Genomic DNA, 72089 nt, shown 5'->3' on the forward strand with positions numbered 1-72089 from the left:
TTTTTATAAATTTAATAAAATCCAAAAAGTGTAATTTCAAGATGGCTTGTTTTGTTTAATTTACTTTGGTTTTAAAACTTCACGAAGTGATTCTAAAATTCATTCATAAAAATAAATGAAGGAGAATATTTAGGGAATCTCTGAGAAAAATTAGAAATTTAGGGCGATGTGGTTTAATATATGTAAATATTTATTATAAATGAGAAGGACTGACTCAATGCAGTATTAAGTAAATAATTAGAAATACAAAATGTAATAAAATCTGGATATAGACCTAAATACATATTTCATATATATATGTATATACATAGATATGTGCTCTTTAATTAAATGATTTCATTCATAGGAATTATTCCTACAAATACACTTGAAGTAATGTACATACAAAGATATATAATACACTGTGATGATTAATATTGAATATCAACTTGATTAGATTAGAGAATGCAAAGTATTGTTCCTGGGTGTGTCTGTGGTGTTGTTGCCAAAGGAGATTAACATTTGAGTCAGTGGACTGGGAAAGTGGGAAAGGCAGACCTACCCTCAATCTGGGTGGGCACCACCTAATGAACTGCCAACGTGGCCAGAAAAAAAAGCAGGCAGAAAAACGTGAAAAGACTAGACCGGCTTAGTCTCCCAGTGTACATCTCTCTCCCGTGCTGGACGCTTCCTGCCCTTGAACGTTGGACTCCACGTTCTTCAGCTTTGGGACTCAGACTGGCTTCCTTGCTCCTACGCTTGCAGACAGTCTACTGTGGGACCTCACCTTGTGATCGTGTGAGTTAATAGTCCTTAATAAACTCCTCTTTATATATACATCTATGCTATTGGTTCTGTCCCTCTAAAGAACCCTGACTAATACATACACTATGACTTCTAATGGCAAAATATTACAAATGCTTAACAATGTCTTCAGTAGAGAACTAAGTAAATAACTTTAGATCCCTAAGATACTATAAAGCTTTAAAATTGAACAAAAAGATTTTTACATGGCAAAATAAAAATTCTGCAAGGTATATAGAGTTTAAGAAATCTGTATTGAAACTAGTATATGATAAGTACTTGTATTATTTATTATGGGTTATTTAATATATCTGGAAAAATTCACCAGAAATTAATGACTGTGCTGAGTGAGTGGTGAGTGATTAAGAATAGGGCGGACAGCAGTCAGGAGTGGAGGGAATATGTTTTATGTTATATGTTTGTTATACTTTTTAAAAATGTTTAAACCATGTGCTTGCATTACTTATTTTTATTTTTATTTTTGAGACAGGGTCTCCCGCTGTCACCCAGGGGGCTGGAGTGCAGTGATGCAATTTGAGCACACTGCAGCCTTGACCTCCTGGGCTCAAGCGATCCTCCCACCTCAGCCACCTCAGCAGCTGGGATTACAGGCACATGCCACCACAGCTGGCTAATTTTTTTTTTTTTTTTTGTAGAGACAGAGTTTCACTACATTGCCCAAGCTGGTCTCAAACACCTGGACTTAAGCAATCTGCCCACTTTGGCCTTCCAAAATTCTGTGATTACAGATGTAGCCACCATGCGTAGCCATGTTACTTATTTAAAAGAATAACATTTAAGTACTGTTTTTAAAGGGCATCCTTTAAATCATAAAAAAATAGAAAAGATAGAAAAGGCAGTATTTTTAAGTATGCTACAAAGCATGTTTGCTTCTCAAATTAAAATCCTATTCAAAAATATGTCTTGCCAAATATGGTAGATAGAAAAATACCTCTGCCCCCTCCAAAAATGACCACATCTTAATTCTTGGTGTCTGCAAATATGTTGTCTTAGATGGCAAAATCTCTTTAGTTGATGTAATTAAGATAAGGAACTCAATGTTCTTGATTATCTCATTGGGCCAAATGTAATCACAAGGGTCCTAATAAGAGAGAGATAAGAGAGTCTGTAAAACAGTAGTAGATCTGCTGATGGAAGCAGAGGTGAAAGAAATCGGAAGATGCTACATTGCTGACCTTGGAAATGAAGGAAGGGGCCACTTGCCAAGAAATGTAAGTTGTCCCTTAGTAGGGAAGAAAGAAAGGAAGAAACAAAGTGAAAAAAGAAAGAAGGGAAGAAAACAAAAGGGGCCACTTGCCAAGAAATGCAAGTGGTCCATCAAAGTTGGAAAGGACAGGAAAACAAATTATCCCTTAGAACCTCTAGAAGGAATACAACCAACACCTTGATTTTAGGTCTTCTGACCTTCTTAACTAGAAGGTACTACAGTTTTATTTTAAGCCACTACATTTATGGTAATTTGTTATAACAACCACAGAAAATTAATACACTGAAAAACCAAACTTTGCAATTACTTATATAAAGCAAGGGTTAAATTGATTCAATGGTTTTGTTTATAATTCTAGCTTTCATTTAATAAGCACTTGTGAACCACCTTTTTGCTAATCACTTATCTCAATTAATATCCCAAAGACTAAAGAGATTTTTTAAATATATCCAGATTTTTTGGTAGCAATTTGCTCTTATAGCAATTAAAAGAATTGAAATGTATATGTATATATGTGTGTATATATTTGTGTGTGTATATATATGTACATATGTGTGTGTATATGTATGCATATGTGATGGGTGTATATATACATATATTTTGTTGTTGTTGTTGTTGAGACAGTCTCCCTCCTTCGCACAGATTGGAGTGCAGTGGCGTGATAGATTCTTGTGCCTCAGCCTCCCAAGTAGCTGGGACCACAGGTATGAGCAAACATACCCAGCTAATTTTTGTATTTTTAATAGAGGCAGGGTTTCACCATGTTGGCCATGCTCATGCCGAACTCCTGACTTGAAGTGATTGCCCACATTGGCCTCCCAAAGTGCCAGGATTACAGGCATGAGCCACTGTGCCCAGCCCACTTAGTTATATTTAGATGTATGTTTAGTTGTTACTACCTAGATACAATAAAAAGGGGTCTTCATTACAAGGATGTTTACTTGTTTTAATTACTCTTACACCCTATTTAGAGAACTTAACCCTTACTGTAACCCTAAATGTTCTTGGTGGTATGGTGAGCTTTAAACATAAAATGATGTATTATTATTACATTTTTCAGGCTCAAACATCTGGAAATTGGTTTGTTTGTTTTTTATTTTGGTACAAACAAATAACATAAGATCTACTGTTTTAATAAATTTTTAAGTGTGTATGACAATATTGTCAACTATAAGCACAGTGTACAGAGATTTTTTTGAATTTATCTTGCATAACAGAAACTTCACACCTGTTGGACAGCATCTCTCCATTTATTTCCCCTCTCAGCTCTTGGCAACCTCTTTTTATTTGCTGCTTCTATGAATTTGACTATTTAATATAACTTGATATCAATCCTTATAAGAAATGTTTATGTGTACACTACAGTATTGTTAACTATAAGCACAATGTACAGCAAATTCCTAGAACTTGTTTCCCATAACTAAAACTTTATACCTGTATATGTGTTGATAGCAGCTCTCCATTTCCTCTCCCCCCTCAGTTCCTAGCAACCACTTTTTATTTTTTTAATGAACTTGACTATTTCAAATAACTTATATAAGTGAAAATATGGTGAATTTACCATTTTGTGGTTTATTTCCCTTAACATGTTCTCCAAGTTTGTCTACACTGCCACATACGGAATTTTCTTCCTTCCTTTCTTTTTTCCTTTCTTTCTTTCTTTCTCTTTCTTTCTTTTTTTCTCTCTTTCTCTCTTTCCTTTTTCTTTCTTTCTTTCTTTTTCTTTCTCTTTCTCTCTCTTTCTCTTTCCTTTTTTCTCTTTCTTGCTCTCTCTCCTTTCTCTTTTCTTGCTCTTTCTTTTTTTCTTTCTTTCTCTCTTTTTCTCTTTCCTTTTTATCTGCTTTCTTTCTTTCTCTTTTTCTTTCTTTTTCCTTCTTTCTCTCTTTCTTTCTTTTCTTTCCTTCTTTTTTCTTTTTCTTTTTCTTTTTTAGAAACAGGATCTCCTCTGTTACCCAGGCTTCAGTGCAATGGCATGATGATAGCTCACTGCAGACTCTAATTCTTGGGCTCCAGTGATCCTCCTGCCTTAGTCTCCTGAGTAACTAGAACTACAGGCACATGCCACCACACCCAGGTATACACATATTTTTTAATAGAGACAGGGTCTTGCTATGTTGCCTAGGCCTGTCTCAAACACCTGGTTTCAAGCTATCCTCCTGCCCTTGTGTCCCAAATTACTAAGATTACAGGCATGAGTCACCACCTCTGGCCAACGTTTTTTTGTTGTTGTTGTTTTGTTTTGTTTTTTACCAAAGCCTGTGCTTTTGGTCCCACATCCAAGGAATCATTTTCAAGACCGATGTCAAAAAGCTTTTCTCATTTTCTTCTAGGAGTTTACAGTTTTAGGACATATGTTTATGTCTTTAAGCCATTCTTGGTTTACTTTTCTGCATGGTATAAGATAACAGTCCTGGGCTGGGCACGGTGGCTTACGCCTGTAATCCCAGCACTTTGGGAGGCCGAGACGGGCAGATCACGAGGTCAGGAGATCGAGACCATCTTGGCTAACACGGTGAAACCTCGTCTTTAATAAAAATACTAAAAAATTAGCCGGGGGTGGTGGCAGGCGCCTGTAGTCCCAGCTACTCGGGAGGCTGAGGCAGGAGAATAGCGTGAACCTGGGAGGCGGAGCTTGCAGTGAGCTGAGATCGTACTACTGCACTCCAGTCTGGGCGACTGAGCGAGACTGTCTCAAAAAAAAAAAAGTACATATTATTAATATAATGTTTAAAGGAGAGGCAAAAAAAAAAAAATTGCCTGAATACCTGTAGTCCCAGCTACTCGGGAGGCTGAGGCAGGAGAATAACGTGAACCCGGGAGGCGGAGCTTGCAGTGAGCAGAGATCGGGCCACTGCACTCCAGCCTGGGTGACTGAGCGAGACTCTGTCTCAAAAAAAAAAAAAAAAAAAAAAGAGATTACAGTCCTATTTCCTTCTTTTGCATGTAGATATCCAGTGTTCTCAACATCATTTGTTGAACAGGCAATCCTTTCCCTGTTGGATACTGTTGGTGCACTTGTCAAATATCAGTTGATAATATGTGTGTGGGTTTATTTCTAGACTCTTTATTCTTTTCTATTGGTCTGTATGTCTGTCTTTGTGTCAGTACCACACTTCTTTAATTACTGTAGGTTTGTGATATATTTTGAAATCAGAAAGGATGCCACCTCCAGTTTTGTTTTTCTTCCTCAAATTGTTTTGGTGATTTTGTGTCTTTCAAGGTTCCATAAGAATTTTAACATTCATTTTTCTCAATTTTGGTAAAAGATGCTATTGGAATTTGATGGAAATAGCATTGACCCTGTAGATAACTTTGGGTGATATGGATATTTTAACAATAATAAGTCTTCCAATTTATGAATGTGGGATGTCTTTTCATATATTTGTGTCTTCCTTAATTTCTTTCATCAATGTTTTGTAATTTTTACTGCGTAGGTCTTAAACTTCCTTGATTAATTTTATTCCTATTTCATTCATTTGGGAATTTTTTAAAATTTCGTTTTGGAATGATTCATTACTATTATATAGCATTATAACTGATATTTGTATGTTTATGTATTCTGTAATTTTACTGAATTCATTTATTAGTTCTTACAGTTTTTGTAGACTCTTTAGGATTTTCCACACGTGAGTCATGTCATCAGCAAAAAAAATATATAATTTTACTTCTTTCATTCTGATTCGGATGCTTCTTATTTATTCTTCTTGCCTAACTGCTGTGGCTAGTACTGTCAATATTATAATATGTTGAATAGAAGTGGTAAGAGTAGGTACCCTTGCCTTGTTCCTCATCTCTCAAATTGTCTTATAAAAAGAAAGACAGAAAGTTTATCTCCAGCCTGAATTATTAAAGATTGGACCTCAGAAATTATCAAGGTGATCTTAACCTTATTTTCCCCACTTTACACAAAATTTTACTTTCCCAACACTCTTGAAAATAAGCATGGCCTTGTGACTTCCACTGTCTGAGAACAAAAACTAGTTTTCAGTGTCCTGTGGAAACTTTCAGTGTCAGACATTTCCCTGACCAGCCTTATGTGGATTATTGTATTGTTACAGGGCCTCCGTCAAGTTTGATTCCATTGTGACTATTCCCTCTTAGTCATGTGGAATAAATACGAAATAAGCTTTGTTGTTTAGCCATAATATGTAGGGCTCTATTTTCTAAAAAAACACATTATAATCTATCCTTACTGATACATTAACAGCCAAACTAAATTAATTTCAACAACAAAAATCTATAACATATTTAGTCTTCTATTTCCACTCTCATTGTTTTGGTTCATTCTCATTATAAAATCTATCTTTAATTTCGAGGATGGGGTGATTCTTATCTATATCCTGCTTATATATAAATACAGATTTTTTAGAGAGGAATATATTTTAATTAATCAATAAACTGAATTTCTGTACATAAAATAAATTTCTTACCTAAAGATTATATCCGCAGGACATAACAACTTAATAAATTTGGTTTCACCAGCGTACCAACAGGTTTGTTATCAGATTTAATATAAAACGCTTGCAGGAGAGGACAGGTGCTTGAAATTCAAATATAAAAGAATAGATTTTAAAAGTTACTTAAAAAGAGTTAAATTTGAATTAAAAATTTTACTGGAAAGTGAACTTGATCTTTCTCCTTATTTACAACCTTACTGTATTCTTACATTTTTGTCTAGCTACAGAATTCTCAAAATATTTGTCTTTCTCTGTCATATTCAGTGATTTAATATTTTACTCTGAATGTTTCATTTCTATAGATGAGTAATACGTGAGCCCAAGGCAAAGCCCCAGCTTCCTTCCTCCTAACCTACCCTTCAATTTCTCACTCTCCAAAATATGCTAAAACATACATACACTCTCTGTCTTACACACACACACACACACACACACACACACACCTGAAAATTCATGACTCTTTCATTGAGAATCTCAAATATCACAAAAAAAATCTGCAGTTGAATACCATATTGACAATAATTCTTAATTGAACTGGTTTATTTTACTGTATTCTCTTATATTTTAACCTACATAGAATTTGCAGTATTGTCCTAAGATTACCTGAGACAACAACATGCATTTTTAAACCATTCTTTGGGCCTTATGTTACATCATACACTCATCCTACCTCCATGGAAAAAAATATCATGACTAATTGGTTTCAGATTACAACATAACTTTCTTCCTGATTTATTCTTACCAAATTGCACAGTTCCGAAATTTCACTTCCCTACAGTACACATTTCCTGCTATATTTAGGTTATATTTTTCATGTCCATTTATCATTTGTCACCTACTCTTCCTCACCAACTGATAGAGATGTTCCAATGCCTATTCATTTTATTAGTTTTATTGTGACATCATTATGTACCACAATATAAACCTTTTTCTAACTCATGCAGCCTGATGATTTTGGTATAGACACAGAATTTGTGATCATGATCGCATCATCGCTGATTTCATAACATTTCATCCCTCCCCAAAAATCCTCATGCACATTAATATTCGCTTCCCACTCCTCTCTCACAAGTTGATATCTGACAACCATTAACCTACTTTTTGTCTCTAAGGATTTGTCTACTTTGGACATTTCACATAAAGGGAATCATAGACAACTGTGGAATCAGAAACAACCAGGCAAATACACAAAATATCTTTTAAAAAGTTCATACCACACTAACAAAAAAATACTATGTTCAGTGTTCCTCTACTAATGGTAGAACTTATCTACAGAAAGAGTTTATTCCATTTGTGTTCTGTATTATTCAATCTGTAATCTTCATACAACGAGTAATTCTAGGCACTAGAATCACTGACAAAAGACTACATAGTGTACAGAGAAGGAAACAGATTTTACTAAAACCTTAAATCTATCACAGCAATTAGCTTATCAGTCATTGTGATAAGACTGTAAGGAACCAATTTTAAAGTTAAGTGCTTTGAAGAGACAAATAGTCAATGAAAAAGATTTCTTTTGGCATTTTTATAACAATTTTAATACCATATTCAAATTTTATCATGCAGTTGTTTCTATGGATAACTATTGCTATTTAAGCTTAACAAAATCTCTTCTTGTCTATTTTAATTCATTTATAGATATGCAATAAATAGGATATAACTTTCTACAAATGTTTAAAAGGCAGAATATTGATATTTTAACTTAAATATCAATTTATATTAAAAAGTGATTACAAGGAGATTTTTGGAAATTTAACCAAATAAAATCATTCTTCATATTATATTCTATAATACTACAATACACATTAAAAATAAGATAAAGTAAAATACTGGATTATTTGGTTCACAATTCCAAGCTATCTGTCATTAAACTTGAATATTTTATGAGAAGCAAAAAAGGAAAAAAGAACTTACATAAAATATTTTAGTTTCACAAAAAATTAAGAGAAAAATGTATGATTTTTCTGATTGACTTGAGTAATATGAATAAGTAATTTGCTCTTAAAGTAGCAAAATGAATTAATTTTGAGCACAATGAAATTAAAAGGTTTTAGCTTCCCTGATCTGAGCAAAGTAAGATGAATTTTTAATACAGTGAATTAATTAGGCACATAATGAGGAATAGAATACATAATATTCCAAATTCAGATAAATAGCAAAATAGCCCAGATTCTAAAAGAAATAAATATCATCCATCATAGACACACCTTAAATCAAGTTTATTGGAAAAAATTAATGGCAACAGATCTAACAGAACAACATGAAATGAATTATATTGCTGATTCTGTTTCACAAAATTACATTTTATTTTTACCCTCATCTGTAACTTTCTCTGGAGTTAATCTTAGGACATTACTCATTTTTTGAAGGTGTTAATGTACCATAAAGGATTTGCATTATCGTTAGACATACCATCTATGCCAGGTGTTACATGTTCTCTGCATCTGCCCTGAAATTCATTTAAAAGCTTATAAATCTTTATGACCATATGATGTATTTCTATGATCGGTGGGATCATTAAAAAGCTTCTGAAATATATATTATAAAATTAAGTTGTTTTTTATTTAACTTTTTTATACAACGCAGTACCTATGGGATTAATTTTAATTCTTTTACTTTTCATTATGTTCAATTTTATTTTGAAGTACTACTGCTATATATATATATATATATATACACTAATACATATATGGAGATTATAATATTTTAATATGCAATATGATATAGAGATTTGCAATCCAATCCCTGGAAAGGAAATCACTTCATATTTTCTAGACCTGTTTCCTAATCTACAAACCATTGTGTTGGAACTTGATATATAAGCAGTAGTACATTTTTATTCCTTAGACAATCACAGGCAGGTTATATAAAATATATTTAATTTTATTAATTCTACTTTTCATATTTTAACAAATAAATATACATCTTTGTCAAACAAATAGAATTGGTATTAAATAGCTAAAGAGATAGTTTCAGAATAAATTTTATATCATTTGATAACTCAAATGGGGAAATATTTTATTAAACTATTTTCTTTCTAACAAAAAATTTTTAAGATGTGCTAAAGTCTACATCTTAAAAGGTAAAGGATTTGACAAATTCTATTTTAAAACAAAAGACAGGTAATGAATTTTAGTCCTTATAATTTATTAACTTGTAATGATCCTTTAAAATATGTCTTATAAATTACTATAAGAGTTAAAGCAAGTTTCCTTACCATATAGTAACTTCTGTAGATGTCTGACATGCTTACAGAAAACACACATTTTTGGGTACCACTGAATATCTATTGTATCTGAACTACCAAAAAGACTTAATCTTCTTCCCTCCCTCCTCCTTTGCTTCCCTCTCCACAACGATTTTTAAGAAAAATCCCCATGATTCTTATTAACAGCAACATTTAGAAAAATTTCATATTCATCATTAAAATGTTTAGCATTTAGAGAATATTATTGGCTTTATCAATATATCTAATTTAGAAAAAAAACTGCATGCTTCATGAATCTATAAACTCATGTACTTTAAATTTATTTTATTTATTTATTTATTTATTTTTAGAGACAGGATGTCACTTTGTTACCCAAGGTGAGTGGAGTGGTAAAAACATAGTTCACTGCAGCCTCTAACTCCAGGATTTAGGGGATCCTCCTGCCTCAGCCTCCCAAGTAGCTAGGACTACGGGAATTGTGCCACCATGCTTGACTCACTTTTTTAACTACTATTTTTTTGTGGAGATGAGGTCTCACTACACTGCCCAGGCTAGTCTTGAACTCCTGGCATCAAACAATCTTCCTGCCTTTGCCTCTCAAACCCTGTGATTACAGGAATGAGCAAGGCCCAAGCTCATATTTAAAAAATAATAAATAAATCAGAATTTATACATTGGGCCGTTTGTTAGGTCATTCAAGAGCGTTTTGTCTTCATCTTAAAGTGATCGTTAAATGAACTTGTTTTAAGAATAAAATATAGATCTGTTTTTCTACAAGTATAGCAGATGTTCAGATATACTTTAAAAGTTGCATTATTCAGTGACTATTTTGCATTGAATTTTTTATTATATAAGAATCAGAGACAATATGGTAATATACTGTTTTAGTAGAAATCTAGGTAAAGTTGATATGTAGTTTCTGTGCTTATTTCAATGGACATTTATTTTTTACAGAATTGTAAAAAGAAAATCAGGCATAATATCTCATGAAACATTTAAGAAAAGCTATTTTTCTGTATAGGTTTAAACCAGTATGAGTGAGTAGTGAGAATTCCTAGTGCTATATATATCTCTTTTTACTCATGTAGTTCCTGCAGTAACACTATGAAATAGACAGAAACTTATCCCTACTTTATACATGCTTGGACATAAGATTTCTTCATATTATGTACTCAGTACTCTTGATATGACAGAATATATATTTACTCATGTCATTGGCAGGTGGATTTATTATTATATTTATTAGCTAGTACAAAAACTATATGTCTATTTACAGAGAGTCAGATATACAAAATCTCTTAAAAACAGAACTTATGGATTCCTAAACATATAAACATTTATTACTGGACTCTGGATATTGTCCTCAATGAAAGGTCATCAAATTTCTATATAATGAAAGAATCTACAATTTAATTAAAAAAATTAAATGTTATCCAATATCATAATAGAATATAATAGAATAATTAAACTTAAGCCAAAAAGAGTAATAGTTTTGTTCATCATATTATTGCTTATTCTATAATAATTGAGTATAGAGTATGAATTATATTCAATCTAATAATCATCTTTCTTCCTTCATTCAAAATGTATTGGAGTTTTGTTTGTTTGTTTGTTTGTTTTGTTTTGTTTCCCAAAGTAAAGCATTAAAGACATAGTACTAAACAACACAGTCAAGAACTTGGCCCCAAGTAGATCATTATTCAAGCTTTAAAAACTAACAATGAATAAATAAATTAGCTGATTCAAGTTTTAATTAATGCTGAAGGAAATTAATAGAACAATGAAATTCCAAAGGTATAATGTTGCTATCTTATATGAAGCAATCTGGGAAGCCTCTTTGAGGAGGTGTCATATGACCTGAAACTTGATGAATGAGATTGGATTGCTATAAAATATGAATACTAAGGCGAGGAATATGAATGGTATGTTATGATGAAGGAAAGTAGGGAGAGTAACTGGTTTAGCTGGACTAAAGGAAATAAAAGTAAGGGATTGAATAAATTGGAAATTTAAACACTGAGGCTATACACTGAGATTAGGGTTATAAAAGGTCAAGAAAGTGAAGGTAGCAAGTTTATTTCAAGTTCTATGGGTGGAGTAACATGAGTTTATTTGTGGAAAAATGATATGACCTCTCTATACTGTGGGAATAAGAAGAATCTATGATTATAGTCTCGGAAGAGGTTTTATTTTTCCTTTTTTTTTTTTCCATTTTGTTTTGAGAATATGGGTTGGTTGTGGCACTGTTTCCTGAGATGGGAAACCCAGGGTACAGGTCCTTAGGGACCTACAGGACATCTCTGAAGTAGTAAAATGTGGAGTGAGAAAAAACAAGAGCTCTGTTTTAGACATCTCAAATTTGAGAGCATTATATAACAAAGTGGATAGGTCACATAGACATTTGAATATTTGTTGTGGAGCTTATGAGTTTGTACATTTTAATATTGTTAAAAAATCGTCAAAATCTATTTGTAGTTAAAAATATAAGATTATATAATCTTGTTTACAAAGGAAATGTAGAGAGTATTTTGGGTGCGAAATCAAGCTGGAAGGCAGGCAGAAGCCAGTAGGAAAATGAGAAGAGTTGCCCAAGGGGAAGAGGAACACCAGGAGCCAACAGCAGCAATCCAGTTTCAGGGGTCAAAAGTGATTTTAAAATACACCAAAGACTTTTCTTCCCCAACTTGTAGTTTATTTGGAAATATAATAGCCAAATTCAATGGTCTGTTAGAGATGCAATGATTAATTTTCCTTTATTTCATGTCTCTCCCAAACTAATGGTGCCTACAATGAGAATATCAGGATGTAAATTCTTCATCCTTAATTGATTTTATTCTTGAGTTATTTTAATGATTTTATTCAAAGATTGTGTCAATCTATTTTCAACCAATTTGGGATCGAGGAACAGTAATTTTGTGTAGCCCTGCGAACTCCTGCCTGCCTTTTCATTTATGTTATTGAATCTGTTGTTTTTTTCCCCAAACCAATCTCTTTTAGACGGTATCTTGTTCTATATAGTCAATAGCAACCAACTTATATTTTTCCCACTCTGTTTTCTAATTTGTTCTTTTAAAACTCCCAGCTGAGTGAGAAAACAATATTCTTTCCTAATTAGAACAAATGGCATATTACTAAATATTTTTGTCATTGCCTAATTCAATCATTATTCTAGCCTTCTATTAATATTGTTCTTGACAGCTGTACCACCTTTTGGTACCAATTACTGTATCACTTGTACTCAAATTTTCCATCACAGAACTTGTCATATAGCTCTAACTATTCTCACTAGAGGCTGGGAAATTTAGGGAATTAGATGAGAATTCTCTGATGTCTAATAGTACCCTCCATACTACATTGCAAACTTTTTGCTTCTTTCCTCTTTTTTTCCCCCTGGATACAGCAGAGGAGAGGAAAGAGCAGCACAGACAAAAGAATCAGTGCTGCACAAGAAGAAAATACTAAATACCCTGAGAAAATATATTTTGGTTGAAGTTCTTACAGAAAGTTATGCAGAAATGATAGAATGTAAACTCAGACTTAAAAGACAAACAAGTATTTTCTACAATAGAAAGCCTAAGTATTGTATTGATTTCCAAAAGTAGCTCATCTACATCTTGAGTTTCTTTTTCGTAAGTATAAACACCAGGTTGTACACTACATCCACAAAAGGAAACTTGTCAAATATAGTACCCTGGAATCTGCATTTTATACAGGTCTCTGTATCATGAAAAGAATGTTCTCCTTTATCTGGTTCACAAACAATTCATTTAATAGTATAAGGAGCTGCATAAAATGCATTTTCAAATCAAGTCAATATGAAAAATCATCATTTTAATCACACACAGTAGAATCCTAAACTTCACAAGTATAAATCATGAACTTTAATTATTTTGTTGAACATTGTTACATATTAGATTTCAGAACACATTTTCAGTAACAGGAAAGTCCTGCAAGGCTCATTACAGAAATAAAGCTCATACTTTTTGATTACTGAGGTTAGTAATGCTAAGCTGGCACATACATAATCTGGAGAAAATCAGGTTAAATAAGTGTTTAGATTATCCTTTAATTTGACTGCATAAGTATCACATTATTAACACAACTTAAATAAATTTCCTCAAAATCTAAAATATCTGTTTTGGAAGTTACTTCTCTGTTCAGACTGGGTACCAACATGAAACAGAAGGCAGAGTCAAATTAGAATATTTCAGGGAGTATTTAATAAATATAATATTTATAAACATGTGAGCAGAGTATAAGCAAATCTGAAAGAATGATATAGTTCTGAGGAGCTTATAGCAGCAAAGCTATTACTACTTCTAGCACTAAAAGAAGAAAGGGAAGGAATCATTACCAAGACTTGGGAAAAAAAGACACAGAGAAGGCTGTCTTCTGAAGAGCAATGACTTTCAATCATGGAACCCAACCAAACTAGGGTATTCTGCAAGAAAGAGCCAGAAGAATAAATGTTCTTACTTCACTCTCCTACTCCTAGTTCATCTCCTGCCAGGGATATCATTGACTGAACTAAACTGTCAGCTAGAAAATAAGGAAGCCAACCTTCCAGAGCAAAGTTGGGTGGAGAATGGTGACGAATAGATCTGGAGGAGTAAATGGAAGACAACCAGCATAATTTGAGATTTGGTGAGAGAGAAAATAACATTGTCTATAAAGAAAATAAAAGGCCGGTAGCAGTGGCTCACACCTGTAATCCTAGCACTTTGGGAGACTGAGGCGGGCGGATAATGAGGTGAGGAGTTCGAGACCAGCCTGGCCAACATGGTGAAACCCCGTCTGTACTAAAAATACAAAAAAAAAAATTAGCCGAATGTCGTGGCGGGTGCCTGTAATCCCAGCTACTCGAGAGTCTGAGGCAGGAGAATCGCTGGAATCTGGGAGGCGGAGGTTGCAGTGAGCCGAGATGGCGCCACTACACTCCAGCCCAGGTGACAGTGAGAGACTCTGTCTCAAAAAAAAGATGAAAAGTAGGAAGAATGGAATAACTACACTTGTTGACCGTTTAGTTTATAAATTGTTTTCGTGACAATTAGTTTGTGATATCATTTGATGACTATTGTTGATTGACAAATATGGTAAAGCTTTCTTTATAGTGGTCTAATCAAAGTTGATAAAAACTATAATTGGTTTGCTATTTGGTTGCTATTTCTGGAACCACATTTCAATTAAACTAACAATACTTTGTGAAGTCTATTTGAAATATAGCTCTAATAAAATAAATTTCTCATTTCATTGATAGGAGCAAATAATGCTGTTGAGAAAACAATAGACATTATTAAAACTAGTAAATTTGCTAAAATAAATTAGTGTCTTAAGTGCAGCATTGAAAACCTCTCTTAAATTCTCATACATTTTCCAGCAAGAGTTGGCTTCAATACATATAAATAAACGTGACTCTTCTGAAAATATTTTTCCCAAATTTTATATCGAATAAAATCTGATCTTGTTCTCTGCCTACGAATGAGATATAATTGATGTATAAGTCAGCTTAGGATGCCACAACAAAATCCTACAGAATAGGTGATTATAACAACAGAAATTTGTTTTTCCATAGTTAGGAAGTCCAAATTCCAAAATCCAAAACAAAACAGATAACTAGATGTCCAAGATCAAGGTGCCAGCAGGATTGGTTTCTGCTGAGGGCACTCTGCCTTGCTTGCAGATGGCTGCCTTTTCACTGTCTCCTCACATGGCCTTCTGTGCATGCTCATGGAGAGAAAGAGCTCTTTTGTGTCTCTTCCTCTTCTTATAAGAAGCATACCCTGCTGGTTTAGGGCCACACTCTAATGACCTCATTTAAACTTAATTTTTTTTTTTGAAACAGTGTCTCCTCTGTCGCCCAGGCTGGAGTGCAGTGGTACAATCTTGGCTCACTGCAATCTCCACCTTCTGAATTCAAGTGATTCCTATGTCTCAGCCACTCGAGTAGCTGGGACTACAAGCATACCACCATGCCTGGCTAATTTTTGTATTTTTAGTAGAGACAGGGTTTCTTCGTGTTGGCCAAGCCGGTCTCAAACTCCTGGCTTTAAATGATCCATCCACCTTGGCCTCCCAAAGTGCTGGGATTACAGATGTGAGCCACTGCACCTAGCTTCCTTAATTTTATATATATAAATATATATAAACATATATATATAAATATATAAACATATATATAAATATATAAACATATATAAATATATATAAATATATATAAATATATAAACATATATAAATATATATAAACATATATATAAACATAGATGTAAAAATATATATAAACATATATATATATATATTTTGAGACTGAGTCTCACTCTGTCGCCCAGGCTGGAGTGCAGTGGCACGATCTCGGCTCGCTGCAAGCTCCACCTCCCAGGTTCATGCCATTCTCCTGCCTCAGCCTCCCAAGTAGCTGGGACTACAGGCGCCTGACACCACGCCTGGCTAATTTCGTTTTTGTATTTTTTTTTTTTTTTTTTAGGAGAGACGGGGTTTCACCGTGTTAGCCAGGATGCTCTTGATCTCCTGACCTCATGGTTCACCCGCTTCGGCCTCCCAAAGTCCTGGGATTACAGGCATGAGCCACGGCATCCCGCCCTTAATTATATTTTTAAAAGCACTTGTCTTTTAAAATTCTAGTTGAATTTCCTCAACTAGAGGGAGTTCAATTCAATATACAACAAATAACATACAAAATTTGTATTTTATTAAGATAAATGTAGTTTACTAGTAAGGTAAAAATCATGAGTACCTTTCTCCGGAAAGCATATTAGTAATTGTAGACTATTTTTGTAAACAACAAAATTTGAAATATCTGATAGAGGAACTTACATCTTCTACTACATTTCTCTATTCTATTCTCCTTATATAGTATTCATATTAGTAAAATACATTTTAAAATAAAAAAGAAAGTATAAATAAAAAGATTCATCTTAGAGAATACCTTTCAGTTTTAGGATGAAATTTCAAAAGAAAGTCTTAGAACAATTTTTACTATTTTGTAAGAGTAACAGTCTAATCACTCCTTAGATTTTATAATCAGCTAATGATTTATTTTGAGGCAATCATGAGAAATTTTCTTTAAAACTTTATTTGACAAAATTATTTTAATTGATCTCATAGCATTATGAGTTTTACATTCTTTATTAATTTTAGCTATTGATATGACAGTCTCTGGGGGTATTTATACAAAATGTATAAATTTATACAAAATGTAAAGTACTCAGTAGATAAATTTCTTTGGTTTTGCATTGTGAGTTCAAACTTTTAAGTTGAACTTTTAATGTTGCGATTCTAAATTGTGCAACAGATGTAATTGTACCTGTTAAAATTACCACCATGATATTAGAGGTATTTAATAATGCAAAAATTATATTTTCTCCTATTATATGTATATATCAGTTCATTTTGTTTCTTAGATGTGGCAACAAAATCACAAGTGACAAAGAAAAATACATGAATTGAACTTCATCGATGTTAAAAATGTTTATGATTCAAAGCACACAATCAGGAAAGCAAAAAAGACAACTCACAGGATGAAAAAAATTGCAAATTATATATCCGACAAAGGACTTGTATCCAGACTATATATAAAATTCTTACAATGATACCATTAAAAAAAGCCTAATTAAAAATGCAAAAATGATATAAATAGATGTTTCTCCAAAAGTAAATCCAAAATGCCATGAAAGGATGCTTAAAATCATTAGCTGTCTCAGAAATGCAGACTAATTAATTTTATATTCATTAGTCATGACTAAAAAGACAGATAATTATAAGTGCTGGCCAGGATATAGAGAAATTGAATAGCTCAGATATTGCTGATGAAAATATGAAATTTTATACATAAGGTCTCCATATGACCAGTTTCACTCTTTAGCACAGTCAATAGAAATGAAAATATATTTCCAAGCTTGTAAATGAAAGTTTATAGCAGCATTAGTCATACTAGCAAAAATTTATAAAAAGCCCAAATATCTATCAACTGATTTTGCATAAACAAATATGGTATATTCATACAATAGACTATTATTCAGCAATAAAATGCAATGCACTTATACATGCTACGACATGGATGTACCTTGAAAACATTACACTCTGTAAAATAAGCCAGCTAAAAAAAGACTACATATTATATAATTCAATGTAAATAAAATGTTCAGAATATACACAAATCCATAGTAACAGAAAGTTGAGTAGTGGTTGGTAGGAGAAGTGAGCAAAAAGAAAAGAAAATGACTGTTAACAGATATGGAGACTCCTCTTAGGTGATGTATATTTTCAAAAATTAGGTAGTTATAATACCTGCATAACTCTGTGAATGCAATAAAAACAACTGAATTTTATACTTTAAGTGAGTGAGTTTGTGGTATGTCCATTTTATCTCAATAAAATTATTATAAAATAATGATAACTTAATAAACATTGCTCCTTTTTTTGCTGATCTTAATAATTTATTGATAAATTCTGTTTTAGAGGGGGAAATAACAATAGCATGTACATTTGTAGAATAGCAGCTTATTCAATAATAATACAGTTCAAATAAACATACTTTTAACATCTAGTTAGCTATTTGTTATTAGACTTTGTCTTAGTTTTAGACTCAGTATTAATAGCAGTATTAATAAATACAAGTAGTATTTTTAGTATTCCTGCTACTAGGTAAATATTATTATCTTGCATTATTCAACAAATTAAACAGGGTTGCAATTAAGTAAAAATATAATAGGTATTAAATATAACCAATTCACCCCAAACGAGTTGATCTCTAAATTTAAGACTAAAGTAACCCAAAACACACAAGTAAAATGAATGGGATAGGGAAAAAGCAACATTTAAAATCATATACTTTGGCAAGTTTGTGGAAAACTGTTTTAATATAAGTGATATAGTTAGGTTGTGTGTCTCTACCCAAATCTCATTTTAAATTGTAGTCCCTAGGTGTTTACGGAGAGACCTGGTGAGAAATGATTGAATTTTTGGGGCAGTTTCCCTCATGCTGTTCTCGTGACAGTGAGTGAATTCTCACAAGATTTGATGGTTTTATAAATGGTAGTTTTTCCTGCACTCAGATATGCTTGTCTCCCTCCTGCGGTCTTGTGAAGGAGGTGCCTGCTTCGCCTTCTGCCCTGATTGTAAGTTTCCTGAAGCACCCTCAGCCCTGTGGAACTGTGAGTCAATTAAACCACTTTTCTTTATAAATTACCCAGTTTGGGGTAATTCTTGATAGCAAGTGTGAGAACAGTCCAATGCCATAAGTCAGATAATTTATTCTACTATACTATTCATCATTCTATAACTATTGCTGAATTAGCTACCAAAAGAAGAAATTATCACAAACTTTCCAACGAATTAAAATTTTCAGACATCAACTATTAACATGTCAAATTGTAATAATTTTAGTGTTACACAAGGATTAAAAGATTATAAATGCTTTCAAATTAACCTTGTAGGAAATACAATATAACCTTAAAATAACCTTAGCTTAATATTATAGTAGAATGGACAAGAATAAAGTTTCTTCCATTTGCTTGCTGAAGAAATCTGTAATAAGAATGTATCATATCTAAATTAGAAAAAAATGCCTAAGGGGTATATTAATATGGTGTCATGAGCAATCTTTGCATGTAACTATCATTTAAAAATTGTGATTAATCAATTAGTGCTTTCTTGGGGCATAACACAATTCATTTAAGCATTTGGGATTATTGAAAACAAATCAAATTTTAATTGCTCAATTTTTCATGGGATCAAAAATTGGGACTGTTTTATGAATTATAAACATATTTTCTTAAGGCTAATTATTTAAGGAAAAAGCATACATGTCTTTCACTTCAAATGCCAATTTATGTTTAAGGCTGTCACTGAAGAGCAAAATGTCATATTCCCACATCCCCTTCAGTACTCTCTATGCCCCTTCTCTATTAATTTATTTATAGAGCTTATGATATCTGAAATGCTATCTATTTTGTTTACATACTTATTTTTGTACCACCACAGTATATGAAATACTTGAGGGAAGGGATTTTACTCACTGCTAAATTCTTTGCATTTGTAACAGTGACTGTCAATACTCTACGCGTAGTAAAGTTTTCTGACAGAAAGAAGGAAGAAGGGGATGGAGGAAGGGAGGAAGCAAGGAAGGAAGTAAAAACTTTCCTTCTCTTAATACATATAAACATACATAGGGCATAATTTTGGTATTGACATATTTATGTATGTATATTAACTCAGGTGTAATGTACCTTTTGTATCTATTAATTCCCATTCCTCTTTTATATTCTTAAATGAGCAATAAAAATTTTGTGTATCTCTTTTCAGTCTACATTTATAGACATATTTTTAAAGATGTATGCAATAACATATATATGTTAAATGATACGTCTGACATCTCTATGAGATTTACATATTTTCCACTACCTTTTGTGTTATCTATGCATTTTTATACTCACAGATCTGTTTCATATAGTTCTCAATTTAACTACTATTACATGAGTATATCATATTAATTTATTCATTTCTTCATGATAATTACTTACTTTAGTTCCAAGTTTGGCTATTAGAGAAAGTAACACTGCAATGCCCTTCTTTGAACTCTTTGCTAGTGCATATGAACAAGAACACACATACACAGATATACACACATATATAAATGTGAAAGGGAATATATGAATGTATATGTAATATATATGCATTGATTCACACTGCACATATAGCAGTTTACAAGATACAGTAGTGCCAATTTTATCTCCTAAATGTTTATACAAATTCTAATTTTCAAATCAGATTATGAGAGCTTTTATTGTACTACATCATCATTACCAAAACTGAGTATTAGCATGCTCTTTTTTTTTTAATCTGACAACAGTGACCTGATTTAATTTTGATCTCTCTGATTAGTTGGATATCATTTTAATGTGCTTTTCTCATTTGTATCTATTTCTGGGTAAATTTTTTATTTATTAACTTTGTCAAAATTTATTGAATCATTTTTCTGTTTTCTTATTGATTCATGAGTTTTTTAAATATTGTGGATACACAATTTTTTATCTGTTTCTAGTCTTGGAACATTATGCCTTTTAATGAAGTTTTTTTACATGTAAAACTTTTTAATCTATTACTTTATGATTTATGCTGCTCATGATTTCTAAACATGTCTTTTTCTACAATTCATAGAAATATTTCTTTACATTTTCTTATAAATATTTTCAATTTTTAACAAATTTAGCTGTTGTGGAATTTGTTTGAAGACATGCTATGAGATAGTGTTTTAGTAACATTTTATCCCATATGCATAATGTATTGTCCCCAGCTACATATTGAATTGGATTTTCTATACAGGTTTTCAATGCTAGCACTCTACCAATGTCAATGTATTTGTGGACCTAGTCCTGTGCTTTCTGTTTTGTTTTATTGATATCATTTTTAAGTCACATAACAGTGACAATATTATTTTAAATATAAATTTTTAAAATAATGCTGTCAGATGGGTAAGATCTGACAACTTGCTTTTTAAATGTAGATTCTTTTTTGAAATTTCATCATATCTTGTGTAATTCAGAATCAATTTGTTAAATTTCATGAAAAATTGTGCTGGGATTTCTATTGGAAGTTTGTTTTAATTCATAGATTATTTGAAAATCATTTACATATTTATGGTTTTGGGTTTTCCAAACAACAAACGTGGTTGTCTTTCTATTTCATAAGATCTTTGTTTATGCTTCGGTAAATATTTAAATATTTGACATAAAAGTAGCGCAACTGTTGTTAGATTTACTTTTGTGAGAAGTATGACATATATTTATCAAAATGTTGATAGCAAGTATAGCTCTTTTACATATATATCAGCATTACTAGTACCATTTTTGCTAAACTTGAATAGCTTTTCTTATTTATATGGTGATTTGGGTAGATGGTTTATGTAGAATTATTACTTGTTCCTTGAAGATGTTTTAAAATTCTGCATTAAAACTGGTTGCTGCTGCTTCCTTAATGAGAGATGGTAGAATATTTCTGAGATTTTTTTTTAATTTAATGGTTATTGGTGTATTCTTGTGTTAACAATTTATTAGTCTTTTATTATTTATATTTTTTCCAAAATATTTATTTCATCTAAATGTTCAAAACTGCTGGCAACATGTAGCAATCATTTCACTATATGTACATATATCAAAACAGCATGTTGCACATCTTAAATATATATAATAGAAAAGGAATAAAAATACTAGCAAGATATCTATAATTATGTTTGCTTGTGTCGTGTATGATTTCTTTCAGTAGCGTTTTGTAGTTTTCCTTGTAAAGGTCTTTCACCTTCTTGGTTAGGTATATTCTGAAGTTAGGTATATTGCTCACTCTCCAGTTGTTTGCCTACCTCCTTCTTCCTAGACATGGGACAAGAACTCAGGACCCACCAAATGGCAGGACTGAAAGAGCTGTAACAGAAACAAGGCTGAAACATGTCGCCTGCTCACCACATTGCAGGCAACAAGGAGAGAAGAGATGTGGCCCTTTGGGGAGCCCAGACCTACGGGCTCTGTGAGCCAGCCTTGTGACACCTTCTTTCAGGCTTTGTGATTCCTGATGTCTCCAAGCTCCCGGGGCACCACCATATTCCCTGGTGCCCACAGTGGAAGCCGCTTGAAGTATGCCTGATCTAGCACAACGTTGCACAGGGCCGGGGTCTGTACTGGCACCTGGAGCTGCCCACCCCACTGCAGCCAGCACACCTGCCTGTGTGCAGCAGCTGGACCCCGTGCTCGCTCACACATCCCTCGTCACTTCCCACCTGACTCACCCTTGGCAGGTGTGGTATTCATGCTGATAGTGCATGCTGAGTGTAGCCTTCTGGGCCAAGTGGGCAGAACAAGCCCTGTGGACCCAAGCCAAACTAGGGCAAAGGTGCCACTGGCCATGGAGGTTTCTGGCTGGAAAAGTAAAACCCTAAGGACCCTATGACAATGGTATCTCATTGTGGTTTTGATTTGCATTTCTCTGATGATTAGTGATGTGGAGCATTTTTTATATGTTCTCTGACTCCTTGTACGTTTTCCTTTGAGAATGTTTGTTCATATTCTTTGCCCATTTTTTAATGGGGTAAATTGATTTTTGCTTGGTGATTTTTTTAAGTTTCTTATAGATTCTAAATATTAGCAAAGTCTAACTTTTGATTGGTAGAAAAACCAAGAAGCTGCGCTGAAACCAGGGATTTTTAGTAGTTAGCCATCCAAAGCAAATAACAGTAAATCCTGTTCAAAAGTCTGAGGAATCACTGAGAATTTGCATATTATGGGTAAGTACCTAATTCACTTTATTCATTTAAATTTTGATTGTCCTATAAAATAGTATTTACATTGTCTCTTTCTTAAATCTGTTTATTAAAAATAATCATGGAATTACCTTTCTAAAAATGAAAAACTTAGTTATGCATTGGGTTTTTTTTCTTTGGAAAGGTCCTTGAATGCCTCTTTCAGAAGGGATAAAAGCTGTTAATTTCTGACTAAAAATAAGCATTGGGGCTGTCTTGTGGATAAGCATAACTATTTTTTTTTCATGTAAACTACAATTTAATTAACTATGCATTAGGGAATTGCAGAATATGGCAATAGAATGTTGATATATATCCACAAAGTTTCTGTGAAATATCTCTGACCAGTTTATTCTTTATCTTCAGCAGTATGAGACCTTTGCTTTCACTTGAATATGCATAATTATACCCTTTCCAGCCTTGTATACTCCTTGAATAAAAATACATATTGCTCTAGTGTTAATAGTTTTACCCTCAAACCCCTAGATAGTTCTCGAAGTAACTAAATAAAATTAAGTATAAATTTTGGATTTACATTGGCAAGAAAAAGACTTATATTAACTAAAAGCAAGGTTAGTTTTTAGATGATCTGGAAAACTTCTGTACTTCTTGTTAATATCTTTAGAAAAAAATAAACATTATTTTTAGTTTCTTTCTTTCACTTTGTCTCTCTCTTTCTCTTTCTCTCTTTTTTCTTCCTTTCTCTCTCTCTGTTTTTCTCCCATTTATTTAGCCTATAGGTTGAATGAGTTATTTCACTAGATACATTTAAGATTATTTAAGAATCACATTATAATTTTCTGTCGTATTATGCAAAATTAAACATAATAGGTGAATCAAGATTTGTTTATTTTTACCAGGAAAGGCATTTTGTTGTTAATATTATACTAACTCTTAATAATGAATTTGATTTCCTCAAATTGATGAGGAAATTGCTGATTATATGAGGTTTCTATATTTAGTAAAAATGAATATTAATATTATAAAATGATGAATTGCTAATATAGGACATTGAGCTTGCAATCAACCATAAAATATCCCTCCTATAAAAGACAAGAATTTACAGCAATAATTAGAGAACTCAATTCCATTTCTAATGTCATGTATAACAAAGGAATAGGGAATTCAATAGCCCTTCATAGTGAGAAATAATAATTATTTTTAAATGCTCATGTCATTATTTTGGTGAAATATTTTACTGTGGGATCATTATCAGCATTTTATTTTAAAACGTATTTCAGAAGAGAGGAAAATAAGACAAATATGTACCTGCTCAGTGGTACTAGAAAAGTATCTATTGAAAAAATGTTATTTAATTAATTAAATCTATAAATATCATTTTTATTTCATAACCATAAGTAGTCAAGAAATGTTAAATTCATCACCATTTCTGTCATGATATATTAATGTTTTCAATTATTTTTCTTTAACAGTAACAGAATATCACTTTTTGAATGAAATTATGTTTTAAAATATTAGAAACACCAATCTTAACAGCGAGATGACTTTTTTTTTTTGCCCTTAAGGAAAAGTTCTAAGCTTATGCTAGCAATATATGATATACACAACTAGATGGGCTATAAATTCAATCCAATAAAACATTTTTAAAATAGACATATCAGATTATATGCATTTAAATACTTTCATCTCTCCAATTTAAAACATAAAATAGAAAAACTACAACATTTATGAAAAAATTTTAGTGCTCCTGGTGTTTATAAACCAGATATACCTTAGGCTCAGGCTCTATTTTGGAATTCACACTAAAGCAATATGTAGAAACACACAAAAAAAGTAAGAAGAAAAGACCAGAGATAAATTCTATAATGTAAAAATGGGTAAACAATATAAATCATAATTTACATATCAAAACATGTCATAGGAAAACTAACACAGCAAACTCATTACTTAAGAAATGCAAAGTAAAATGTGATATCTCCAAATTTAACTTATTAAAACTTTTGAGCGCATCAGATATTGCTGATTTTGAGGAAGAATTCACAAAGTGTTGAATAAAACAGAAATGGTAAAAACATCTAGTCTTCAAAAAATAATAAGAGAAAGTATTTAGTGAGTGATTATTGTAGGACAAGTATTTTTCTCAGTGTTTTGCATATATCCACTAATTTAATCATTAAAAAACTCTACTATGAATATTATTGCTAACATTTTCAGATAAAGTGTGGAGGGCTAATGGTAAAGTTAAAATTCAAACTCAACACTCTCACTTCAGAAGACCTGATTTTACTGCTCACTCTCCTGTCTGTTGTGGATTACAGACACTATGGAAAGCTTAATACATACATAAATATATGAACTTTCAATTTGGGGCATCTTCCTATTGCTGACCTGAGTGCTTAGGCTTCAGATCTCAGTGCAACTATTTTGAGCTTAAAATGCCCAAATATCCCGTCTAAAAACAGGGTTAATTCATCTTTTCTTGTGCCATGGAGTCCTTTGGTAGTCTGGTGAAAACTATGGACCCATTCAGAGACTCATACATAGTTTTAAGTTAATAAAAATATATAACATTATTAAGGGAAATAATATTATTTAAGTATGGTTTGCAAAATGTTAAGGGGGGGGAATTTGTGGTGTGGAAATGTATATGCTTCTTTAACAAGATCTTGTGTTGGTTCTAGTAACTGTTTTACTTTCAAAGTAAGGATCCGCCGGGCACTTTATAATCCCATGCCTATAATCCCAGCACTTTAGGAGCCCAAGGCGGGTGGATCATCTGATGTCAGGAGTTCAAGACCAGCCTGGCCAACTTGGTGAAATCCCAACTCTACCTAAAATACAAAAAATTAGCTGGGCGTGGTGGCATGCACCTGTAATCCCAGCTACTCATGAGGCTGAGGCAGGAGAATTGCTTGAAGCTAGGAGGTGGAGGTTGCAGTGGGCTCAGATTGCACCACTGCATTCCTGCCTGAGCAATGGGAGTGAAACTCCATCTGGAAAAAAAAAAAGGATAATTCATGATGACCATACATGTATTTCAGGATATTGCTACAAGAATTCATTATTCCTGAAGTAGAGCCTCTGCCAAAGGTTTTATAAATAGTTTTTAGAATAGTGATTGACCCTCCTTTTCTAGTGTCTCCTGAATCTGAAGACTATGGCCTAGTCACAGCGGTAGCTTCAACTACTTTGTAGTCAACTAAAAACACCATATGTCACTTCTTGTTAATACTCAACAATTGTCAAAGATGTATGACCAATAAGTTATTATGTCTCACTTTCATACCTTCTTGTTGATATGCCTTCCTGTTGTACCTTCTTGTTTACAACCCAAATTTCTATTGTTTTTCACTTACATTCCAACATTTTGTGTGCTCTGGAACACTCACATCTTCAACCTCTTTCAGTAAGTGTTCCATTTGCCTGTTTATCTTTTATAAAAATGGATATCTCAGGGTAAGTGTGTGGTTTCCTTAATTACACTGCAGCTACTATATAAATCCTTGCTTCTTTATGGCTTAGGCCATAAAACTTCATCAATATCTACTTTAAAAAATGTTGCCATATATCAACATCTGTTTCTCAATGAAAGTATTGTAGAACGACAAACTAGATAATATGTGGACTTTCCTGTTAATATCTTGTCTCTTAAGGGCAAGCAATATCAAATAAAATTAACTTGATTTCTCCTCAAATATTCATTTTCTTAGCCATACTCTTATAATTACCTTCACCTAGGACAATTCTACATCTGTAAAATTAAATTCAAATGGCCCACTATTTGAGAACAAATTTTGATCTTACTTACTTAGCCTCAGTTACCGTAGCCATTAATCAGTTCTTTATTTCAGATATTCTCTCTAGACATAGGTTTTCCTCTTTCTAGTCAGGTGGTCAGAAACATAGTTGAGCTGAAGAGAGAGCTAAGATGCAAGGTGTCACCATAGCCAATTAAAATTACAAGCCAAAATTAAATAACTGTCAGTATTTTAATTACTCACTGTGATAAAATTCACAAAGCTCTAACTCTTCTCAGTTCCATTTTCCACCATAAAATGGACTGGTAGAAAGGGTCATCACACTGCTGTGGGAGCCCTGAAAGAAAGGCTCCTGGAGAAAAGGTGGACAGGGTTTGGTGTAGAAAAGTATGGACTACCGAGTTACAGTGGAAAGTTTTGTTTTCATGGTTTATACCCCCTCTTTCTGATAAGGAGGTCTCAAAAATGGTGCCCAAGGAAGGCCTTGGCCAAACTCCTGAGATCAAAAGACCTTCTGATGAAAGTGCCTGGGCTAGGGAAGCAAGAATGCTTCAGAGCATGGCTGGTCAGGGGGGCCTGAGTTCCTAATGCTGACCCCACAGCTACTTCAAAGCATTGTCACCAAGTTTGTTTGGAGAGGGCAGCTTTTCCTCAAGAGGCCTGTTAGGTAAAGCCTTTGTCATTGGCTATGGTCAGCCATGGAAAAAAATCATGTGTTTCCTTCCTTCCCTCCTTCCTTTCTTTCTTTCTTTGTTTTTTTGCCAGGATCCCAACTCTAGTTTGTTCTTCAAGACTCCAGTCTGTTCTTCAACACTACTGCAAAAATAGTCTTCCATTGCTCAAACATCAGTTGTTACTACTGTTAACTTCATTTTCAGTAGATGATATGTATTGTTTCTTTAAATTAATTAAAAAGACATGATAAGAAAAATTTATTTATTTTCTACAAAAGTATTTCAAATCACTCTTACTCCATGTGCAATCTGCTTACTGTCTCTTCTTGAAAGGTAAGAATTGTCCTTTACCTCCTCTACAATGTGTCTCCTCTACACTTTGAATCCCATCTCTTTCCGGATTTAAGGACCGTAACTCAGTAATTTTTGCCCTTTCCTGTAAAATTGCACCCTCTCTCTCCTAATAGTTTTCTCTTTAAGCTTGCTCAAGTTTATTCTATTAAAATATTATAATAAAAATAAATATTCCCTCATTTCAACTTACTTCCTCAGACTGTCTCTTTTTGCTCCTCTTCATCACTCCCATATTTCATAAAAAATTAATTAAAATTTACTTTCTCACTTTCTACTCAGTCCTAAAGCCACATGTATTAGTCTATTCTCATACTGTTATAAGGAGACTACCTGAGACTGGGTAATTTATAAAGAAAGGAGGTTTAATTGACTCACAGTTCTGCATGGCTGGGAGGCCTCAGGAAACTTACAATAATGGCAGAAGGCAAAGGGGACGCAGGCACATCTTACATGGTGGCAGGAATAAAAAAGTGAGCAAGCGCCACAATTTAAAACCATCAGCTCTTGTGAGAACTCACTAAATATCATGAGAACAGCATGGGGAAAAATGCCCCCATGATCCAATCACCTCCCAACAGGTTCCTTCCTTGAAATATGGGGATGACAATTCAAGATGAGATTTAGGTGCGGACACAGAGACAAACCATATACTGTACTTAGACATCTGTATTACCACTACACTGAAACTACCTTTATCAATGTCATCAAGAACCAACTCATTTTTATATTCAGCTTTTATTTCTTAAGTGTCTTAATATTTACTGGTGGAAATAGCCTTTGACACTGTTGATCAATTCCATTTACCTTAAAACACTCTCTTCTCTTGACTTGTATAATTTCTCACCACCTGACTTTGTCCTGACCTCTTTTACTTTTTTATTTGAACTTTTGCTTTAATGGTTTCCCTTCTTCTGCCCATTCTTTAAACTTAAGTGACCTACCTATAGGAAATCTTCATTGCAATGTCCCTTGAGTACCCACATCTCAGGTGTTCAAATAGAACTTGCCACATATTTACTCCAACACTATTCCTCTTATTTTCCTTATCTCAATGAATGGAGAAATCATTTAAATGTGGATGACTTAGTCATTATCTTAATCTGCTTGTGCTGCTGTAATAAAATACCTGAGACTAGGTAATTTATAAGGAAAAGAAATTTCTTTCTTGCTGCTCTGGTGCTGAGAAGTCCATAAAGTGTCAGCATCTGGTGAGGGTTTTCTTGCTGTGTATTCACATGCTAGAAGTTGGAAAGAGAAGAGGGCCAAATGCTACACGAAGCTTCTTATCTAAGGGCTTTCATCCCATTCACAAAGGAAGAGCACTCACAGTCAAATCATCTTTTAAAGGCCTCCACTATTAATACTACCACGTTGGAAACAACTGAATTTTGGAGGAGACACAAACCATTGCAGTTATTATCCTTTGCCTTCCTACTTTCTTATCAAAACACATGTACAATAAATTCTTGTTGATTATGCACATTCATCTCTGTTAATTTTTTAGTTTTTAGCGAAAAAAAGCAACCTTCATGCATATGTATTAAATTCGTGTCAGATACTTTGATGTTCAAAATGCAAAGTCATGGTCTTTGGCAGCTCCACCCCAGTGACTTTGCAGGGTACAGCCTCCCTCCTAGCTGCTTTCACAGGCTGGCATTGAGTGTCTGAGGCTTTTTCAAGAGCACTGTGCAAACTGTCAGTGCATCTACCTTCCTAGGATCTGGAGAATGGTGGCTATCTTCTCACAGCTCCACTAGGCTGGAGGACAGTGGCCCTCTTCTCACAGCTCCACTAGATGGTGCCCCAGCAGGGACTCTGTGTGGGGGCTTCAACCCCACATTTCCCTTTTGCACTGCCCTAGCAGAGGTTCTCTATGAGGGTTCCTCCCCTCCGGCAAACTTTTGCATGGACATCTAGGCATTTCCATATATTCTCTGAAATCTAGATGGAGGTTTCCAAACCTCAATTCTTAACTTCTGTGCACCTGCAGGCTCAACACCACGTAGAAGCTGCCAAGGCTTGGGGCTTGCACCCTCATGGCCTGAGCTGTACTTTGACCCCTTTTAGACATGGCTAGAACTGCTGGGATTCAGGGCACAAAGTTCCTAGGCTGCACAGAGCAGAGGGGCCCTGGGCCCAGCTCTGGAAATCTTGTTTTCCTCCTAGGCCTCTGGACCTGTGATGGGAGGGGCTGCCTCAAAGGTTTCTGATGTGCTCTAGTAACATTTTCTCCATTGTCTTGGCAATTAACATTTGGCTCCTTGTTACTTATGCAAATTTCTGCAGCCGGCTTGAATTTCTCCTCAGAAAATGGGTTTTTCTTTTCTATAGCATCACAAGGCTGCAAATTTTCCGAACTTTTATGCTCTGTTTTTCTTTTAAAATTGAATGCTTTTAACAGCACCCAAGTCACTTCTTGAATGCTTTGCTGCTTAGAAATTTCTCCTGCTGCATACCCTAAATCATCTCCCTCAAGTTCAAAGTCCAACAGATCTCTTGGGCCGGGGCAAAATGCCACCAGTCTCTACTAAAACACAGCAAGAGTAACCTTTATTTCAGTTGTCAACAAGTTCCTCATCTGCATCTGAGACCACCTCAGCCTGAATTTCATTGACCATATCATTATCAGCATTTGGATCAAAGCCATTCAACAAGTCTCTTGGAAGTTCCAAACTTTCACACATTTTCCTTTTTTCTTCTGAGCCTTCAAAACCATTCCAGCCTCTGCCTGTTACCCAGTTCCAAAGTCACCTTCCACATTTTGGGGTATCCTTACAGCAGCACCCCACTCTATACCAGTACCAATTTACTGTATTGGTACATTTTCATGCTGCTAATAAATACATACCCAAGACTGGATAACTTATCAAGAAAAAGATATTTAATGGACTTACAGTTTCACATGGTTGGAGAGGCCTCACAATCATGGTAGAAGGTGAAGGAAGAGCAAAGGCATGTCTTACATGGTGGCAGGCAAGAGAGAACAGAAAACCAAGAGAAGAGAAAAACCCTTCATAAAGCCATCAGATCCCATGAGAATTCACTCACTATCGTGAGAACAGTACAGGGGAAAGTGCCCCTATGATTCAATTATTTCCACCTGGACCTGCCCTTGATATGTGGGGATTATCAAAATTCAAGGTGAGATTTGGGTGGGGACACAGAGCCAAATAATATCAACCTCCCACTTGGTCCAGCTGCAATGCTGGAGGTCACATTTCAGCATGAGATTTAGAGAGGACAAAATAGCCAAACCATATTATCATGTGTTTCCCATGCATATATCTTGCAGTAACTTCCCATTATATGTGGAAGAGATTGCTGTTTCTGTAAGGGCCAGATAATAAATATCTTAGGCTTTATGGAGGATACAGTCTTTGTCACAAACATGTAACTCTGTTGTAGCATAAATGCAGTCATAGCCAATACTTCCATGAAGGAATATGGCTGCATTCCAATGAAACTTTGTTTATAAAAAAGGTGGCAGGGCAGATTAGAAAACCTCTACCACATAATGAGAAAAATCCACAATCTTAAGAATGCTTTACTAAACACTTTGGTACATTCCCAACCTGCAGAACCTGCAGAATTCATTCACAGTAACTACTAGCCTCTGCTTCTGATTGTAATAGCCTAGACAATTATAACAGTTTTGGTATCCATTTTCTGTGTCAGTCTGTTCTTGCATTGATATAAAGAAATATTGGAGGCTGGGTAATTGTTAAAGAAAAGAGGTTTTATAGGCTCACAGTCTGCAGGTTGTACAACAATTCTAGTACCAGCATCTGCTTTTGATGAGGGCCTCAGAAAGCTTAAAGTCATGGCAGAAGGTGAAGAGGGGGTTGGTATATCAGTTTTCCTTTAAAGGCACTATGACGGGGGATATCTAAGACCATTTCATAGTCAATGATTCACTAGATAGAATCACAGAACTCAGCAGAGATCTTATATTCTGAAAGTTATATTTTACTACAATAAATGGATACAACTTAAAATCTGCAACAGAGGCTGGGCATGGTGGCTCACGCCTATAATCCCAACACTTTGGAAGGCCAAGGCGGGTGGATCACAAGGTCAGGAGTTCGAGACCAGCCTGGCCAATATGGTAAAATCCCGTCTCTACTAAAAATACAAAAATTAGCTGGGCATGGTGGTAGGTGCCTGTAGTCCCAGCTCTTCAGGAGGCTGAGGCAGGAGAATCGCTTGAACCCAGGAGGCGGAGGTTGCAGTGAGCCGAGATTGCACCACCGCACTCCAGCCTGGGCGACAGAGCGAGAATTTGAAAAAAAAAAAAAAAAATCTGCAACAGAAAAAAATGCACAGTGCAGACTCTGGGAGAGACCAGGTGCAAGCTTCCAACTGTCCTTTACCAGTGAAATCATATAGAGTGCTAATTCTCCTAGCAACAATGTATATAAACATGCATGAATTGACAGTAATGGAAGCTCATACAAGCATTCTTGTCCAGATTTTTTGGGGGTGGGATCGGTTATGTAGACATGGATGACTACCTGAATGTTTAATGTTAGTTATTTCATCTCACAAGTTCAAACTACTATTGTGTAGCTCAAGGCTCAAACATAAATCACATTTTTAGCATAAATTATCTGGCATGGCCTGGTCTTAGGTAAACAGAGACATTATTAACAGGCATGATAGTCCAAGGCATTAGACATTGTTTTCCAGAAGCTGGAAAATGTTCGACTTTATTTTGGAATGTACAGGTAGATTTTAGACAACCAAGATCTAATAAATTAATCCTTTACTGTGTAAGTACTCAAAGATTTCTTACTTTTGCGTCTTTGCTTGCTGAAATGCCTTTTTGCTTATTCCATTCTCTGAAGAGAAATAAATATGCCACTTACTCTAAACTCCTTTTAACATGATCATTTTCTTAATCACCTTTGTATCCCTATTGCATGTATAGTGCCAAAAATGTAGTAGAGGCTTAATAAGTGTTTTTAAAAAACTGAGCAAAAACAAATCAGAAATGTATTCTTGTTATTGTTTTTGTAAATTAATTGGCCAGGAATTATATATGGAGATGCATCACTAAATAACATAGAAATAACTTCTCCTTATAGTCAACAATTGGGTAGCTTACAGGAAAGATCAACCTAATAATTAAGTATGAAAAGTAAAGTAGGTGGTGTGGGATATCATTAAGAAGAAATGCAGTTGAAGTTTATTTTAGGTAACTTTCAAGCATTTTTCCTACAAATTTCATAACGTGCCAATAGAATAAAGATCAACAAACTATAGACCTCTATCTAAATCTGGTTTGCCACAGTTTTTTGGTAAATAAAACTTTATGGGGGTGCATGATCTTCATTCTTCTTTCACACTAAAATGGCAAAGTTGAGTAATTGCAAGGAGACAGTAGGCCACACAGCCCCCTAACACTAAAATATTTTCTATCTGGCCTTTTACTGACAAAGTTTTATAAACTCTTCTCCAGATAAATAAAAAATTTACAACCATAATCTCAAAAAAACTAAACATATGGTTTGAGTAATTTGATTGGTTGCAATTCTGAGGCAATTATGTTTACTGTTGTTGGGTATCAAAATGAAAATCCCCACTTAGTCCATTAAAAAAATTCTGAAGAAGTAATTGCTAATATTGAAAGTCATTCATACATATTTATGTCAGGATTTCTATATCATATTCTCTCTCTGGCATGACTTTCAAGTAGTTAATATCTAAATATCTTATAGATTAGTTAATTAATATCTAAATATCTTATGGATTCCTCTTACGTGGTACAAGTACTACCTTTTTTCTAAAAGATCTAAAGTTATAAAAGTTAACATTTTTATAGTATCAATATCATCTTAATTTCAATAATATTAATATTATTTTTCATTTAATGCATACTTAGTGAAGAAATGGTCCATTTTTTTTTCTCCCACTGGATACAGCATTTTTTATCCATAGCCATTACACTGAGCCAAGAGTGCTTTGAAGTTGTTTCAGATGTGGCACTGAAGAGGTTATTTTCTGTGACAGTTTTTCCTTAAGTAAAGTTTGGCTGGCTAAGTCAAGGAGCTCATACTGAGCTCTGTGTGAAAGGTCCATACCAAAGGAATTTCAAACAGCAGGCAGCAAGATGAAGTCCTGGTTGCTTAGCAGTTACTTTCAAACAGAGCTAGTAAGAAGGATAGAGAAACATCCCAATAGACAGATCATAGACACTCCGAAACACATCTGTCACAAGTCTAAGGAACAAACACAGATATAGGATGCAGATGTTTGAAAAATATCGAGTTGTATGTTATAACAATTAAAACACAATTTAATTCTGGAGGAAATTGGGCTAATGGGCTTTAACACAAGGCAGATGCTCAGAAACAGGGGTAAGTTAGGAACCTAGACATGGAAAATAAGGGAGAGGCCAGGGCTTAAGCACAAGTGATTAGAATCCGTTCCCGGTATTACGATACAAGGTCAGAGTGTAAGCAACTGAACACAGATTTAATGAGAAAACTAACAATCTAGATCTCTTTGTATTAACTCTTCTTTTTAGCAGATAAGTCACAGAATCTGGAGAATGGTGAAAACACAAGGAGGCATTAAATGCTCCAAAATTCAAAATTAGCATGACACAGAGTCAGGGAGCCAAGAAAACCAATGCAACTTATGATTTATCCTCATTTCAAAGGGTTATTTAAGCTCTCTCTGATTCTGAGCCAAGAAACACTCACTAAATGCTCTATTTTTATGCAACATATGTAACATCAACCAATTTATCTTTCAATTACCTTCTAGTAATTGTTTTCCTTTTTCTCTCTAGAATCTAGAAAGTTTTATTTCCTTGCTAGCTTTGGTTTCTATTTCTATCTAGTATTTACATTTACAGAAGAAAAGAAATATAATATCATGAATTTACCAGAAAATAAAATTAGAACTATGTCAGCCAAAATTATTGAAGTAAATAACTGTGACAACAAAAAAAGAGATTAGATGGAGAAGATTGCTAGAGTAAACACTGTGTTGTTGGTATTCATTTTATGACTCCAATCTGTTGTTACTCAGTAAAACAAATGCCAGAATAAGAGCCAATCAGGACTCTTAGAAAAATATACCCTGTATCAGAGATGCAGTATTAGCCATCGTAATATTATTATTCCTGTGAGTTACCCGATAAGCTTAAGGGCTGTTTATATTATAGTTGGAAATATAAAAGGCCATAAGGAAAATAGTTTATGAATTCAGACAGCTTGGGATTAGTCCTGGATCTACTACTTAATAAACTTACTCACCCTGTTCTTTGGGGTCATCTAATCTGAAAAGTGGTGTGAGAATATAAGTACCTCTTTAAAGAGTTGTTGGAAATATTTCTTAAATAGTTAAGTTTAAGTAGTGGTCACACATATCCCTGCCATGAAACAAGTACCCAATAAACATTAGTTATCACCTTATATCACAAGAACTGGAAAAACTGTAGATGCACATAAAATCCAAAATGTATTTTGATGAAAAAGTCATACTGGAAAACTAATGGTCTGTATACTTTAGGAAGTAGTTGCTAACTTCAAGCTGAGGTATTAAGTCTTTCAATCTTGAGTGCCATCACTAAAAATTAAAATGCTGGCTGGGCATAGTGACTCAGACCTGCAAGCCCAGCACTTTGGGAGACCAAAGAGGGAGGATTTCGTAAGGACAGGAATTTGAGACCAGCCTGGACAATATGGCAAAATCCCGTCTCTACAAAAAAAAAAAAAAAAAAAAAAAAATACAAATTAGCCTGGTGTGGTGGCTCATGCCTATAGTCCCAGCTACTCCAGAAGTGGAGGCAGGAAGATCGCTTGAGCCCAGGAGGTTAAGGTTGCAGTGAGCCGTGACTGCGCCACTGCATTCTAGGCTGGGCAACAGAACAAGACCTTGTCTTAAAAACAAAAGCAAAAACAAAAAGCAAATTAAAATGCTTATTGTTGGCTGCAAATAACAGAAACTCTGATTCAATCTTTAAAAATTTAAAGAACAAAATAGTGTATAATTCTATATAGTATTACATATCAGAGCAACCCAGTTTATTTCTCTGTCTGTTTTTAATTATTTCAAGCTTTTCCCCTATGATGATTTCCCTCAATGCTATAACATGTCAGGCAGAGAAGCTGGAACAACATTCTGGGTCCCAGTTTACATGCAGAGGGAGAAAACGAAACTCTTTTCTTCTCAAATATGAAGTAGGAATCCTTCCCTTCTGTCTGGTTCATTCTTGCTCACCTTGCCCATGCACCAATTGGCTTAATCTGTGTGAAGCTCTGGAGATCAGAAGCAGGGGACTGAGGAAGTTGCCTTAAATTTGTACAGTTGTGTGGCATTCAGCAGAGATGGCAATAAAATTAATATCCATTAGAAACAAACTAGAGAAGAGCAAATGTTAGGCAAACAAAACAGTGCCTACTAGGAAAACAGATATTTCTATTTTATCTCACTGATTTTACTCTATATTGAACATAAATTTAGACAGGAAAATATGTACTGATCGAATAAAGTGTTGCTAATCTATTGAAACTTCCATACAGCTGTATCTCTCCCATCTTTGTTCTGCATGTTTTTTTTTTCTTTAACGGAGTGATAGGCTGCTATATATAACAATGACAAATGTATATTTATGCATAAAGGATAAATAAAAATATGATTTCTCCTAAATATATTTTGATTAGGAAAAGAGGCAAAGAAGAAAAGACTGGGAAGCTCCAAATGTTTCTTAAGGGGGCTTTGTTATAAAGAAAGAGAAGGATGAATATGCAGAATAGGAATTTCTCTCTTTGCTAATTCTTGCCAGAACTGGCACTTATAGAAAACATATTTATATGTAGAATTAAACATTCTTTAGCTACCAGTTCTTTCTGATTCCTTTCTAAAGCAACACATTTTTGGGGAAAGAGCAACAGCAGGTAAAGTGGTTAAGAATATAGAGACATACATAAATAGAGACATGCAATTTAGAGACACTTTTTATGACTTTATTACTATTATTTTCCCTGTTTTGTATTTAAATATGTAAATATGTGTGATTGCAACTCAAATATATTTTATTGGGTAAAATGATGTTTAATTATATGTTGCTGGTCAGCCTGAGAGTAGATTTAATACATACCTAGGATTTAATTAGAGCATATTTAACTCAAACATTTTCTCACACTTTTTTTCTTTTTGCTTGAAATAATTTTTATTCTCTGTTAAATTAAAAAGTATATAACCATAAAGTTGAAAAGAGGGAAGATCATAGTTGTGCTGTATAGGATGGATGTTTAACAGCCCATATTTATTTTAAAGTTTAATCAAACATAAAGAGTAGAGGCTCTTGAAGTGCTAGATTATTTGAAGTATTTAATTATAAAAAATATATTTTAAAATAATAAAGTTAACAATAAGGAATTCAAAAAGCATCTTTCACCTGTACACATTTTTATATATTATTATTTGTTTAATTTCATTTTTCCAAAAATGTACCTATTGAATTGAGAGTTTACATTTATGTTCAGATTCAATTTTTTTTTTCTTTCCTAAATGTTAGAGAAACAGATTATATTTTTTGTAGGAATGCTGCTATGAATTGTTGTCTGTTTACAAATTACGGGGCCTGTATATCCTCTATTTCATCCTTATTTGAGTTTATTGATTACCGTATTGACTTTTCTATTTCCAGCTTGTCTGTTCTTTCACACTACTTTGCACCATTAGCAGAATATAAAATTTATTTTTTATTTCACTTCTCAATATCCGCTTTTGTTTAGGGTTTGAAATATAGCAAATGGTTGTCATTGAAACACTTTAAACTTTATAATGAGATAAATTTCACTGTGCTTTTTCTAAATTGAATGGAATATGAGCTGCTTTCAAAGTAAATAATGAGGTGCAAAGTAGCAAATAGCATATTGTTTGTACAGATAAAAACGTATGTATCTATATGATAGTATATAAATAGGAAGACATATTTCCTAAAAATTGGAAGGTATGCCTCAAGGTCCTTTAGACAAGAATAATTTTAATGTTAGAATTTAATCTTCATCAATATCTGCTATGGATGAAAAATTTAAAAAGATAAAACATTTTATAATTTAATATGTCATTTTTATTTCTGTGTAACACAAAAGGAATTATATAAATTATATTTCCTCCAAAATTATTTCTTTGATATTACACTTTCACAGCAAGGTAAACAACATAATTCAATGAGTAGGTTTTTTTCTCTTATGACAATATTTATGATTTTAAAAGGCTGAAAGTTGATTCTAAATTGTCAGAGCTTCTCACATAAGATTGTCATATATTTTCATACGTTAGGCTATATGTAGTCACTATTATAAAACAAAATATGTGTGTGAATTATACACATGGATCATATATCATGACCTATTTGTACAGTCTTGTCAAAAAGGTAAAACTAACCAAGACCATTTTTTTCACTTTAGATACATATTTCTACACAGAGAAAGTTTATAAAGCTATGTCTTTGAAAGCGATTGGCGTCCTCTAAGTGTGCTCAACAATAAGTTTCAAAGTGGCAACCAGACCTTCAGAACTAAATATTAATGAATGGCAATACATAAACTATATGTGGATAAGAATTGCTTAATTTGCCTTGATTTTTGTTTTGTGTTACATTTCTAGTTTCTAAAACTAATACTTGAACATGGTCCGTTCAGATCAATTTGTGTTTCACTAAATAATTAAATACAAAAATTAATTGGTGATTAATCTATGCTCTTCAGCCCAAAGTTGCTTCTTCTTTATGCACTGAAGAAAAATTTTAAGAGAGTTTTTAGGTATTTTCCTCGCAATGGTCCCTAATGTTATAAAGCCAGTGGCATGCTTTGTCTTAAGGACAGGATGAATACATTTAGGATTTAAAAGCCAGTGAATTCTCTTTATAGTTTATTTTGATACCCACTATAGGGATAATAGTTTTGAAGGCAAAGTTTAATGTTGCATAATCCAAATATGTTTGGTTTATGTACATATTTGAAAATGCAGTTTCTATATAAGAAAACTGAGATTGATAAGAGTAAAAACTTGAAAAATAGGCTTAATAATGGGGGTCCAAAACCTTAAACTACACCTACTAAATATTAAACCATGAGGGATCAGGTGCCATAGACAAAGGATAGAAAATTATGCAAATTTATTTTAGAGTTAATCCCTTCCCAAATTCTAAGAGCTGGCAGGAGGATAATCTAAGGAGTCTACACTAGCTGGATTATTGAGAAGTGGTCTAATGTCTCAACCTTTGGGCCAAATCCCCAAGTCACTGGTGGAAAGGAAGAACATTTAGCATTTAAGAGCTAGAGGTATACATAATACCTAGAGAAGTCCTGCATATAACATATTGTCTGAGAGGGAGAATAAAAATATAAGCAAAATTGCAAACATAGATTGCATCCCCTGCCCCAGGGCAGTCTGCAGAGTCCAGCACACTCCAGTATAGTAGAGGAGGTTTCTCTAAACCTTTGGATGTCCTCTAAAGAAATGAAAGTACAAGTTAGATTAAATAGAGCCCCTAAGGTATTCCAGAATAGGAACAAGGCAGTAATAGAGTACTGTAGTTGGCTGCCTGAGGACATAGCATATCCGAGGTGTCAATAATGAGTGAGGTACACAGCTTTGAAGAGTAAAGTGTAAATAATCCCGTGCAGAGGTCAGTATAGGCAGAGAATAATTACAAGACTACTCACTTCTTTCCGTCTTGCCGTAAATAAGATATGTAAACTCACAAACCCCAGGGAGAAATACAAGATAAGTAAGGTGAAGGGAGAGAAACATAAAAACAATGAATTAAACAAGTGGTTATGACTAAAAGAACTCAGTTCCAAATGAAATAACATCAAGTTTATATTTCCTTAATGGGCAATAGTAATTATTTTGCAATCAGTAACAACCAGATCTCAAGATTTATACTTAAAGAGATACAAAGATAGATACTTCTTAACACACCTGATTCAGTAAATGTAAAGTTTCACACTCATTAAATTTGTAATATGTTGTTAAAAACTCTGTGAGTCCATATTCCAGTCAAAACTATTCCCTAGTTGCATTTAAGAATATATCAGGATCATCTGGAAAGGTTAAAGCCCAGATTGCTGAGCTTGCAAAGTTTCTGATTCAGTAGGCCTGAGGTGGAGACTGAGAATTTGCATTTTTAACAAGTTTAACATTTTAAACATATTTCCAGGTGATACTGTTGCTGCTGGTTTAGAACTTCCTCTTAAGCAGTTATTGCCTTATCGTATATAACCATAATATATGCTTTTTGGGTCAGTTGAACTCTGGTTTTATTGTTGTGTCCACAATTTTGTATACCTTGATTCGTAATCCAACACGAAAGAAATAAATGAGCTTTTAAAATGGACTAGTACCACGTTTATATTTGAAATTGCATTATTGGTTGGCAGTTCAATTAAAGCACAATGTGTGAGACCAGTGAAATCTGGTCTTCCATACAAAACTGTACTTTCTTAAACTATATATAAGCATTGTGACTCACCCTCCTCAAGTGGAATGACTATGCCTCATAGTTTTAAAGATTACAGCAAAACAAGTATTATTGAAAAGTACAACTTAGTGATCTAAAGGCTGCATGATTTTTTCAATATATTTTCTAATTTTTTTGAAATCACAAATAAACTGTAACATTGTTGAAATCATTGGATGTTATTTGCATCTGGAATAGAAAAGAGAATATAGCATGGGTATAGCATAATTTACTCTCATCTTAGGTAATATGGTATAATTGATGCTAATAAAAGCAAATGTCTAAAGACCATTTGATAGATTTAGAAAGGTGGCATGCTATTTTAACTGTGAATAGGCACTGAGTAAACTCAGATGCTGAGGTGAGTGGCAGAAATATCAGGCTACCATTTTTATCTCAAATAAATTGCTTTCATCTCAAACCCTGCCCAAATTTATGGCCCGTAGAATCTTTCAAAATAATTAAATGGTTTCAGTTTAACCATTAAGTTTGAAGTTGTTTATTGTACAACAATATTAACTTGAATATCCACATATTCTAAAATTCTCTTTTTACAGGTAAATTTCTAACAGTTTGCTATTAGCAGCCCATCTTGTTCTTGTTATGTTCTTCTGATTTTCAAACTTTGTATTCTAAATACCAATTAAGCACTGGATGCATTAACAAAAATAAGAGAGAAGCTCTTTCCTCATGTCATATTTGAAAAATAGTCAATGAAGCAAATACAAAAATATATTTGTTTAGGTCAATTTTAGAAATAAACAAAGGTATTTGGAAAAAAATTTGGAATTACAATTAATACTCAGCAGAATCATACAAGGATTGAAAACACACCTATCACTGCCTAAATGTTGAGTTAGAGAAAGTAAACCAACTATATTAGTGTGGTGTTAGGTATTTTGGAGTTAGAACATTCAAATTACAGAGAGTAGCATAAATGCATAAGTTTATAAAGGAAATTACAAGCAGATTGATGTTAGAGTTATGAGTTGTGTTAGAGTTTTAATTCATAAGGAGTGATACAAAAAAATATCAGAATAGAAAAAGAGATGTGAGGGAGACAAAAAGACTAGATCATGGATATCATGGAATATTGGATTTCCTTTTATAAATAATGGAGTCCCAGATAAGTGTACAGTAATAAGTCAGTTCTTTGGAAATTATTGGTAATAGATAATCAGTGTTTTTCCTCCCAACTTAATTAGGATAAATACTTTTATAAAATACAAGTGAAATTACTAGCAAAATGAAAGTATATTGGTACATACAATAAAAGCCCTTAATTTTTACTAGATCAAATAGACATAAAACGGTTGCATCAAATTGTTATAAAATTTCAAACTTCAAAGATCAGATGGTTGTAGATGTGTGGTATTATTTCTGAGGGCTCTGTTCTGATCCATTGGTCTATATCTCTGTTTTGGTACCAGTACCATGCTGTTTTGGTTACTGTAAACTTGTAGTATAGTTTGAAGTCAGGTAGCGTGATGCCTCCAGCTTTGTTCTTTAGGCTTAGGATTGTCTTGGCTATGTGGGCTCTTTTTTGGTGCCATATGAACTTTAAAGTAGTTTTTTCCAATTCTGAGAAGAAAGTCATTGGTAGCTTGATGGGGATGGCATTGAATATATAAATTACCTTGGGCAGTATGGCCATTTTCACAATATTGATTCTTCCTATCCATGAGCATGGAATGTTCTACCATTTGTTTGGTTCCTCTTTTATTTCACTGAGCGGTGGTTTGTAGTTCTGGAAGAGGTCCTTCACATCCCTCATAAGTTGGATTCCTAGGTATTTTATTCTTTTTGAAGCAATTGTGAATGGGAGTTTACTCATGATTTGTCTCTCTGTTTGTCTGTTATTGGTGTATAGGAATGTTTGTTATTTTTGCACATTGATTTTGTATCCTGAGACTTTGCTGAAGTTGCTTATCAGCTTAAGAAGATTTTGGGCTGAGACGATGGGGTTTTCTAAATATACAATCATGTCATCTGCAAACAGGGACAATTTGAATTCCTCTTTCCTAATTGAATACTCTTTATTTCTTTCTCATCTTTGACAAACCTGACAAAAACAAGAAATGGGGAAAGGATTCCCTATTTAATAAATGGTGCTGGGAAAACTGGCTAGCCATATGTAGAAAGCTGAAACTGGATCCCTTGCTTACACCTTATACAAAAATTAATTCAAGGTGGATTAAAGACTTAAATGTTAGACCTAAAACCATAAAAACCTTAGAAGAAAACCTAGGCAATATCATTCAGGCCATAGGCATGGGCAAGGACTTCATGACTAAAACACCAAAGCAATGGCAACAAAAGCCAAAATTGACAAATGGGATCTAATTAAACTAAAGAGCTAATTAAACTCTAATTAAATTAAAGAGCTTCTGCACAGCAAAAGAAACTACCATCAGAGTGAACAGGCAACCTACAGAATGGGAGATAATTTTTACAATCTACCTATCTTGACAAAGGGCTAATATCCAGAATCTACAATGAACTTAAACAAATTTACAAGAAAAAATCAAACAACCCCATCAAAAAGTGGTGAAAGGATACGAACAGACACTTCTCAAAAGAAGACATTTATGCAGCCAACAGACACATGAAAAAATGCTCATCATCACTGGCCATCAGAGAAATGCAAATCAAAACCACAATGAGACACTATCTCACACCGGTTAGAATGGCAATCATTAAAAAGTCAGGAAACAGCAGGTGCTGGAGGGGATGTGGAGAAATAGGAACACTTTTATACTGTTGGTGGGACTGTAAACTAGTTCAACCATTGTGGAAGACAGTGTGGCCAGTCCTCAAAGATCTAGAACTAGAAATACCATTTGAACCAGCCATCCCATTACTGGGTATATACCCAAAGGATAAATCATGCTGCTATAAAGACACATGCACACGTATGTTTATTGCAACACTATTCACAATAGCAAAGACTTGGAACCAACCCAAAAGTCCATCAATGATGGATTGGATTAAGAAAATGTGGCACATATACACCATGGAATACTATGCAGCCATAAAAAATGATGAGTTCATGTCCTTTGTAGGGATATAGATGAAGCTGGAAATCATCATTCTCAGCAAACTATCACAAGGACAAAATACCAAACACCGCATGTTCTCACTCATAGGTGGGAATTGAACAATGAGAACACTTGGACACAGGGTGGGGAACATCACACATGGGGGCCTGTCATAGGGTGGGGAGAGGGGGGAGGGATAGCATTAGGAGATATACCTAATGTAAATGATGAGTTAACGGGTACAGCACACCAACATGGCACATGTATGCATATGTAACAAACCTGCAAGTTGTGCACATGTACCCTAGAACTTAAAGTATAATAAAAAAATTGAAAATTCTTATCTTCTTTTTTATTGATGCATAAGTACATTCATAATTTCAACTTAAGCATTTGTTGTAGACCTGTAACAGTTTCTAGACTGGCATTAGTCTGCGGGCCACACTTTGACTAGTGATAATGTAAGGGGCCTAAAGAAGAGGGGGTGAATAACTGAGATGCTGTTGTAATTGACCAGTGGAGAAAGACAGATGTATTACTCTATTTCATGATAACTAGAAATGAAAAGGTGTCGGATGATACCAGAATTGTTAAGGAGTTAACATGCTCTTGTTTTAGGTACTCTCTAGCTAAATCAAGGATGACCCTTAACTGAGTATCAGACAATTGGATGAAAGTTGTCACTGTAGCTAGTTTTTGATAGGGAATATTCAAAGACATTATGGCAGAAATTTAAGTTTTAGAGTCAGTATATTATAGAAGGGAAGGGCAGAACTCTGAAACCGCTGCTGGTTTCATACATGAGTCACTGTTCATGTAACCTCAGACAAAATCATTGCCTCTCCATATTCAGCACTTATTCCATAAAATAGAAATAATAAAAATCATAAGTGCTTAATTTTCCAACTGACTACTTGACAGCTTCACCTGCATGCTCTAACATCAAACTCAAAATATAAATCAAATTATACATATGTGTATATAAAAATCAAGATCTACTTTCTAAACAACTACTTTTATAAATGACACTACAATAACCTAAAATAAAAAACTAAGCTCCAATTTTAGTCTTTGTCTATAATATACATTTAATGAATAATTATATATATTATATCACTAAATAAAATTTTTCTATCTATGTCTATTTCTGAAGACTTTGCTCTAATTCATGCATTCTCACTTGTCTGTTGTAATGGTTTTCTAATATATAGGCAATATATTCTGCCTCAATGTCTAAAAAAATTCAGCAATTCATTAATTAGTATAGTTAATAAGGCAATGCAATAGGATTTATGAAGAAATGCAGTTAAAAACTGTTCTTCAAAGAATTCAAATATTTAATAGATATGATAAAACCAACCAGAAAAATAAGTCAATCAATTACTTTGGAAAAGTCAAGCAATTACTGACCTGTGGCTACAGCTCTGGAATCCAGGAATAGATCATTCTAAAATAAAGGCTTCATACAGCTTGCGTTGGCTCCTTATTCCTCAATTCCCCCCACATAGTGACCCAGTAAGGGCCAGATGTTTATCTGAACATGCAGTAAATTTTGCGTCGTAGGAAAGAAACCTCAAAATTATAAGACTCAAAGCTTCAGTACGGTGGCAGGCACATCTGCCCATTAACATCTCTGGAGCAAATCCTCTCCAAGGAAGAGAAGGAAAGTGCTGTAGGTTATTAAAACCCTGGAATAAAAGTAAACACTTCTGGAGTAGAGGAGAAAGTATCTTAAGGTTATTATCCTTACAATGTACGCAAATGACTCCAGGGGAATCCTTTCTAAATATCCCCAAAGGATTATCTCTAATTTCCAAGGAACATTTGTTATTCAATAATGCATTCTGAACCAGGAAGGAATGTGAAAAATTTATAGAACACTGTCTATCAATGGAGTTAATAACAATAGTATTACGATTACATAATGCACATGTTATTTGGTACACAAATAACCAAGGTGCTTAATAATGTCATAAACATTCTACTTCAAATACATATTTCACTTATTTTCATAACAATCTTATAAAGAAAGCATTATTGTTCTTTCCTTATACCCAAAGTTAAACTGAGACTAACAAAAATTGAACAGTTCTTCAAAGTCATACATTAGTAAGCCATAAATCCAAGGTGCAATGTCATTTTTATCAACATCAAAACCTATGTTGTTAAAAATAATATTATATTACCATTGCAGTCTAGGGGGACCATTTATGGTGCATCTTTTGGAATTCTGTAGTGAAAATGGGCTGTTAGGAAAAACAAGATAATAATAAAGACAAAATTTAGAGAAATAATATTTTTTTCTTTTTTTTTTCCGAGACGGAGTTTCGCTCTTGTTGACCAGGCTGGACTGCAATGGTGTGATCTCGGCTCACTGCAACCTCTGCCTCCCAGATTCAAGCGATTCTCCTGCCTCAGCCTCCAGAGTAGATGGGATTACATGCACGCGCCACCACACCTGGCTAATTTTTTTTTTGTATTTTTAGTAGAGACTGGGTTTCTCCATGTTGGTCAGTCTGGTCTCGAACTCTCACCTCAGGTGATCTGCCAGACTTGGCCTCCCAAAGTGCTGGGATTACAGGCGTGAGCCACTGTGCCTGGCCGAGAAACAATATTTTAATCAGGATAACATCCTTTCGTTTAAACAGATTTATTTAAATTACATGACATTGATTTCCTGCTTAGCAACTGATCAAATTTTATAATTCAAATTATATATTATGTAAATTTACATTATACCCAGCAAGTTGAAAACTAGGATGTTACCTCAATGTTTTAGCTATTTTTTTGTCTTCAATGACTTTTCTTTCAAGGCATATCAAAGGGTACTATCTGAATAAGACAGAGTATATCGCTGTATTATTTTCTAAATGTCAGCTGTGTTATATTTGAGATGTCACCTCCTGCTGCTTTGGAGTTTCTTTTTAACCATGAACCCTCATTTCTTATACATCTCATACACTTATAGCATTAAGGTAAGTACTGAGTAAGAATCATTCAAAATATGATGGGCATCAGGCAAGAGTTATCAAATGTTTGAAAATCCATTTTCATAAAATGATGCCAATCATTGTCAAAAATGATTGCATTAAAATAACAAGTGAAGGTTTGCCATAAGTGTATACAAGAAGTAAATTTCAATGGTTTTATCTTTGATTTCAAAATATTATATTCCATGGTTTATCTTAAATTATTAGAAATATTTTTTAATCCCAAACAAACTGGTATTGTCTACGCTGTGCATATAAAATTAAAACAGGAGAAAACAAAAACAAAGTTTTTTTTAAATTACCAAACAAACTCACTATTTCACAATCAAAGTCATACATTTTGGGACATAAATTGCACAGTGTTAATTCACGCTCAGGTGCATTGATGGCTCAGAGCCTTCAGCCTCATGCTCAGCAGCACACTAGGTGTGAAATATTACAACACAATTCACAACCTGTCATGTCTTATTTATTAGGGCTTAATTAGGGATGTTTATGATCTTGTTATTCATACTGTATCAGTAACAGATGACTAAAAAAAGAGACGAGGGACCATTACAAGCAGAATAGCGTCATCATCATCACATAAACTGAGAGCTCAAACTGTGGCTTAATTCAGTCTGAAATGGTAACTGAAAAAATAATGAAAATAAGTATCAAAGGAGGGTAACACAGCACAAATGCAGCATCCAATAATGGGATCCAAGAATATACGTATATATTGCTTCACAGTTCATTTCCTGGGCACTGCATTTGTAGGTATTTATTTAGGTTGGAAAAAGATTAGATTAAATCCCGCAAAAAAAGTCTATATGTTGTTGTAAGGAGAAAATCATTATTACATCAACACATTAGAGGATTATAAACTCAATACATACACTTACAAATTATTTTATTATCTTCTCTGATGATAATACTAATAAATCTATACTTAATATTATGTACATAACATCAAGATCATCTAATTCTAATAATTTTTAATCATAATTATGTAGGTCAGACATTTAATATTAGCATTAATATTCATTAATATTAGTGATATTAATTCATTTTAGCACATACACATATATTTTTAAAGTATTGTCCATCCATTTTCTACTCTGCATGACAAGTCATCACAAATTTAGGGACTTAAAACAACACATGTCATTATCTCACAGTTTCTATGATCAGAGGTCTAGGCACAACTTGGTTGTGTCTTCTGCTGAAAGTATCCTGAGGCTGCAATCAATGTATCTGCTAGACTGCGTTTTCATCCGGGGTCTCAACTAGAGAAAAGTTCATTGTTATGTTAACTCAGATTGTTGCAAAATGTCATTTTTTTGAGTCTACATTACCACGATCCCAGCCATTTATTGGATTTTGGCTGGATGTGACTCTCAGCCTTTAAAGGAGTTCCAAGTACACACTCTATAGGCAGTTTATAACAGGGGTCTTCACTTCCTCAAGGCTAGCAGAAGTTCTCACAGTACTTATCTAAGACCTACTTTCATATAATATAACCTAATCAAGAGATTGACATTTGTTACTTTTTCCGTATTCTATTGGTTAGAAACTTGTCACAGGCTTCACCATCACTTAAGGGGGAGGGATTATCAAAAGGCATGGACGTCAAAAGAAAAAAATGCTGGGGACATCAGTCATCTGTTCCACCCATTGCCTCATTTTAATTTTTCCAAAACCTTACAAAATGAACACTATTATTTCACTTTTGCAGGTGAGAAAATTCAAGTTCAGAGAGATTTAGTTACTTTACCCTGTTCGCACAATTTGTATATTTCATAACTAGTATTATTATCCAAAAGTATTTTCTTCAAAAGTCAATGTTCATTTCAACATACAGCCGACTTGACATGAGTGGTTTCCACATCTTGGAGGAGCTTGGAAATACCTAAATGTTTCTAAAATCAAATAAACTATCATCTACCTACATTAACTTTTTATTCATATATTTATTTTTTAAATGGTATATAGAAAAGCTAGAAAATAGGTTCAAGACTTGTTCTAGACAGTCCAATGAGGAAAGTGTTTTGAATTAAAGTTCATTTCACAAACATAAATAACCACAGAAAAAGGAAATTAAAACTTTTGAGCCAGTGTGGTGGCTCATGCCTATAATCCCAGCACTTTGGGAGGCTGAAGTGGAAAGATAGCTTCAGCCCAGGATTTCAAGACCAGCCTGGGCAACATAGTGAAACCCCATGTCTACAAAAAATCTCAAATAAAAATTAAAGAAAATTAGCTGGGTGTAATGGCACATACCTGTAGTCCCAGCTACTCAGGAGACTGTAGTGGAAGGATCACTCGAACCTAGGAGGTTGAAGCTGCAGTGAACTGTAATCAAGCCAATGCACTCATGCCCGGGTGACAGAGTGAGACGCTGTCTTTAAAAAAATACAAAACAAACAAACAAATGAAAAAACAGAAACCAACCAAACAAAATAACTGCTTATAGATCCTCCTTAATGTGTAAAACAACTTCAGTATGACTTCCCAAAGTTAAAGTGAGCCTGGTTGTTGCAAAGAGATAGCTATCGTTTACTGGGTTCTTGCTCTTTTTATGAGACTAAGTTAAATTATTTAGATGAATAAGCTCATTTATTTTTTAAAAATATCATTTCAATTTTATAGAAAAGGAAACTAAAACTTAGAAATAAAGAGACTTGGCAAAGGTCACATAGCTAGTAAGTAGGAACGCTTTGTTCAGTCCCACCAACTCTGGATGTCTTACTGAGGAATCCTGGGCTCATGGAAGGAGAGCAGGGTAAGATATTAGTGTTTAAACATTTGATACAGTACGTTATGATTCCTACAAAGCTTGCAGGACTGAGTGGGGAAGAAAATATACAATAATAAATGACTCTAACTAGATGGTGAGATACTTGCCACTGTAAAACTTAGGGTCTAATCTGCAGTTTTTGCTGCTATGATTGTCTGCTGCCTGAGTTGGCTCCATCTTTACTGGGAGGCATGCTGATTTCCAGAAGCGAAGCTGGTGTATGGCAACGTTTTTCTCTGAGAAGGCTGGAGTGAGGAAAGCTTTCTAGGCCAGAGATATTCTAGAACTGTGGGAATCGAAACACCAGCAGAATCACCAAAGACTTCTACACTTACGACCATTCTCAGGACATATTTTTCAGATGTGGGACATAACATAGGATGAAAAAATGCCAAAACCACAACTATAATCAATATCCTAACTGACCTGAATAGACTGAAGTCTCTGGATACACAGATGATGTGTAGAAGCTGAACACCATAAAGAGGCTATTAGTCAAGACATATTGCCAGGTTTGGTGGCTCGTGCCTGTAATCCCAGGAGTAATACTCAGGAGGCTGAGGTGGAAGGATAACTTGAGTCCAGGAGTTTGAGACTAGCCTGGGCAACATAGGAAGACCCTGTCTCCAAAAAATTTATTTTTTAAGGAAACAGAAAACATATGGATCACTCTGAACATGTAAATTGTACACATTCACATGGTCAGAAACACTGACTAATCTTGCACACTGACACACTAACTTATGTAAACAAACTGGTATGTTTAATATGTGAACTAATTCCTAAACATAAATCACTTCAAACCCAATGACCCTTCCCCAGTACCAGAGGAGCTTCTGATAACTCTGCCTCAGCTATATGGGGAGCTCGCTAGGTAGAACTAATGCAAAATCCCCAGCTAACCATTGTTTTAAGTGAAGACAATATATACTCCAACTTAATTAAGTAAATTAAAATATGTCTAGGGAAACAGAAGAGTATTTTATTCTGTTACAGTAGGTAGTCAGACATGAGCAGGACAGGAGAGCCCCATCTCACCACAAGGAATATCAGGCCATCATCAGATGATGGTCAAATGGTTGTTAAACTGTTTCTCTAAAACAATCATTGGTCACAGAGGGCCAGGTGCGGTGGCTCATGCCTGTAATCCCAGCACTTTGGGAGGCCGAGGCAGGGGGATCATGAGGTCAGTAGACTGAGAGGATCTTGGCTAACACGGTGAAACCCTGTCTCTACTAAAAATACAAAAAATTAGCCAGGCATGGTGGCAGGTGCCTGTAGTCCCAGCTACTGCTACTCGGGAGGCTGAAGCAGGAGAATGGCGTGAACCTGGGAGGCGGAGCTTGCAATGAGCTGAGATCGCCCCACTGCACTCCAGCCTGGGCAACAGAGCAAGACTCCCTCTCAAAAAACAAACAAACAAACAAAAAACAATCATTGGTCACAGCCAACACCAGGAAAACGCAGTCTCCCAATAGATAGAAAATCCCTGAAACTGGTGATCAGCAGCCTCCTAATAAGATCTCAGGTGTTGGACAAGTGGGCTCAAGCATAAACACTAAGAGCCAAAATGGCAGAGCCTAACTGGTATATGACCTTCTTCTAGAAACGCTCATCTGGTAAAGAAAAAATGCCTCAAGTAATAATTGTACAACTTTAATAAACACACTGAGTACGAGTTTAAGATCTCTCTGATTGCTCTAACTGCATTCCTTTCATTTTTCACATTGTTTTGAGTATAATTTGACCTGCTAGTTAAATGCTGGGAAAACTATCATCTTCTTATTTCTAGCTAAAGGCTGAAGGGTAACAAGTGGTTCAGGCCATGACGGAGCCCATTTGAAGGCATCTCCAAATCCTAAATTAATAGAGAGATTCACAGGCTTCAGTCAGAATTATTCTTGACTCTCAGGCTCATAATACCAGCCATAAAACTAGCTTACAATATAAACATTAACATATTCTAAAAGATCAACCTCATATGACAAGTTCTCTTGCCAGAATGAACCAATAATAAAATTAATATTAATTATAAATTAACATAAAAAAGAAAAATAACCTTAACATTCCACATATTTGAAAACCAAACCTTCATAGCAAGATACACTTTAGATTAAACATAAAGTGTAGGACTATTTCTACATACAGATAACAGAATGGCATCAAAAATGACACTGGTCAAAATTTTTGTGAGGCACAGAAAATGAAATATTTATAAAGAGATGCACAGCTTAAAAAAAGGAGAATAGTTGACAGAGATAAAAAATAGGAAGTAACTATTTTGTTCTTTTCGAAGAATAAGAAGTAATGAAAGAATTAAGGGTACAACTCAATAAAACAGAAAAAATAACTAATTTATAGATAAATTTAACAATAACAGTTTACATTGTTTAAGCACAATTTAAAGTATGATTCTATGAAAAGATGAACAGGATAGATACACCTATAGTAAAACTAGTCAGGAGCATTGTCAGGGGAAGGGATAAGAGAAAAATTTCAAATAAAAATGAAGAATAAAAGTGATTAGATATAAAATAAATTTTAAACACTTTAAGAGGATCTTTAGTAATATTTATAATTAAGCATTTTTGTGTGCAGCATATTGTTGGACCTCCCATTTTTCACCTAATCTGAAAATATTTGTATTTGAGTGTTTCAATCACTAACATTTAATTTTAAATTGTATGGCTATGTTTATCATCTTGCTATCTGTTTACCATTTTTATTTCACTTTTTATTTTTCTGTACTTTCTATTTTGATATGGTTATTGCCTACTAGACTATCTTGTTAAATGGCTATTGAAGCCTTGTATTCATTATTAAAATTGTTTTATTCTATATTTTAACTTGTGTATTCTTAAAAGCTTTTTGTTATATTTTATGCATATGAGTGCCTAGTTTTTGGTTGCAAATGGCTTCTCTCACTTGTTGACTCATCTCTTTGCTCTCTTGTATGTCTTCTCAAAAATAGCTCCTATTTTCATGAAGCTGAATTTATCAATTTTATTTGTAGTTAGTATTTCGAGTATATGCATGTCTTGTTTTTGAAATATTTGCATATGTAAGAATCATTATATGTCATGTTATATTTTATATTTAAGGAGCAAAACATTTATTGTGCTATTGTAGGTATTTATTTTTTAAGGTAAAGTAGCACATAAGAGACATCATCTCAAAAATTAGTCTCAATTGACAATTAATTGGCTATGTTTGCATTGGGGGAACCCACTCCCAATATTTCAGCGTAGGTTCTTTTTATTTTCCCTAAGTGTCAGCTGGTCTGAGAAATAAAGAGAAACAGTACAAAGAGAGGAATTTTACAGCTGGCAGCTGGGGGTGATGTCACATATCAGTAGGTCCGTGATGCCCCCTAAGCCACAAAAGCAGCAAGTTTTTATTAGGGATTTCAAAAGGGGAGGGGGTGTATGAACAGGGAGTAGGTCACAAAGATCACATGCTTCTGAAGCCAGTAAAGATCACAAGGCAAAGGGCAAAGCACAGATCACAAGGCAAAGAACAAAATTATAATTACTGATGAGGGTCTGTGTTTGGCTGTGCATGTATTGTCTTGATAAACATCTTAAACAACAGAAAACAGGGTTCAAGAGCAGAGAACCAGTCTGACTGCAAATTCATCAGGGTTGGATTTTTTCCCCCACCCTAATAAGCCTAAGTACTGCAGGAGACCAGGCAGTATTTCAGTCCTTATCTCAACTGCATAAGACAGACACTCCCAGAGTGGCCATTTATAGACCTCTCCTCAGGAATGCAATTATTTTCCTAGGGTCTTAATATCTAATAATCCTTGCTAGGAAAATAATTTAGCAATATCTCTCCTACCTGCATGTCTGTTTATAGGCTGTCTGCAAGAAGAAAAATATGGCTCTATTCTGCCCGACCCTGCAGCCAGTCAGACCTTATGGTTGTCTCCCCTTGTTCCCTAAAATCACTGCTATTCTGTTCTTTTTCAAGGTGCTTAGATTTCATATTCTTCAAACACACATGTTTTACAATCAGTTTGTACAATAGTGGTCCTGAGGTGACGTACATCCTCAGTTTACGAAGATAACAGGATTAAGAGATTAAAGTAAGACAGGCATAAGAAATTATGAGAGTATTATTTGGGAACTGATAAATGTCCATGAAATCTTCACAATTTATGTTCAGAGATTGAAGTAAAGACAGGCATAAGAAATTATAAGAGTATTATTAGGGAAATGATAAATGCCCATGAAATCTTCACAATTTATGTTCCTCTGCCGCGGCTCCAGCTGGTTCCTCCGTTCAGGGTCCCTGACTTCCCACAACAGTTTGGATTTATTTACATTGAACAGTTAAATTCTTAAAATGTCACAAGAGCTGAATAAGATCAATCCATTTATTATATCTTATAATGAGGCATAATTTAGCCTAGGTATGATTATATTATGAGTTAATTCCTGGGATAAACACACTGAGCATGAGCTTAAGATCTCCCTGATTGCTCTAACTGCATTTCTTTCATTTTTCACATTTTCAAATATTTGTTAAAATACATTGTATCATATTATTGAATTATTTTTTAACAAGCTATTTCAGAGAACAAAATAAAATGGAAGTTTTTTTCTATATTAGTGTAGTTTTTATATATAAAATATAACAGAAATACATTTATAAACATTTAATGGTTCACATCACTTAAAATGAGGTTTTATTAGAGGAAATTTCATTTTAATACTGTTATGGCAAAAAGCACCTACAGAAAAATATGAGAATTATAATAGGTCATAAAATATCTTAAGCATGAGGTTTAGTAAAACATGTTTTTAAAGAATATGTATTATTCCTTCAAACCTTTTTTTATGTACTCAGGGAAAATAGATCTTCATACTGATACATTTGTATTGGTGAAATGGTGAAAACGTGAATATCTGCTAGAGCCTGCAAGTAAATAGTAGTTAAAATCACTACAAATGAAAGTATCTTATGGTTTTACATGCATCTCCATTTCATTCATTAGCTGGAATTAAATTTACTGTTTTTTCCTAATCCCAAAGGTCAAATATTATTTATAATGGCAGGTGGATATAGTTTACAAGCAGATCACTCTGAAGTCCTTTGTGAAAGTAAGAAACTATCTTATTTGTCCCTTCTACTAAATCTGCATTTAATTTCCTTAAAATGTTTGAAAAATGATTACATGTATTTTAATAAAAATAACTAGTTGATGACACACTGTTCCTTTAAAATGTTTGAGTAAAATAATATTCATTAAAAATTACTAGTTCTAAGATTGAATACTTTTATTTAACTCTGTTAGTCATTATTCATCCATTTATTCAATACATCTTTAGTGAGCATCTTGCTGGAGCTGGCACTGTGATATACTGCACATATAGTAGTGAATAAGTCTGACATTCTCTTTTGTTTTGAGCAAAATTCTCTCTCTTGTTTTTACCCCACTTTTATAAATGGTTTCTTATATATGTTATTTATTTAATATTTTACATTTGGAAAGTCTTCTTTTTTCTGATTTAGTATTATGAAAATACTAATTGATGATTACCACTCATTTTTTAAGAGTGGAACTATTTCATATCATCTGTGGGGTCATGTAGATACATTTTCTATCTCCAGGAATTTAATCTCTAATCATGTTTCATCATAAGTCACATAAGTGAACGAATTTCTAGTAGACAAATTAAAATAGTGAACATGTTTGCTCTAAACGTTATAATTATTTATTGTTTATCTTGTTGGCTTGAACACTAAATCAAAGCAATTATGTAGGAAATTAATGCAAAAAATTTACTATATGTGAGAAGATAAGGATAGTTAAAAAATCAAAATATCACCTTTGAATGAATCAATAAAAATGTTTCTCTATATTGATTAAACATACTTGATAGTTTTTTCAGTGCTTTAAATTACTGTACTGATAAATTTCATTATGTTTTAAGTTAGAAAACCCCAGATACATGTAACATAGTTGGTAACACACTACATAAGAAAAAAACCACCTTTTTTTCTTTACTAATTTAATTGTTTTTAAAGATCAAGGATCTATAATGTCAAAGTAAAGATGATTTTGCTTATTTAAATATAAAGATATATTTATATTATATATTATATAAATATATAATTATTTTAAGGTAAAGATATAGATTTTAGTTATAGCTAACACCAGGAGGAAAAAGAGCAATACTCAAATTCTTTATTGTGTCATCAACTTATCTGTAGGCATCAATAAGACCTTTCAAAAAAAAATTTTTTTTTTTTTTGAGGAGGAGTCTCGCTCTGTTGCCCAGGCTAGAGTGAAGTGGCATGATCTCAGCTCACCGCAAGCTCCACCTCCCAGGTTCACACCATTCTCCTGCCTCAGCCTCCTGAGTAGCTGGGACTACAGGCACCCGCCAGCACACCCAGGTAATTTTTTGTCTGTGTTTTTAGTAGAGATGGGGTTTCACCGCGTTAGCCAGGATGGTCTCAATCTCCTGACCTCGTGATCTGCCCGCCTTGGCCTCCCAAAGTGCTGGGATTACAGGCGTGAGCCACCATGCCCGGCCAACCTTTCAAAAATTTTATTTCCCAAATTAAAAATGTACAAGACATACCTCTTAACAACTCCTTGTCACATTAGACTCAATGGCTAAATTACAGTATAACAAGATCTGATTATAATCAACTCCCTTATTGATTGAAAATGTTTTTAAAAAGGTTTGAAATAAAAGTAGTTTCATGTTTGCAACGTTATGCTTTCTTTTTATTTTTCTTTTCTATAATCATGCTTTTTTCTCTACATTTGCAGATTCTGTCATATCATTATGACACGAATATAAATATTAATATTTTAGCCTGTTGAAAGAATTACAGAATAGGGGATTCAAATTAATGTCTTATTAATATCTTTAGAACTGGCAACCAATCACATAATTTATATTACTTCAAAACTCCTACTAATATAGGTTTATTTTAATACATTTTTAAAAGCTCAAGCTTCAATTTTGCTTTATTTACTTAGAAGTTGTTCTATACTATACCCTTATAATAAATGCCTTTTAGAACTACACATTTATGTCAGCAGAGTTCATATAATCATTCTCCCAACATGTATCTTTATATATTGTTAGTCTTTTATTAAAAAAATTATGTCATGTATTAATATAATATAACCAAAACTTTTTTCAAAAAAGTTATTTTCTATTTCAAAGTTTAATTTAATAAACCTTTTCACTATACACAATTTTTTCATTTTCATATTAAGAGGTCAGTTGGAAGAACAGACACTGGGATTTTTAGCACAGTATGGAAAGAATTAATTACACATCTTCAATTAAGACCAATTAGAGTTGTACTTTCGCTGGCTTGCACACCATGAAAGAACTCTACCAAAATGTCTAATAAGCATAGACAGTTCATTAATGTTAAATTTGGTCTCCATGTCTATTTTCATCTCCTGTGGTGTTTTGTGGGTTCCTAAAAACTCCTGGAAATTAGGTATTAGAGATGTATAACATCATTTATAGGGATTTTAAGTATTAAACAATACATTAATAGGTTAGCATTAGTTATATTCCTAGAATGTGGTAAAACATTTCAGGAAGTTTTGGATTTAATGATTTGATAAAATGAAACTTAATAAATCTTTACCCTAAATCTTTTATTCAGGAAACCATTACCATGCTGCACTAAAATGAGTCTAAAATGCTCCATGTCGTTTTTAAAAGGATTAAAAACTGTATTTCTATTAGCAATTATTATATTTGTTGTGTATATATTATACAATATAGAGAATCTTATTACTTCACATTTTCAATGTGCTTTTCTCTGTGACATGTACATGTAAATAGTATATTTCACATTGGAAAGCACTTTGAACCTTTGCAAATTTGATCCAAAATAGAAATTACGGGAATTAGTAAGCTAATAAATGTGAACTTTAATGTTAATTTCTTATAGAGAGATGAGTTATGTTTGATAAAATTGTCAGTAGACAGCTGTTTAAAACTGTCTAAATATTTCTTTCATTAAATACTCTGTATATTTTTGAGACAATCAAGGCATTAAATGTAGCAAAATGTTTTAGACTAAAACAAATATTTTTATTTGAACAACTTGACTACTCCCTGTAGAAATGGCTTTAAAGTTGTTATATAAACGTTACACTTAAATGCAGGTAAAACTTGAACCAAAATGTTAACCACAATTAAAAATACCAAATAAATACCAACTGGCCTAGAAAATGCCACTGATCTTAAATTTTGGACAATTACAGGCATGCAATTATGTTAAGATACACATGTATATGGTCAGTTAAATTGCACCCATGCAAATTATTGAGAAATGTCAAGTCTTCAACAAACATGTCAAAAAAACCTTATATCTGATAAGAAAAACAATGTAAGTGAGATAAACAGTGTACTTTAGCCCATACCTCACATCATAAAATAAATAGTTCACACTTTATTGAACACTTACCCATGATGCAATTACAAAAAAAAGGGAAAGAAAAGATAAATAAGACTTCATAAAAATTAAAACTGACTTAGAAGTCACCATTGAGCACATAAAATTGAAAGCTATAGATTGAGAGAAAATATTTTAATATATTTCTACATAAACATATGTGTGGGGGAAAATATGTGTAATGTATTTGTACAAATAAATAGTAAGATAACACTGTGTGTGTGTGTGTGTTGAGATGGGGTTTTGCTCTTGTCACCCAGGCTGGAGTTTAGTGGTGTGATCTTGGCTCACTGCAACGTCTGCCTCCCAGGTTCAAGCAATTCTCCTGCATCAGCATCCTGAGTAACCGGGATTACAGGCACGTGCCACCACACCTGGAAAATTTTTTGTATTTTTAGTAGAGATGGGGTTTTGCCATATTGGCCAGGCTGGTCTCAAACTCCTGGCCTCAAGTGATCCACCTACCTGGGCCTCCCAAAGTGCTGGGATTACAGACATGAGCCACCGCATCCAGCTTAATACAGTTTTTTTTTAATGGGCAACATATTGGAAGACACTTTGCAAAGGCATATGTACCAATAATCAACAAGTGCATGAAAAGTTGTTCAATATTGTTTTTCATCAGGGAAATGCAAATTAAAACTACCATTAGATATAACTTCACATCCACTAGGAAGGTTATAATTAAAGTGGCAAAATATTGGAGAGGAAGAGTAACTGGAACTCTCATACTTTGCCAGTAGAGTATGAAATGATAGAGCCACTTTGGAATTTAGCTGAAAGCTTCCTAGAAAAGATCAATATATCTCTATTTTATATTACTTTATATGAGGCAGTCATTCCACTCCCAAGTATTTAACTAAAAGATATGAAAAGATGTCCATACGGAGGTGAATACAAGAATATCTGATGCAGTTTTATTCAAAAGAAACAAAAACTAGAAACAATACAAATGTCTACTAACAGAAGAATGAGTAAGAAATTATCACATATCATTTCAATGAAATTATACTCACCAATAACTAACAAAATATAATTACACCTCATGAATTACTCTCAGGAAAATTATTTTAAGAAAAAGAAGCAGACACAAAAAAGCCCATACAAAATGATTTAATTTAAATGAACTTCAAGAAAAAGCCAACCTAATTTGCAAGGATAGAAATAAGAATCACTGACTAGAAAGGCTCACAGAAGGGGCTGGTTAGAAGGAATAAAATAAATTTCTAAAGTGATGGACTTGTCTATATCTTATATATGACAGGTGCATATTTGCCAAAATTTATCAAACTGTACATTTATGAACTGTGCAACTTATATAATTATATATCACCTATATAATGATACATAACATGTTATTTAATATTATTTTCCTGTGTAGTTTTGTATATAGTAAAGTGTTAATAGCTATAAAGTATCTGATATTATGGCTTACTTTTAACTTAAGTAGCTTGCCTGCCACTGTGTTATTGATGGTGGCAGAAGAATTGAGCTTCCTGTGTTGGAGTCAAATACTTTTATTAGTTATGTTATGAGAGGCAGAATGAGCTGTATGCCTGCATCAGTTCCCTTAAGACCCAAGTCCCATAGGAGCAATGTGGAGTGGCCCAGATGGGTGCTGCACATAAACAATGGGTTTGTGTCACAGCTAAGGGATCTTGAGTTTAGGAAACCCTTAATTTTATAAGTAAGCTTCTAATAAACTTGTTCAAATATTATTCTACAGAGATAATATATGTATTGTTCTGTTGAAGGATTGTATCTATTTCCTGCCCTGAAGGAAAGTACTGTGTCTATCTTTCAAGGCTCTTCTCTATACAAATATTCTGGAAAAGAGATCAGGAAAAAATTTATATTAGTCATGCAGAAAGATTATGAAAATACACAGAGGAAGCTTAAGTACATATTACTAAGTGAAAGAAGCCAGTCTGTAAAAGGCTGTATGTTATATGATTCCATCTATGACTTTCTGGAAAAGCCAAAACTATATACACAGTAAAACAATCAGTGGTTGTCGGGGGTTGGATGGGAAAGAGAGATCAATAGGCAGACACAGAGAATTTTCAGGGCACTAAAACTACTCTATATAGTAGTATAATGATGGACATGTTTCACTGTATATTTGTCCAAGCTTATAGAACATACAACACCAAGAATAAACCTTAATGTAAGTTAGGGACTTTGGGTGATAATGATGTGTGAACATTGGTTCATCAATTGTCACAAGTGTTCCACTCTGGTGGAGGATGTTGACAATTCGGGAGTCTGTGTATGTATGGGGCAGAGGATGTACAGGAAATCCCTGTACAATCCCCTCAATTTTGCTGTGAACCTAAAACTGCTCTAAAAAATAAAGCCTATTTTTTAAAAGTTAAGAAATACCCTAGGGAAAAGGAGCAGAATTGGGAAGATGGTAGTCAAAGGATACAAAATTTCACTTAGACAGGAGTGGTAAGTTCAAGAGATCTATCACACAACACACTATGACTATAGTTAATAACAATGCATTGCATACTTGAAAATTGCTAAGACTAGATTTAAGTGTTCTCACTACAAAAAAAAGTTTTTTAAAAAAGAAAAATAAAAAGAAACACATTGATATTTAATAGCTTGTGTTTTGAAAGGGTGTATCATGCTTATTCATTGAGAAATATACGAGAGGGAGAGAGAGAGAGAAATGACACAAATACCTTATTGTGGTAGGTAAGAAAGAGAAGAAGATCATAAAATAAGTCTTCTATCATTAAATGAAGTGACTCCTTATCAACCCCCTGCAACAAAATAAAAACTGAAACGGTATACTGTCTATCTATACATATATATATATATATATATATATATATATATGTATATAAAAGACAACAAAAAAGTAATACATGCTGTGGTCCACACATGTATGACATGGAAGGTCTCTCAGCTTTGGGGTAGATGAATATTAAATATATATACATATATATATATATTTGGGTAATATATGCAAGTTTTCATAAAAACTTTTTAGAATTAAAATAGGCTTTTCTAATTAAGAATAATTTTTCATTGGTTCACTCTGTTCAGAAAAAATATAAAAGGACAAGCCTTTGGCCTATAGATGATTAACTCTCAAAACATTGTCCCCAACTCTAAATTTTGAGTCTACACTGGGGCAGCTTTTCACTATGAATGTAGTTGCGAATCTTTGTTTATTAAATATTTATTGCATAAATATCTTATCAAACTCTGGTCTCTGGGCCTTGAATTGTGAACTCTGTTCTGGCTGGAGTCACAGTATCACTTTGGGATTACCATCTCCATTAGCACTTTTATATTTCTTACTGAAGAAAATCTGAAGTAGCAAAAAATTGAATAGGGGATCCCTCGCATCCTCCACTGGCCCATGAATCTTAGGATATATTAAGGTGTATTCCACTGCGGATAGGGTTATTTAAATCTTAATGCCAAAGAAAAAAATTGTAATTGCCTGGTGGGTTCTTCTTGCTTGCTGCATAGATAGAGCTGATTTACCGCAATAGAAGTATTGCAACTGAGAAAGAGCTTAATAAATACAGAGCCAAATGGAATTGCAACAGTTTATTACTCAAATCAGCCACTCCAAGAACTCAGAGGCTAGTGTTTTTATGGCTAATGTGGTGAGCAAGGGGCTAGGGAAGGGGTGCTGCTGATTAGCTGGAATGAAGTCACAGGGGTGTGGAAAACACTCCTCATGTGCCAAGTCATCCTCTCGGTTTAGCCACAAGACTACTAGTTGAGTCACGAATCACAACTCTGGGTGGAATTGGTCCCCAGGATGTAAAAGCCTGAAAAACATCTCAAAAGATCAATCTTAGGGTTTACAATAGTGATGTTAGCCATAGGAGCAACTGGGAAAGACACAAATCCCGTGACCTCCAGAACAGTGGCTGAACTGTGTTTACATTTCACCAGAAGGCAGGCCCCTCCCATGATCCTAATCTCATAGCCTTTCATTAGTTTTACAAGGTTTTGGTCCCTGCGCAAGGAGAGGTTAGTTTTAGGGAGGGACTGTTATCATCCTTGTTTCAAAGTTAAACTATAAACTAAATCCTCCCATGGTTAGCTTGGCCTATGTCCAGGAAATAGTGAGGACAGCCATCATTTAAGGCTAGAAGCAAGACTGATTCAGCTATGCTAAAATTCTCTCACTATCATAATCTTGGCAAAGGCAGTTTCAAGATAATGAACTAACAAAAAGCTATCTACTTAAGGGCTCCAGGAAGGAACTTTTCAGTAGCATCCCTGAGAATAAAGACAGTGGTTCTGGCATTCATGAAGCTGGTAGGATGCAATTCTTCAGGGTGACAATGGCAATGACTTCTGTAAAGGGCACAACAGTCTCACTATGCATATGCCGCAGGCGTTCACTGTCTACTGAGCTGTGAAAGGAACTACTGGGCAGGAGGGCTCTATGGAGATGATGCCACTTCACATTTAAAAATCTTTCCATTTCACATCATCGCCCTGAGGAAAAATCCAAACTAAAGCTGACCTCTAGGTATATTCCACACTTAACTCACATTCCTTTTCTTTTTCTTTCTGCTTATACTCTGGATATAGCAAACACTTTGCAATTCTTGAAGGAATGGGTGCTTTCTGTATCTCAAGTTATTAATCTATGTATTCATGTTGTTACACATCGTATAACAATTCCTTGTCCATCTCTTCCCACAGTTTGTAAGCTCTTTCAGAAAAGGGACTGTCTTTGTTGCTTTTATAGCATGAGTACATGGCATATCACAGCAGTTATTATTATAAACATTATTCGTTAATTTAGTGAATTAATTTTCAATTGAATACAAATAAATATTTTAAATTAGGAACATTATTGCTAGATTTATATGCTCTACTAAAAGAGTTGTAGTAACTGTCCAGATTACAGGAAGAATACTGAGGCCTTCTCTAGAACACAAATGTGTGCATTCCTTATGACAATTGGGCCCTTCTTACTCATGGTACTAATTAAAACACTATTACGTGTACTTGGCATTGAGCTCTTATCAAGAACTAATTTTCTTTTTGAAAATTAGTAGAAACAGAAGAAAATAGTAGAAAATAGAAAAAATATCAGTCTTAAAAACTGATTAAATCTTAATGCACAATTATCAAATTATTTGAATAAAACAAACAACTATAAGGAATGAAAAGAAAGTACACTTGGAAGAGGGCTAAGCGGGCAACTTGAAAGACAAGTACATGATTTGACCTTTTGACTTGGAGTTTTATATGTTGGCATGATTCCAGGGTCTTGTGTTCTTTCTCCCCTGATTCTTCCCTTTGGGTGGGCTGCCAACATGTGTAGTGGCCTGCCGGCACTTGGAAGAGGAGCATGCTCAGTGTGTTTACTGGATTTGTATGCTTGTTCACTTCAGGCATCCTTCCCTTACCAGCTGAATGTCCCTAGGAGATCATATACCAGTTAAATGCCGCCATTTTGCCTCCTAGTGTGCATGTGTGAGCCCACTCACCCAACTCCTGACATCTTACTGGCAAACTGCTGATGACCAGCTTCTGGTGTTTCTGTTTGCTGGAGGACTGGCTTTCTCTGGCGCTGGCTGTGACTAGTTATTATTTTAGAGAGACAGTTAACAATAGCCTGACCATCAGTTGTTGGTCGCCTGATATTCCTGGTGTTTTTGTGGTTGGGGGAGCCCTCTTCTGCTCTGCTCATGTCTGACTAGCAACTTACTGTATCATTTTTATGCTATGAAGATAGCTTCCTCTCCTGAACCTCCTGAATTATCTGTTTCAAACTTCTGCAGCTTCCTCACCTCTCTCAGTGTTCATGGAATTGAACAGTGTTCTGGCCTTGCTTTAGATTAGACTTTGGCTTAAGAGAGTTCTGGCCTTGCTCTAGAATGTTGTGGCTGGTTTGATCCTCTATCCAGACTACTACAACTTTCTTCATATCAGCAATAAGTCTATTTTGCTTACTTATTTGTGAGTTCATTGCGGTAGTACTTTATTTTCTTTCAGAACTTTTTCTTTGTATTCACGATTTGGCTAACTGTTGGTTCAAAAGACCTAGCTGTCAGGCTGCCATGTCTTTTGATGACATCCCTTCCTCACTAAGCTTAATTGTTTCTAGATTTTGATTTAATATGAGAGACATAAGACTCTTTCTTTCACTTGAACACTAGAAGCAATTGTAGGGTAATTAATTGACCCAATTTCAATAGTGTTGTACCTCAAAGAATAAAGGGGCCTGAGGAGAAGGAGAGAGATAGGGGAATGGCCAGTTAGTGGGACAGTCAGAAGACACACATTTATCAATTAAGCTTTCTGTCTTATATGAATGCAGTTCATAGCATGCCACAACAATTACAATAGCATCATCAAAGGTCACTGATCACAGACCACCATAACTGATATAATATTAACGAAAAAGTCTAAAATATTGTGAGAATTACCAAAACATGAGACAAGGACACAAAATGAACACATGCTGTTGGAAAAATGGTGCTGATAGACTTATTAAATACTGGACTGCCACATACATTCAATTAAAAAAAAATCTGCGTAGCGCAATAAAGTAAAGCACAATAAAATGAAGCATGCCTGTGCTTGAAAGAGCTAGGACCACACTGACTTCCTAGGAGACATGACAATCCAAAAAATAAATTTTCTTATTAAAATAGTAGAATAAAGAATTGTAATAGTAATATAATCATGACAATGTAGTGGCGATTACCATCGACCCCCTCAAGTTTCACTGAAAAATCACTGGCATGGTTGATTCATGAGAGAAAAGGTATACAATTTTATTTAACATGTATACACAAGTGCCTTCAGGATGAAGACCCAACTATCACGGATGCCACTGGCTGGGGACAGCGTTGCTGGTGGCAAAAGAATTTACCAAGGAAGACGTGGGGAAAGAAAGGCAGATTTATTAGAGAGAAAGTATGCTGCAGGGAAGCAACAGGCAGCACAGCACAAAAGAGGCTGTTTACAAAGAGGCAGGGGTTGGAACAGCAAGACCTGATACTGAGTTGTACTGGAGGGGCTACTTTCAGATAAGGTGTGCAGATAAGATGGTGCTGCTGGGGCTAGGAGGTATTTGGGAACAGGATGTCATGCCAGCCATTGTCTGTGATTAGCTGTCTTTCCAAAGAAACAGTTGTCCCCCCCACACCTGGGATCCCTTGCTCTTGTTGCTTAGCGAACTTATCAGGACTCCACACCAAATTTCTAATGAGTTACAGAAACTTATATATCATTCTGAGGTTACAAAAAGAAAGGGGCTTGGATTCTGGTAAAATAGGTTATAGGAGGAGGCAGAAAAGGAATTCTATTGAGAGGCAATAAATTATTGTTAGGGAGAATAATTGGACTCAGGAACAGAGATTAACTTGTAAATAGTTTTCAATGGGATATAAATGATCTTTGGAGACAGTAAAAGTTTCTGCTAAGGTGTGAATCTTGTCTTTTTTTTCTTCAATAGATAATGTGATAACAGGGAGGGAAGGAAAGAACAATTGTTCTTAGTGGGTTTGGATTTTAGGCAGATAAAGGAACTTAAGTTCCTTTAGGAGAGACAGTGGGGACTGGTAGTGGGGCGGAGGGAGTGGTCAGTGGGTAAGGGAGACCCTGAGGCTTCTCTAGTTTAGCATGTCAAAATGCCAGATTTTGGGGTACTGATTTCAGAGCCCCAAAAGCAAAAGTAGCAAATCCTGAAAGACAGGAATACGTATTTGTAAAGGTGCTGATACGCAATTCACACTGAAAAGCAAAAGTGTATTGCTGACATCCTAGAATTGACAGTGACCAAACATGAGCTGTGGTGCTTGTCTTAGTTATTTAAGGCCTCTATAACAAAATATCATTAAGTCTGTGGCTTATAAACAACAAAAATTGGTCGGGCATGGTGGCTCACACCTGTAATCACAGCACTTTGGGAGGGTGAGGTGGGTGGATCACTTGAAGTCAGGAGTTTGAGACCAGCCTGGCCAACATGATGAAACCCTGTCTCTACTAAAAATGTAAAAATTAGCCGTGTGTGGTGGCATGCGCTAGTAGTCCCAGCTGATGTAGGAGAATTGTTTGAACTCGGGAGGCAGAGGTTGCAGTGAGCTGAAATCATGCCACCACCCTCCAGCCTGGGTGACAGAGCAAGACTCTGTCTCAAAAAAAAAAAAAATCCAAAACAAACAGAAATCAGAAATTTATTTCTCACTATTTTGGAAGCTGGAAGTCCAAGATGAGATTTTTTTTTTTTTTTTTTTTTTTTTTGAGACAGAGTTTCACTCTTGTTGCCCAGGCTGGGGTGCAAAGACATGATCTCGGCTCACCGTAACCTCTGCCTCCTGAGTTCAAGCGATTCTCCTGCATCAGTCTCCCTAGTAGCTGGGATTACAGGTGTGCACCACCATGCCTGGCTAACATTTATTGTATTTTTAGTAGAGATGGGATTTCTCCATGTTGGTCAAGCTGGTCTCGAAATCCCAACCTCAGGTGATCCACCTGCCTCGGCTTCCCAAAGTTCTAGAATTACAGGTGTGAGCCACTGCACCCCACCTTGGGGTCTCTTTTAATAGGGCACTAATACCATTTATGAGGGCTCCATCTTCATGAATTAATCATCCTCCCAAATCCCCACCTCCAAATGACACTACACTGGGAGAACACAAATATTTAGTCATAACAGTGTCCTTTGGGATGTTACAGGTAATTACAGGCATGAGTGGGGCAGGAGAGGGCTCTCCCCCACCACTAGGACTGTCAGGTGATGGCTTGGCAATTATCACATTGTCTCTCTAAAAGTGATAAGTTGGCAGCCAGCACCAGGGAGAAACAATCTCCTAGTAGTCCACAGCTGTTAACATTAAAGTGTTAATTGAATGTAGATGCCAGGGAGATGCAACTTCTCCATTAAGATACAAAATAACAGAGTATGACCTTCTAGGGATATTTTTCCCTTTACTGGGTTCCACCAGAAAAAGAAAAAAAGCCTCAGATGGGCATGCACACAACTTCCTAAACACACTGGACACGCTCACATCCCAAGTGTAAGTAGGACGCTGCATGTGCAGGCAGCCCACTCTAAGGGAAGAGTCATGAGAAAGGGGTTCAAGACACTGGAAAGGGGCCACACTATAAAGTCCTAGGATCACAGCTGAGCACCACAAGTATTCTTCAAGTTGCCCACCTGGATCTCTTCCAAGTGCACTTTCCTTTCTTTCCTGCTCTAAAGCTTTTTTATCAACTTCCACTCCTGCTCTGAAACTTGCCTTGGTCTCTTTTTCTGCCTTATGCCCCTTAGTGGAATTATTTCTTCTGAGGAGGCAAGAATTGAGGTTGCTACAGACCCATATGGATTTGCTGCCAGTAACTCAGATACCTTCCACAGGTAACAGGGAGAAGAGGGAATATAGTGGACTGCTAAATGACTATTAATAAAGAACTGAGATAAGAAATAATTTATCTATTAAAACTTTGTGATTGCTAATACTGAGTGTCAACTCGATTGGATTGAAGGATGCAAAGAATCAATCCTGGGTGTGTCTGTGAGGGTGTTGCCAAAAGAGATTAACATTTGAGTCAGTGGACTGGGGAAGATAGACCCATCCTTAATCTGGTGGGCACAATCTAATCCTCTGCCAGCAAGTATAAAGATGGCAGAAAAAGGTGAAAGGGTGAGAATGGCCTAGCCTCCCAGCCTACATCTTTCTCCCATGCTGGATGCTTCCTGCCCTCGAACATCAGACTCTAAATCCTTCAGTTTTGAGACTTGGACTGGCTCTCCTTGCTCCTCAAGCTGGCAGACAGCCTTTTGTGGGAAATTGTGATCATGTAAGTTAATAATAAACTCCTGTTTATATATGTGTGTGTGTGTGTGTATGTCTGTGTGTGTGTGTGTGTGTATGTCTGTATGTGTGTGTGTGTGTGTATGTGTATTCTATTAGTGATGTCCCTTTAGGAGACCCTGACTAATACAGATTTTGGTACCAGGAGTGGTTCTAGAGAAACAGAATATTAAGGATGGAGTTCTTTCATTGGTTTTGGGGTTTGTGAGTTGGTTGCTTAATATGATTAGACCCAAAAATGCTAAGGACTCTATTTATAATAGTATGGAGAACACTGATAGTCCTTGGCATGAACTGTTTAGAGAGTTACGCAAAATAAAATAAATGCATTTGACACTCCTGATTCACCACTTGTGAGAGGCAAGCAGTTTAGTCATCTATACATAGTACCTTTGACCATATGTGGAGAACCAAGGAATATAATAAAGCTGGTTGGTTGCTCCTAATTTCAGTGGACAAAGTGATGGAAAAAATGATGAATGCAGATTATAACTCCCAGCTTCAGAAGCAGATACTGAGCATCAAATCTGCTAAGATTGCCCTGAGTGAGATTCTTATCTCCTGCAGAGAAAGAGCTGAAATTGTGGAAAAACAGACATAAGCTCTTATCATGCAAGTGGCTGACCTGCAAAGAAAGGTGCATCCACAGCCTTGCCAGGTGTCTACTGTTAAAGTGAGGATACTGATTGAAAAAGAATGGGACCCTGCAACTTAGAATGGGGATGTGTGGGAGGACTCTGATGAATCTGGGGACACTGATGAACCTTTTTTGCCAGAAGGAACAGCTATACTATCACCAGTAGTGACAACATCCCTTCCCTGACCCATGCAGCCATCAGCCTTTCTAGCTTTGTCTGAGCAGATAAATCTTGCACTGCCTGAGGCAACAGTGATGGCCTCCCCTGAGGCAGTTGCCAGGCAAAATAATGTTGATTCTTCTTAGGAGCCACCTCGAACACTCATTTGGTTCTAGACCTATAACTAGACTAAAGTCCCAGTGGGTCCCTAGAGGTTAGGTTGACCCATGAGGAGGTGTACTACACTCAAAAAGAACTGCTTGGGTTTTCTAAATTATAAACAGAAATCTGGAGAACATGCATGAGAATGGATATTAAGGGTGTGGCATAATGGTGGAAGAAACATAGAGTTGGATCAGGCTGAATTCATTGATTTGAGCCCACTAAGTAGGGACTCTGCATTTAACGTTCCAGCTCATCGAATTAAAAAAGATTATAAGAGTTTATTTGTTTGGTTAGCTGAAATATGGATTAAAGGATGGCTTACTGTGAGTGAGCTGGAAATGCCTGATCTCCCTTGGTTTAAGGTCGAGAAATTGATCAAAAGGCTTAGGGAGATTGGAATGGTGGAGTGGGTTAGTCACTTTAGACCTACTCATCCCAGCTGGGAGGGTCGAGAAAATATACTCTTGACCAATGCCTTGCAAAATAGATTTGTGAGGGCAGCACCTGCGTCTTTGAAGAGCCCTGTAACAGCTCTTCTCTGTATGTCAGATCTAAGAGTAAGAACTGCAGTCACTCAACTATAAAATTTAAATACAATGGGAATAATTAGATCCCAAGGTGGCAGGAGCCAAGTGGCAGCACTCAAACATCAAAGGCAAGGTGGGCATAGCTACTGTAATGGACAGCAAAGACAAAGCAGCAATAGGAATAGTCTGACCTGTGTAGAGCTCTGGCATTGGCTAATTAATATGCTGTTCCTAGAAGTAAAATTGTTAGGAAGCCTACTGCATTCCTACTTACAATATATATGAAGAGAAACTTCTAGGTTAAATGGACAGAAGACAGATTTGAATTAAGAAAGCAGAGAATCAAAGTCCCTCAATTAACTTCCAGACTTGAGGCAGTTTACAGACCCACAGCCCATTGAATGAAGGGGAGGCTGGATCCCCTTGAGGAAGGACCCCACTACATTACCAACAATTTATGCAGTGAATCGTTCTCTTATCCTTCCCCAAGGAGACCTCTGGCCTTTTACCAGGGTAACTGTGCACTGGAGAAAGGGAAATGATCAGACATTTTGGGGACTACTGGACACTGGCTCTGAGCTGATGTTGAGTCCAGGGGAGCCAACAATGATTCCATTAAACTGGAAGTTAAGATTGCCACCTGGATAGTTTGGGCTCCTCCTACCTTGAAGTCAGCAGGCTAAGAAGGGAGTTACAGTGTTGGCCGGGACTATTGATCCGGACTATCAAGAAGAAATCAGTCTACTACTCCATAACAGAGGTAAGGAAAAGTATTCATGTAATACAGAAAATCCATTAAGGCATCTCTTAGTATTACCATGCCCTGTGATTAAGGTCAATGGGAAACCACAACAGCTCAATCCAGGCAGGACTACAAATGGTCCACACCCTCAGGAAGGAAGGTTTGGGTCACTCCACCAGGAAAAAATCAACGACCTGCTGAGGTGCTTTCTGAAGGCAAAGGGAACACAGAATGAATAGTAGAAGAAGGTAGTCATCAATACCAGCTACGATCATGTGACCAGCTCCAGAAACAAGGAATGTAACTGTCATGAGTATTTCCATCTTTTGTTAAAAACATGTTTGTGCGTGTATACACTTGTACTGAGAAAATATCTTCATTTTATTTCCTTTTCGTTTATCATGTGACAGAAGATTTATTGACTTCATATCAGCATTTAAGTATCGTTAACTTTATGTAATAGTATTTGGGTTGGGGATTGGTGTGTTTTGGGTTGTACAAAGGATAGTTACATTATATTAGGCATAATTATGACCTCATTATTGTCTTTATTCGAAGATTATGTATGATCTCAGGAGATGTGTATGGGTTCAAGTTGACAAGGGTAGGCTTGTGATGGTTAATAGTGAGTGTCAACTTAATTGGATTGAAGGATACAAAGTATTGATCCTGGGTGTATCTGTGTGAGTGTTGCCAAAGGAGATTAACATTTGAGTCAGTGGGCTGGGGAAGGCAGACCTACCCTTAATCTGGTGGGCACAATCTACTCAGCTGCTAGCAAATATAAAGACAGAAGAAAAAGGTGAAAAGGCAAGACTGGCCTAGCCTCCTAGCCTACATCTTTCTCCTGGGCTGGATGCTTTTTGCCCTTGAACACTGGATTCCAAGTTTTCAGTTTTAAGACTCTGACTGGCTCTCCTTATTCATCAAGCTTGCAGACAGCCCATTGTGGGATCTTGTGATTATGTAAGTTAATATTTAATAAACTCACCTATATGTATAAATATACAGAGAGGAGATATATATATATGTGTTTGTGTGTGTGTACATATATATATATATATATATATATATATATATATATACTGATGAGTATATATATATATACACTGATGAGTGTATATATATATATATACTGATGAGTATGTATATATATACTGATGAGTATACATATATATACTGATGAGTATATATATAATGAGTATATATATACTGATGAGTGTATATATATATATATACACACACTAATAGGATATACATATCTCTATATATAATATATATATACTAATAGGATATCTATATCTCATATATATGAGATATATATATAATTCTGTCCCTCTAGGGAACCCTGAGTAATACAAACCCTTTTCCTTTCTATGGAAGTTTAGAAGATACTTGTTCATCATTCTGGATAAAATTGGGGAGACATCTATATGGGCCTTAGTGAATAAATATTTTATATAAAATGTATTTAAGATAAAAATACAAAATGTAAGAGAATGTAGCAAATATATTAAAATAAAAATTCAAAATAGCAAATATATAATTATAAAATATAAATAATTTTACAATATTTAGTGAATGACTTGAGTTAATATAATTTATTATAAGTATGCTTAATCAAGTATACTGATCCCACGCATTAAACTTGAAAATGGCAGACAAAATCCCAGATAAAGACTTTTTATGATGATCTTTCCAAATTCCTGAATATCACAATTGACTGGAAATGTTTACATGAGTAAATAAAACACTTTTCACCACCATTACAATATTAGAAATGATTCAAGTTATGTTATGAAAACTATATCTTTTTAATTTTATTGACTTCTAATGTTAAAAATGCAATTTGCTTTCAGTTGAATATTTCTAAATATTCAAAAATAATAAAGAAGCCCTAATTTGCAGAATGATAGAGCAACTCTGTAGCTAGCTTGTGTGCCACTAAATAGGTAAATTAATCCACAGAGAAAAGTATACCATATCTAGAAAAATAGAGATTCAAGTGTATATACCCTAGAGCTGTGCCGAGAAGGGAGGATTACACACCTCGTTCATCCTCCATCTTCTTTACTGCCATACTTCAGCCGTCAGTGGCTTGTTTCTAATGTGCTAAGACATTAACTGCAAACCACTGTACAGGTTTTTTTTTTTTTAATCCACCATATGCTGTTGTGCTCTCTTCCGATAACTATTGACGTCAGTCTGTGAGAATAAGCTCATCCTTGGCCAGGTTCAGCACATTTTGGCAGGACAGTGTGTGGTAAATATCACTCTTGCTTGCTACCTGCAATGAACACAAGATATGCAATCTGAACTTACTTCAATAGTGACATCCTATAAGGATGGTCAAAAGAGGCTGCTCATGGCCAGCGAAGACAGAGTCAGGAACTCCAGGCACTCCAGAAACTGGCCCTCCAGCTCAAGGATGGGTATCAGTTTCCTAATGCAGCTAGGGGATATATTTATCAGGAAGTCTGGAATAGAAAGCTATAATAGTATAGAAAAATGCCGTGCCACATTCTAGTCCAGGTAGAAACTATAGAAATTTCTGGTTCACATAAGAGAGACT

Source organism: Gorilla gorilla, chromosome 14 (genome assembly GCF_029281585.2).
Source record: "Gorilla gorilla gorilla isolate KB3781 chromosome 14, NHGRI_mGorGor1-v2.1_pri, whole genome shotgun sequence".
Classification (NCBI taxonomy): Eukaryota; Metazoa; Chordata; class Mammalia; order Primates; family Hominidae; genus Gorilla; species Gorilla gorilla.